Source organism: Suncus etruscus, chromosome 1 (assembly GCF_024139225.1).
Source record: "Suncus etruscus isolate mSunEtr1 chromosome 1, mSunEtr1.pri.cur, whole genome shotgun sequence".
NCBI lineage: Eukaryota > Metazoa > Chordata > Mammalia > Eulipotyphla > Soricidae > Suncus > Suncus etruscus.
The window spans coordinates 12,625,064-12,696,667 of record NC_064848.1 but is presented as its reverse complement, the minus strand read 5'-3'; the positions used below and the strand labels follow the sequence as shown (position 1 = coordinate 12,696,667).

Here is a 71,604-nt window from a genome sequence, read left to right as displayed (position 1 = left end):
AGAGAGAGAGAGAGAGAGAGAGAGAGAGAGAGAGAGAGAGAGAGAGAGAGAGAGAGAGAGAGAGAGAGACAGAGAGAGACAGAGAGAGAGGAGAGAGAGAGAGAGAGAGAGAGAGGAGAGAGAAGAGAGACAGAGATAGACAGAGATAGACAGAGATAGACAGAGACAGTCAGAGACAGAGCTTGGTGAAGTTGTGGGGGTTGTTGGCTGAGGTCTTCTGGGTACAAGAGTGCCTTGGTTGGGGTGGGCCTCAGCCAACAGGCAGTGGGCAGAAGCCCCCTATCCATATGAGCAAAATGGCCTCTGCAGTGCAGCCTTGCAAAGCCTGGAAAACAAGCAGGGAAAAAGAGGCAGGAGCACACCGATTCTTGCTAGATGGAGCCCCAGGAAGGCCTTGAGCAGGCTGTTCACCATTTCTCTGGCTGTCCTGCTTTTATTTTCCTGTCCATCACCTTTTATGGGGGCCTCTGGGTCTTTGTTTTTTTTTTAAATTATATTTATTTAAACACCGTGATTACAAATATGATTGTAGTTGTATGATTACAGTCATGTAAAGAACACCCCCCTTCACCAGTGCAAGATTCCCACCACCAATTTCCCAGATCTCCCTCCTCCCCAACCCACCCACACCTGTACTGGAGACAGGCTTTCTAGTTCTCTCATTCATTCACATTGTTATGATAGTTTTCAGTGTAGTTATTTCTCTAACTGCACTCATCACTCTATGTGGTGAGCTTCATGTCATGAGCTCCACCTGCATGGGTAAATGGGGGGAAATAATGGTTGGGACTGAGGCAGTAAAATGGTTTTTGAAATGGAGACCAAGGAGAAAAAATTTCCAGTGACTGTCCCAACATAAACCAGTGCTAGAACGGCCTGCCCTCCTCCCAAAGTGCATTCCCATTAGTGTAGGAAGAAGTAGAGGGAAAGCTTGATGACCCATATAGAGTCCACCTGGCAGAAGGTCAGGGAAGGCCTGGAGTCCCAGGGAGAAAGAGGGGAATGGCTGGCCTGCAATGGGGCCTCCCGAAACCTCCATGGGGCCTCCCCAAACCCTATACCTGGCAAGAGCTGGCCTCCAGAATCAAAGGCGAAACCAAAAGCCAGATATCTGCTCGCCCTCCTCCCCATGCACCTCCCCTCTGGAGTACAGAGGTTGGGGGGAAGCCTGAGGACCCCTAAGAGTCCACCTGAACCCACTTCTGGCCATCTGAGCCGGCACCCAGGGAAGGCCTGGAGTCCAGGGGAGAAAAGGGGGGATGGTCAAACCTCCCAGCACTCCCCAGGCTGGATCTTTGGATTTTAAGAACGAACATTCAGTCCCTCCTCCTTTCATTCCTCTCCATGTCTGTCTCTGCCACTTCATATTTCCTTAGTTTCTGTCAACTGTGTTTACTCCTGACAAGACATTCCTTTGTCCCCTCTTTCTTCATGTCCCTGGTTGTTGCTGCCACATTAGCCTAGTTCCCTGGACAGATAAGAACAGCGAGGAATTCTGACCCTGGGGGAGATGGAGAACATGGTGCCAATTCTGTGAGTTGGGGAGATAGGACTGTTTCCCACAGATCTGGTTTTAATAGGACCTCCCAAGTGGGGCTCCAGGAGCTACTTCTGCTAATTCTACCATACAGTTCTGTTTGAGGGCCTGAGGATTTGATGCTTTAAGGAACCTCCTTACTTGGTCCCACCCATAATACTGGTGGTGGGGGTGTCTCAGATTGCATCCAGCAACACTGTTCCCTGGGACCATGTATGTGATGCTGAGGATTGAACTCTAGTGGGCCCCAATCTCTAGACTCTCTCTCAAGCCCTTATTTTTCTCAGTTTTGATGTTGTTCCTTCTGCCAGTCCATCCATCCATCCACTGATCCATCTCTTAATCCATACATCTTCCATCTTGTCTGTTTTTCTGTTCTTTTGTCTTTCTCTACCTATATACATCCGTTCTCTTCCCTTATCTGACTCTGCCCTGTCTCTTCTTGGTGAGCTGACTTGCTTTCAGTAGGGTACTCACCATTTGCTCTGATGGATAGACAGTGCAGGCTGTCTGGGTTTAGATGGAGGTTGAAGGTACTAGAGGGAGCCAAGTACTTGCTGAACATTGTACCTACCAAGAAACGAGCCTGATATTTGGATTCTTCTGGGGGCAGGGAGTGTCATCTTGTAGTGTTCTGCAGTGATTTATTTCACTCAGCATGACGCTTTCCATATCCATCCATATAAAAGCAAATTTCATGACTTCATTTTTTCCAAACAGCTGCATAGTATTCCATGGTGTAGATGTACCACAGCTTCTTTATCCACACATATATTTGTTTTTTGGTTTCTTGGGCCACACTTGTTTGATACTCAGAGGTTACTTCTGGCTAAGCGCTCAGAAATTGCCCCTGGCTTGGGGGGACCATATGGGACACCGGGGGATTGAACCGCGGTCCTTCCTTGGCTAGCACTTGCAAGGCAGACACCTTACCTCTAGCGCCACCTCTTTGGCCCCCACTCATATATTCTTGGACACTTGAGTTATTTCTGGATTTTGGCTATTGTGAATAATACTGCAGTGAATATAGATGGTGCTTTTGGTGATATATAACGTGTGTAAGCTGTGCTGAGATATAACTTGTTTGGTTTCTAACTGGCTCTGTCTGTGCGAAATGTCCTATCATAAACATTTTCCCATGCTAGCATTACAATGTGACCTTTTGCGCATGACCTTTTCTCTTTGCTACTCAGGGGCACCACCACAATGATTATTTCTCTGGTACACATGGCCAGGGTCACCTGGCTCAGGTCAGTCTCCAGTTCAGCCTCTCCTGCCTTCATACCTCACCTCTTTCAGCATGACACTCCAAACCTGAAATCTCCAGTCAGAGCTTCAGGCAGGAGAAACCCAGATCTAAATCTTGGTTCAGATGGACACAGGGAAGCTGGGGATTGCTTCATTTCTCTCTGTGCCATGCTAACCTCTTCCTTCCTATGGAAGAGCCAGATTTTTCTGACTCATTCACAGTTTGCTAAGAGCTTAAATGCTTGGTAGCTAACTTCGCTTTGAGCATGGAGCAGCTACTCGGTATGTCTTCACAACCATGAGGGTCTTCCCTGATCCTGAAGCCCTTTTTGACAGGTTTTGAGGCAACATACTGTGGTGCTCAAGGACAATTTACTGCTCTGTGTTCAGTAAATGACTCCTGACATGCTCAGGGGACCATTTGTAGTGCCAGAATCCAAAACTGGTTGCAAGGTAAGTACCTTAACTCCTGCATGCCTGGCATGCATGCTCTCTCTCTCTCTCTCTCTCTCTCTCTCTCTCTCTCTCTCTCTCTCTCTCTCTCTGTCCCTCTTCACAGACTAAGTATATGGCAGGTCAAGTTTAAAGATTAACTTTACAAAACTCATTGACCCACTCATGTAACTACAACCTGTATCAACTAATAGAGTGTGGCCACAGCAGCAATGTCTACCAGAAGATGCTGTAGTTTCGCTTTGGGCAGAAAACCTCTTTTCTCAAGATTTTAATGACCAAGTCAAATGCTATATCATAACTAATACCCCCTCTGTGCTCTCATTTCAGTAATGTTTCTAATTGTTATTAGAAACAAGGTAATTAGAAGCATCTCTAAACTTGGTTTTTCTGTCAAACTCTGCTCCATGGCAGTCTCTGTGGCCTGGGTTTGTTCCTGCCTTCATTGGTGTGATTCACTGTGCCTGTTTTTCTCTGTGAAGTGGAAATATGATTTAAATACAGTAGCAGTGTATTTAGGATTTACATATAGTAGCAGTGATGTATTTAACACAGAGCCTCCTGCATACTGCCATCCAAAAGTTATCAACCATTATTTGTCCTGTAGATTCGTTAGAATTTACTTTGTTTTTGTTTTTGTTTTTTTTTGGGTCACATCTGGCACGCTCAGGGGTTACTCCTGGCTCTATGCTCAGAAATTGCCCCTGGCAGGCACGGGGGACCATATGGGATACCGGGCTTCAAACCACTGTCCTTCTGCATGGAAGGCAAACGCCTTACCTCCATGCTATCTCACCGGCCCAGAATTCACATATTTTTAAGTTTGGTTTCTGAACATACTGTGGTGTTCAGGGCTTATTCTTGTCTCTATTCTCAAGAATCACTTTTGCTGGGGCTCAGTGACTATGCCAGTGCTGGGGATTCAACCAGGGTTGGCCATGTGCAAGGCAATCCTTTACCTTCTCTCCAGCCTTAGAAGTTGGATTTCTGATTTTTTTTTTTTTAAAAAAAGGAGGTCTGAATATTTCTAAGATTTAGGCACAAATTTTGCAGCCACTTTCAGAAAGATGGTCTCCATGGACTTGCCAGAATGCCCTGTTCTTGACAACATTTTCCTTCTTAAAAGTTTATTAAATGGGGCCAGAGTGATAGTATACGAATAGGGCTAACCCTGAAGGCAGCCAACTCAGGTTCGTATTCTGGCATACCATATGCTCCCCGAAGCACCCAGAAATAATTCTTGAGTTCAGAGCCAGCCAGGAATAACCCCTGAGGATTTCTGGGTGTGGCCCCCAAACAAACAAACAAAAGCTTATTAAATGTTGATTTGGTCACAGACTAAGTCAATCCATTTTTAGGGTCAGAGCAATAGCACGGTGGGTAGGGCAATTTGCTTTGTACACAGCCAACCTGGGTTCAATCCCTGGCATCCCATATGGTCCCCTGAGCCTGCCAGAAGTGATTTCTGAGTGCAGAACCAGGAGTAATCCCTGAGCACTGTCAGGTGTGGCCCAAAAAAATTTTTTTTTTTTTTTGGTTTTTTGGTCTTACCCAGTGATGCTCAGGGATTACTCCTGATTATGTGCTCAGAAATCGCTTCTGGCTTGGGGGTCTGAAGTCCATCCTAGGTTAGCATGCGCAAGGCAGATGCTTTACAGCTTTCAACATTGCTCTTGAAACCCCCCCCCCATTTTTTTAAGGTGCATTCATGTGGAAACAGGCATTTTGAATTTGGTGTCTTCTCAAGTGATTTTCTGGTTCTATCTTTGTATACAAGAAATTCCTGAGATGCAGCCAGACAGAATTTCAACTCTGGCACTTTAAATACAGCTGTGGCTTCCAATTTCACTGAAAAATAAAGCCCAAGACCTCCATAAGCTCCAGGGTCTTCACAGCCTAGCCACTTGCTCTCTGGGCTTGCAACTACATTGCCAGCATTTCCCCTGCACACACCAGCCACTAGTCCCACCTGCACTTGTCAGGGTCTGCTATGAAAGCAGGAAGCAGAGTCTGCTCTTCGAATCAGAGTCTGTTCATGGGTTTGCTCATGGAGCAGGACCTGCATATGGAAGCTGGAAACAGGCTCTGCTCATGGAAGCAGAGGCCAGGACCCAGGTGGAATGTGGCTTGCGGGGTCACCTCTCTCTCCAAGGACCCAGCTGAGGAGGGAAGAATGTGATTTTGGGTGACTTCTGTCTGGAGATGGCTATGTCTCGGTTTGGAATCTGCTTGAGGATTTTTATTCAATTTTCTCAATTTTGATTTTTGTGTTAGGGTTTTGTTTCTTTTGATTCTTTCCTGCTTCTACCATGTTTCCCAACATATGATTAGGACATGGAAAATATACTAACTTTTCTGTATTGTATTTAATTTGGTTGGGTGGTGGTGGACCACAACCAGTGGTGCTCAGGGACTATATTCATGGTTCTGTGCTTAGGAGTGATCCTGGTAGGGCTTAGGGGACTCGTGTTTCTTGTGCTTTGAATTAAGTTTGGAAAGTGCATGACCTTCTGCACCATCTCTGTAATTATTTTATAACCAGCCACTTGACTAAACTATTCTGGTAATTTTATATTTTTTCAATTTTTCTAAGAAGACAGTCACATTTGCAAATAATTATACTTGGTTTTCTTTTATTATTTTGCTGTCAGATCGCTTTTATGAGGAACTTTAGAACAACATTGACTAGCAAGATCCTAGATATCTTTGTCTTGTTCCCGCATTTCATAGGAATGCTTGTTGTAGCTTACTTTTTCGGTGCTGGCTTTGGCTTTCTGAGCAAATATTTCTTTTTCCTCTTATGAAATAAGTAAAGTTCAATTTCCAGGTCTCTAGAGCTTTTTCAAAGAAAACCAGGAATGGATGTTGAAATTCACAAAACATCTCTTCGGCCTGTAAAATGATCTTTTCCTCCTCTGACCTCTTGCTGTGGTCCCTCAGCTCGCTGCAGTTTGGATAAAGTGTCACTCATGCATTCCAGGAATGTTCACTTATGATGGATTATTTTAATGTATTGTTGGACTTACTTGGGACTGAATCTGATGAAATGTTTATGAGGACTTTATGTCTATATAAATGAGACTCGTGAATGACTCATTCATTCATCCTGTCTCTGCCATTTGTCAGGTTTTGGTCTCAGACTCATTCTGGTTCTCCAAAAAGAACTGAGTGAGACATGTGTGAGTCAGGTTGGAAATAAATAAATTTTCTCCAAGGGAGGAAGGCAAGCTTTGATTAAGTGAAGGAGACTATTAGGGCCCCAAATCCTGCGGCTCTTGATGGCTATGTACTGCGGTAGGAGTAGAGTGAGTGTGGCCCAGAGAGAAGGGGGCCTTGGAGAAGAATGAGGACTAAGGTCCCCGAGAGAAGGGATTTAGGAGGAGGGGGTCCCACAGTCTTCCCTTCTCCCTCCCTTCATTCCCAGCCTTGGACTCTATGATTGGTACCTTACCCCCAAGTTGAAAGGCCAGGGGGCCTGGGCCTGAGGCCTGACTGTAATTCATGGGATCAGTCACCCCACCCCCAGCACAGACTAACTAACAGGATGTGGTTTCTGCTTCCTGGCAGGTCCCCAAACGAACACATACATGAGTCTAAAAAGCATTGGTTGTTATTATTCAAGATCAGGTGTTTTATTCTTTCCAGTACTTTTGTTTCATTTTGCTTTCGCTTATTGGAGTGGTTCCTATTTGCTAAGCAGCACCTCTGACTTTTTGGCGGTTCACGTGTGCGCACGCGTGCGTGTGTGTGTGTGTGTGTGTGTTGTGTGTGTTGTGTGCGTCTGAACTTGGATGGGTAAGGAAGTTTCTTGTCTTGTTTAAATGGGCTTGCGCACATGAAACGCCCTAGCAGATATTGAGCACATATGGAGGCCGTACAAGAAAGTTTCTTGTTTTCATGGTCTGTATCCATCAATGCACCAGCAGATACTGAATGTGGAATGTGGAATTAGTATCTCAGACTTTTTTTTTTTTAAGTAAAAACAGGTTTTATTTAGAAATTCTGAGGAAGGAGATTGAGAAGATAAGAGAGAGTGATGTTCCCAAGAGCTCAAGAGAGAGCGTGGGCTTTTTCCAAAGGTCTCAGAGAGAGCCCAGCACACATTGCAGCATGAACATATGAAAGTCCACATTTCAAGAGGAGTGACGTGGGCAGCATGTGTTTGGGCTCCATGTATTCAGGCAACATATGTGCCTTATCTTTCAGACTTCTTTGGGAGCCACCAAAGCCAATGCTCATTGTTCCATAGCTGACAGAGAAGGCTTTTACTTCTAATAAGATGGGAAACTTGGGACCGGAGTGGTGGCGCAGTAGTAGGGCTTTTGCCTTGCACGTGACTGACCTAGGACAGACCGTGGTTCAATCCCCCGACATTCCATATGGTCCCCCAAACCAGGAGCGATTTCTGAGCGCATAACCAGGAGTAACCCCTGAGCATCACCTTGTGTGACCCCTCCCCCCCAAAAAAGATAGGAAACCTGCTCTGGCCAATAGTGCCAATTTGCCAATGCTTGTTCGGACTTTCAAGAGCCCGAGGGAATGGGGGGTGCCAGGGATCAAGCCCTGGGCCTCACCCTTCACCTGTGCAAGGCAAGTCTGTGCTGAGCCACATCTTCAGTTTTCATTCTCCAAGAGTGCTACCTAGAGTCAAGCTTGGAGTATCTCTGAGCATTGTTGGGTATGGACGCTCAAAAAACTGAAGAAGGTTTTGTCATGTTGTTATCCCTGAGTTGTGTTTTATGAAAGGAACTTTTAACCCTAACCTAAGTGCTTTCTTACATTCCATGAACTCTCTCCCCACTGATGACACATGTTCAGAAATAATCCTGCTTCAAGGATTGTGTTCACCCTTAAAATAGTTGAATCCTGCACAGTATTTCTAAGTAATTGCTCTTCCACCTCCTCCTCTTCTCCTTCTTCTTCCTCCTCCACCTCCTCCTTTCTTCTTCCTCCTCCACCTCCTCCTTTCTTCTTCTTCTTCTTCTTCCTCATCTCCTTCCTCCTCCTCATCTCCTTTCTTCTTCTTCTTCTTCTTCTTCTTCTTCTTCTTCTTCTTCTTCTTCTTCTTCTTCTTCTTCTTCTTCTTCTTCTTCTTCTTCTTCTTCTTCTCCTTCTCCTTCTCCTTCTTCTTCCTCCTCATCTCCTTTCTTCTTCTTCTTCTTCTTCTTCTTCTTCTTCTTCTTCTTCTTCTTCTTCTTCTTCTCCTCCCCCTCCTCCTCCTCCTCCTCCTCCTTCTTCTTCTTCTTCTTCTTTTTCTTCTCCTCCTCCTCCACCTTCTCCTCTTCCTTCATCTCCTCCACCGCCGCCTCCTCCTCCTCTTCCTGCTCCTCTCTCCTCCTCCTTCTGCTCTTTTTCCTTTCTCCTCTTCCTCTTTTTCCTCCGCCTCTTCCTCTTCTTCTTTCTCCTCCTTCAAAGGGGGAGATAGCCCAGTATTCTTTCTTCCTCCTCCTCTTCTCCTCTTCCTCTTCTTTATCTTTTGCTTTCTCCTCCTCCACCTCCCCTTCCTTCTATAAAACTGAACTTTTGAGCTCAATAGGTTCATAAGTGTCGCTCAGGAGTCCTGTCTCCTGTCATTGTTGAATCTTATTTCTGTTTCTATTTTGGACTCAAGCCCAGTGTGCTGATTTGCTCCCTTGGGCCTTTCTTCACAATCTTTGTCTTCTGTCCGGCTTGGGTGCGTGCACACAGAAACTTACAGGTTCTGTAACTGAGCTTTGTTCCTTCTCTTCCTCCTGTAGCTCCAAATTTTGGAGCCACATCTTTGGTAGCTGCTCATTTCCACCTGCCTTTCACTCAGCCTTCTGCACTCTCATTTCATTCTTTCCCGCAGCTCTGCAGCTCTTCCAGCACTCCTGTCTCAGAGCACACATCTTAATGAGACGAATCCAATGCAAAGCTGGGACTGGAGGCTTTGTTTTCTGATCGATTTTTGCTAAAGGAATTATTTTGATTTGCTTTGCTTTCTTCTCTCTCAAGAACATGGTGCTTTGTCTTCCCAACAGTCTTTTCAAAAGCTCTCCTTGTTTGCAGGATGCATGCAGGCGCCGTTGGCAGTGGATGCGTATTTGCTTTTACTCTCCTTTAGGAAAACAAAACAAAACAACAGGTGTTTATTAAATCTTAGTATTTTTGCAAAACAAGATGGAAAGGGTATAGTTCACTTCCAGCTTTCCGGGCATCTGGCTGCTTCTCCAATTGCCTTGTCACTTTGATTGAAATGGAGGTGAATAGAAGCTAATACCCCCAGTTTGGTTGGGAGCATGAACATGGTGACATTTGGTGACATATATCCTCTACAGATTCCCAGGCTTGGGGGCTGCAGGCTATGAGTGAGTGTGAGAGAGAACAAACGTGTGGAATTGTGCCAACCTATTGCCACTCATAGGACCTTCAATGGGCCCAACTAGCTGAGGAATTGTGTGTGTGTGTGTGTGTGTGTGTGTGTGTGTGTGTTTGGGTGGTGGCTGGGGTCAGACACATCGTGAAGCTCAGGTCAGTGCCAGAGGTTGGCTCAAAGCCAGGCCTCTGCTCTGGGTAACTGATGTAGCCATATTAGCCTCCTGCCCTTCCTGCCAGGGAAGAGGCCGTGTGGCCAGGGAGCAATTGTTTCACATAGGGACACGCCACTCCTGTACTCCACTCCTCCATTCCTCCATGTCTCTTCTTCCCTGCTTACCTCTTATGCACCCCCCCCCCAGTGGAATCAGCTTCCAAAGGAAGCCCCTGTGGAGAAGCTGTGGGTGCAGGGGGAGGCGCAGACTTGGTTTCTGGAACTAGAGCTACCATCATCCTTTGCCTGAGCCTTCCTGGCTTCCCCTCATCCGTCACAGTAGAGATCAGGGGAGGGACCAGAGCCCTTGCCTGCATCCACCATGCAGTGTGTGGCTCCTTGTAGCATTAAATAATTAACGATGGTTGCAGGATGGAAGTGGATGCCATCCAGGACCACGTGGCTCCGCAACCCCCATCCAGCAGGCGGGTCCCAGGTTTAGGTGAACGGCGGAATCAGACTCATCCAGAGACAGGCATCAGGAAGCATCAACTTTATTCATGCCCTATTCACTCACCACAAGTGTGTGGCCTATTCTTTGCTGGCCCTGCATCTTAACTCCTTTCAGCCATCTTCCCTTTGCCCTCCATGCTGGCCAAAGACCAAAAGGGCAGAGCCTCTGAGAGCCCTAATCCCCTGGGTCAAAGGCCTTATCTACCTTTTCCAAGACCCCTCCCAGGAATGGGCGGGGTCTTGCAGGTAAGGTCAAGTTACCTAGGGAGAAAGGGTGGGGGATGAGGCTTCAGCTCCTGAACCCCCAAACTGAGCACAAAAGATAGTGATTCAGAGCACTGTGTACTCTCTGCATGCACCCCCTCTATACATTAAGGGGGCTGAATTATGCCCCCTCACATACCTCTGCAGCTTCACCTGGTGAATGATGGGAAGCAGCAATTCATTCTGGAGAGTGGGGATCACTCTCTTTTTTCTAGGGGAGGAGTGAGGTGCTCTCCTTTCATGAGCCCATGGGGATTTCTTGGCAGAGACAACAGCTCTATAGACCCACAAGGTGCCTCTGCGCTGTCTGCAGAGGGAAAAAGAGAGCAGGAAGCAAATGGTGGGGTGCTAAGGGATCTCCTGCCTAACTAACTGTGTTCCAGCTGCCCTCTGCTACCCCGACCTCCAAGGCTCCCCAGAATGCACAGGAATCTCTCAGGGAGTTGGACTTGAAAAGAAGATGGGCTGGAGTGACCAGAGGAACAGAGACAATTCCCCAGTAGAGCACAGCCTCAGGAGATCAGCTCCCTAACACTCCTGGATAGCCCGATCCTAGAACAATGAGGAGGAAGCACAGTCCCCAGCCATATGGCTGTAGCTGAGCAGAGGTGGACATGCTGGGGGAGAAAAAAGGGGTTGATTCTTGATTCCTTCACCCATTGATGCTGTCTGTAGCCCATATCCTACCAAGCAAAATCCCATCAACTTGATGAGCATATGGGGTTGCTGGGCTGGGAGCCGAGGGTCAGCTGAGCTGCCCACACCAGGCAGGAAAGGGGTCTTTGCAGGGCACCCTAGGGTAAGGAGACTGTCACTGGAAACCATTTCATGTTTATATCTTTGGGCATAATGGAGATTGACTTGAGAAAAAAATTATTTTTTCTGGAATGTCAAGTCTAAATGCAGCTTTTGAAATAATGTGGAGGTCCAGGAAATGCCAGAGTGTATGTGGGGGCACTTTTGTGTGGGAAGATGGAAAAAGGAGTCATTGGTGGCAGCATGGGAGATGCTAGCTCTTGTTCTTTAGCTTACAAGGGTCAGAGCACAGTTTTGAGTCAAAGCAGGTTTATTGGAAGGAACTTAAACCAGTGCATGGGGCCTCAGAGTTGGAGAGCAGTCCTGAAGGAGGTGACACAAGTGGGCAGGAGTGACATCTGGGACCAGGGGTTCTGCAAACATCAGGCACTCCCCAACCTTACAGTCTTGCTTCCTGCTGTGAGTAAAGCTCATTGCACTGTCCCTATCTACAAGGCTCAAATCATGACAAGTCTAGCAGCTCTAAGGGAGCAGAGAAGGTGTGTCCAGGAGAAAAAGCGTCTGCCTGAGGGAGAGGAACATTCCACAGACTGAGAATCTGATGCAGTGGCCTGCAAATCTGGATCTCTTTACTGCTGCCTGCCATGCCCCTGCTCACCTCCCAGGTGCATGCAGCAGAGATGCCAAGAGCAAAGTCTTGAAGCCTTTGCAAAGAATAGCAATTTGTGCCTCCAACAACCATTAGTGCCGGATTTCCTGCATTTGCTGTATGCTAGGTCCTGCACTACGTCCTGAAGTATCCCAGAATCCTCATTTTATAGATGAGGATGCAGAATGTTGGAGAGGTGAGTGCAAGGTCACACCTGAACTGCATTTTCACCACCACGCTCCCCACTCTAAGATTGCAGGTTTGGGCTCAGCGAACAGAAAGGCCTTCCTGAACCAGGCTCCCTGTCACTGGACTTATTGTATTGTGCCATGGGTATCTGAGAAGGTGGTTCTCCTAAAGTCAGCTGGTTGTCTCTTCCTGCTAGTTTTTGAGGATGGAGGAGGTCAGGTGCCTCCTTCCCTTTATCCTTTATCTGGTAGACTTGGGTGACCAGGATCTTGCTTGGTGGATACGGGCTGCAGGCAGCACCGTTGTCAGCAGAGGGCGCTAAAGTCCCTTCACACGTTTGGGCACAGGCTTTGCCTAGAATGTACCTAGTCTGTAGGGCCCCCTGCAGGTTCCGGATTTCCTCCAGCCTCGAAGCACTCTGGGGTCCATGCCCAATGCCCTCGCATGCATATGTGCTTGCACGCATATGTTCATGTATGCGTTTCCCCCAGGAAGTACACCTACAGTGTTAAAAATAAATGCAGGTCACAGTTAGGGACAGGGTCAGTGACTGTCCTGAGCAGTGAAGATCCCAGCACAGCCATCTCTGACTAGTGACTAAAGAACAGCTTATTTTGACTCACTTTGCTGGAGGAAGCAAATAGAGTTGCAGCCAGGAACTGCCCAAAGCTTCACACTGCTTGGCCATTCCAATGGCATAAGCTTGGTGGTGTCCCGTTGTACACATGAGCATGAAGGTACACTGGAGAGGAAGTGACTTGTCTGGAGTCACAGAGTCTAGAAGTGCTGGCTATGGGATTCAAACCGAGTCCTGCGTTCATATCCATGCTGGTTCCACGCTTTCCAAAGTTGATCTCTCACGGGCCCGGAGAGATAGCACAGCGGCGTTTGCCTTGCAAGCAGCCAATCCAGGACCAAAGGTGGTTGGTTCGAATCCCAGTGTCCCATATGGTCCCCCATGCCTGCCAGGAGCTATTTCTGAGCAGATAGCCAGGAGTAACCCCTGAGCAACGCCGGGTGTGGCCCAAAAACAAACAAACAAACAAACAAAAAACAAAAACAAAGTTGATCTCACCCGTTTCCCTCTTGCAATCCCTATGGAAGATGGGCTTAAGAGCAACCTACTGAGGCGCTAGGAGCTGTAGCTGGCTTATGACTGGGATATGCTTGGGCTAAGAAATTCCTGTGGACAGACAGTATGAGATTGGGGTCTGGGAGCTGAGGAATCAGGGATTCAGCCAGCTGTTTTTGACAGGCTAGTGGATGGGGAGGGATGCCCAGTGGGAGGTGAAGAGGCAGGGTTTCCCAGCTGTCTGTTTGTGTCCTTGCCCTTGGAGTGGACTCTCTGCTCTGCAGCCTGCTTTTCTGGAGCTGTGGTCGGGGGGTGGTGTCTTCTTATGATCATTAAGCAAGTGGCAGAGATGCCCATGGAGAATCTTCCAAGCTCCAGAATCCTCTTATTGCTGAGACCCAATTTCATATGGAGGGACAAGGTGGGCAGCTCAGAGCTGAGAATAGTCATTCAACATAGCCTGAACTCCCCCAACCCTCCCCTCCCCGTTGGAGACTTCTGTGCCTTTGAATCACTTGACTCCAGGTGCCTCTGTCTATCAAGCCTTCTTCTGCCTCATTGGGTGAGTTTACTCAGCTTGTATCTTGGGGTTTCCTTAATAAAATAAGAAAAAGAGCAGAATGGTGCCTCCCCTGCCCTGAAGGTCTGTTGTCCAACCCCTGCTGCCTGCCTGCCCTTAGGAACCCTTGGTTTGGTTTGGTTTTGGTTTTAAGGCCACACCTAGCAATTCCCAAGGGGTTTTCTACCTAGCCTAGTTGCTCGCTGCTCAGGATTTACTCTTGGGTGGTTTTTGGGACCATGTGGGTGCCAGGGATTCAATCCAGGTTAACCGTGTGAAAGGCCAACACCCTACCCACTGTACTGTTGCTCTGCCCCCTCAGCGACCCTTGACACTGATTCTAGATGTTTCTCTCAGCCCTTCCCATCCTTTTCAGCACCTCATTACCTGCCCTTCTTCCATTTGCCTCCCAAATCTATCCAGATGGGCATCACAAATGGGTACTTAGCCACATGGACTCATTTCTTTAAGGCAGAAAAGAGGTATGAAGAACAACAAACTTTTCCTCTGGGTAGAAATTGTCTGACCGCCTTCTCAGACACTGTGTCTTAGCTTCTTGCTGTACTCAAGACAAAGAGACTGGCCAGAGCCAAACATTCGCCTTTCTGGCCTTCCTGTACTGACTGTCAGGTGTGGGTAGGGCTGGGAGGGGTCGTCCCCCCAGGCTTCACTGTGTCGGGTGGAGCCATAGAACCCTGAAAGAGACCTTCTTGGCCGGCTCTCTGCCTCCCTCCTGCCCTGTCTGAGGGGATCTGCAGCAAATTACAGAAGCTTTCATCCATATGCAAAGTACATCTTACTTAGGAGATCAGAATGAGGTGAGGTGCTGATGTGGGAGTGCCTCACCTGAAGCCATGTCAGGCAGGTTGGAACAAATTCCATGGTGAAAAATCTCCCTTGTGAGAGATGTCCAGCTGCCATCCTAAGGCTAAACTGGAAAAATGGGAGCAGATTTGTCTTTGCAGCCAGTCCAAGCTGATGTTGGAGCCTTACCAGGCAAGGGGAAGGGCATGAATCTGGGGACGGTTCCTCAAGGACATGCTGAATTCAGCAGGGAAGCACCCCTAAACAGACCCTCTGTCTCCATGTCCGTTCTATGGTTGACTTAAGAGAGAAAGTAAGGTCCCTGGGAATGCTGCAGGACTGTCTTTCAAAAATAGTCCAGTCACTGAACGATGTAATTGCCTGAATATTTTTTTTACCTAACTTAAAAGGACTCATCATGTGAGTAATTGGGCAGCACGTTGTGGAATCATGGCGTGTCATTGCCCAATGAAAGGAGCCATCCAATAGCTATGTCTCAGAGTATGTTGCCCATGGATGGCTGAGGGGGCATCTGGGGCTTGTTCTTGGATTTCCCCATCAGCTATCACTAGGCCTGGGCGCCCCAAGGATGCCTGGAAGTCTGGGAACTATCAGTAGGGCCTCTTGCTGCTACTTCCTCTCCCCTTTCTGTGCTCCAGCTTACATTTTGTCCCTGAACTTTTTTTCTTCTTTTTTTGTCTTGATAATGCTCAAGGCTTACTCCTGGCTCTGCACTCAGGAATCACTCCTGATAGGCTCGAGGAACCATATGGAACACCCGAGATCTTTCCTGGGTTAGCAGCATACAAGGCAAAAGCCCCACCTATGATCCTATAGCTCCTGCCAGAACTTAAGTTTTCCACCCTTGACTTTCCCCATGTTTTTACTTCTCCCCATTTCTCTGACTTTTCTATATGTATAGGGACCATGTCCAGCAGTAAATGCTGGCAGTGCATAGACACCATCAGGGCCATACTTGATATTTCTGGGTTGGGGGATGTGGTGCCAGGATGGAACTTGAAGACTTTTACATACCAGGCAAGCTACTCTGCCACTAAGCTACATCCAGTTTCCCTGCCCTTTTCTAGCCGCCTTTTCTTTCTAGCCATCTTTTTCTTTCTTTTTCTTTCGTTCTCCTTCCTTCCCTCCCTTCCTTCCCTTCCTTCCCTCCTTTCTTTCTTTCCTTTCTTTCTTTCCTTTCTTTCTTTTTCTTTTTTCTTTCTTTCTTTCTTTCTTTCTTTCTTTCTTTCTTTCTTTCTTTCTTTCTTTCTCTCTCTCTCTCTCTCTCTTTCTTTCTTTCTTTCTTTCTTTCTTTCTTTCTTTTTTTCTTTCTTTCTTTCTTTCTTTCTTTCTTTCTTTCTTTCTTTCTTTCTCTCTTTTCTTTGTTTTCTTTTTCTTCTTTCTTTTTTCCCTCTTTTTTATTATGCCTCTGCCACATGTTTTTTAGACCTCGGTTCTGGTTAGTTTTGTCCGAGTTTGTTTTATCTTTTCAGGTCTCTTTCTCCTGATGTCTTGTTGTTTCTCTTGGTCTGTGTATATGCCCTTATGCATTGAGCTAGTTGGCAGTGAAAGGGCCCAGTGGACAGGAGCACCTGTGTGTGAGGAGTCCACACACTCATCAGTGCTGCTCTTAGAGTCCACCAACTATCCTGCTCTCCTCAAGTTAGCTCAGGTCATGCCCTGGGGCCTGGGAATGAGGCTCAGCTGCTCACAGTGAATCATATTGGACCTTGACGTGCGTGTGGGTGGGGAAGCAGGTCAGAGCTCAGAATGGCGTGTGGAAGAGAGCAGGCAGCTGTCCCTGGTATCTGTCTTTGAAATTCTGGGCTGTCAAGAGAGGGGGCCAGGTTATCAGGAACCCAAACTCCTCCAACCCAAACATTAGTTCTTTTTCCAATAAATCTGCTTCTAAGATGAAGAAGCCTTAGAACCCAGCAGGAGACATTTCATCTCCTTACCACACCGTCCTCTTCCAGATCCCCTGCAAGCAGCTCTAACCCTAGGACTAGGCTTCCTCCCTCCCCAGCCCTGTGCCACCAGCTCTCCCTGCCAGTCCAGTGCTGAGCCAGAGATTCCCAGGCTTTCTCCTTGAGCCAGCAGGTCCTCCCTTCCCTGCCTGCTGGTGGAGGCGGCGCGCCCTCTGCAGGATGAGCATTGCAAGTGCAGCTTCCTGGGTGGAGTTGGTACTTGGGCGGGAGCTGCCCATAAGGAAGGAGCACTTCTGTCCTGGGGGTGCTGATTCTGAGATCAACGAATGAAAATCAAAATGGTGCCCCTGCCACCTGGTACCAGCTTGACACCACTTGGTACCACCTGGTACCTTTGATTGACAGTTACCACCAGTTTCTGGAGCTAAAGTTTGTAGGGGTGAACCAGTTATAGACAACTACTGCTCAATTGGGAAGCTAGTTTTGGGGCTACCCACAGCAGTATTCAGGGCTTACTCCTAGGTTCTGTGCTCAGGGGTCACTCCTGATGGGGCCGGGGGGGGGGGACCCTTTGTGGTTCCAGAAATGGAATCTGGGTTAGCCGTGTGTGAGGCAAGTGCCTAACTCTTGCACTCAAACCTGCATTTGTTTTGTCTTTGTTTTTATTGGGGGGGCCCCACACCTAGCGGCCCTCAGGGATTACTCCAGGCTCTGAGCTCAGATGTTGCTCCTGGCAGGCTCCGGGGACCATATGGGATGGCGGGATTCGAACCACTGCCTGTACTGGGTCAGCTGCGTGCAAGGCAAACACCCTACCACTGTGCTATCACACCCCCCGCAACCTGTATTTTTTATTCTATACAGGAGAGGAGACAAAAGCTCCAAATACTTAAGGAGACTGTATAGGGCCACTTGCCATACCTGAAGTCTGGCTCATCTCCTCTCTCGGAGTCTCAAGGGCTGGTGCATGTACCAGGCAGCAAAGGATCTGGGTGATGTCACAGCTCCTCCATATCTCTGTACCCCTATCCTCTAACAGTCACCGTTTTCACTCACCTCCCCACCCACACCTCAACAAAACAGATTCATTTTGCTTTCCATGACCTGGTTGCCAGTCATAGGGCCAGTGCTTATCCTCACAGATGGGAAAGAAAACATGCTTTTTCTTGGTTTTCTCGCTTTCTCCCATTTCCTAGAGCAGAAGACTGAGGCTCCTGGGTCAGGGTAGGACTATAATCTCTGCCCCAAGATCTCCTGTGGGTCACTCACAGATCTCAGGCATGCTACCTCCTTCAGGGGCTCTGGGGTATCAATAGCCGGTGGCTTTTGCAGGGAGAAAGCAGGGGTGTTCCTGAGCTTTTCCTTACCCTCATCCCTGCTCTCCAGGTCACCATCCCAACAGAGCCTGTACCTTCTCTCTCTGAATCCCTCCTTACCTCTCCTCCTGCAGGAAATGTAAAAGTCTGAGACTCCCATCTTCACCCACTATCTCTTCTCCACCGACCTCTACGGTCACAACTCTGGCCTTCACCCTGACCCCTGACCCCACCCGTCTCTGTAAGTAGCCGATCACCCCTCACCCTCAACCTTTGTCTTCACTATCTGGCCCATTAACACCATTGTTTCTATACCTTTGCCACCATCACCACCTGCGCTGTCTCCTGTACCAACCTAAACCATCCAGAGCCATCAGTGCAGTGACTGTTCTCCCTCAGTCATGAACCACTGCTGCCTTGCCCACCCCATTCCTGCTTCCTCACCCCCAAGACCATTGTCCTCACCTCCTTTCACCTCCACCTCTACTTCTTACTGACCATCTCCAAACTCATCACTACAACCATTCTCTCTTCCATCAATCACCTGGTCACCCTCTGTCTGGAAAGCAGCTACATTATACACCTGAAGCACAGGCTGACATTGAACCTGAGACTTAGCAAATCACATCTTCTGGCTCCACAGACGTCCCCTGGAGACATTTCTCTAAGAAGATCAGCAGCCAGCAGATGTCAGAACTCAAGCTCCTAGGACTCTCTTGAGGGGCTGCTCTGACAGAGCCTGTCTTTCCTCTTGCACACAACCCTGCTGATGTCTGTATGAAGAATGGAGGCCCTTACCCACGGGTCACCCTTGTTTGCATAATAATAACATCCATTTGCTCCCAGTGTGGAGAGCTTTCATGTTGGGGGCCTACATCCCCACTTGCAAACCCTGACAGTAAGATTCAGGCCTTTGAGACACTCATTACTTCCCTTGGGAAGGTCTTTGAAGATATGGCTTAGAAAAGCACTTGATATGCTTTCTAGAGTCACCAGCTGATGGCTCTGGGCTGGGAGGTGAAAGGTCCAGAGTAGAGTTGGAGGAGATGGCAGAAATCACACTGGATGATCCAAGGTGGATGCTGAGGTGTGTGCCGGCATCCAGCATCATGTGGAACCCCCAGCATGGCCTTCCCTGACCTCTCAGGACCTCGGTCTGGTCCTTCCACCACCTTTCAGGAGCTTCCCTTTGAACCATTTTTTTCCCCTCTCAGATTTGGGGGAATCACTTGGGGGGCTTTTCCACACCTCACTCCCCAGACTCTGTGGGTGTTGCTAAGGGTTCCTTGTGATGCTGCCCTGCAGATTAGCTACAGACTTCCACTTATTTGTCCCCAACTCAGCTCTCTCATTCCTAGCCTTTGCAACCTACAAAATCCACCTAGGATCTACAGAGCACCCTTGGCCTCTGGCTGATGCCCCCTTTGCCTGGATAGCACTCAGCCCTGGTCATTTTCGAGTATTCAACTCAGGAAAACATGCTAATTCCTCATCTTTAAGATCATACTTTAAGTGTGCAGGCTAATTGTGCATCTACAAGGTGTGCCCCTGACAATGTGCTTTGCTTTGTTTTTGTTTTTGACCCACACTTGGCCATGCTCTGGGCTTATTTCTGGTTCACTCAGGGGACCATATGGGAAGCCGGGGATCCAACTCAGGTTGGACATGTGCAAGGCAAGCACCCTGCCCACTGTACTGTTCTGGCCTCAACCCTGACCATGTGAATTCTTTGTTCTAAGAAGATATGTGGTAACAGGTGGGGAATGGGGTTGGTGAGGGGGAAAGGTTGAAGCTGATTTGCTAAAATGGCCAGGTGGCATCTCCTTCGGGGTTTAAGCCATCTTAGGCCTGAACAAGATAGTGCTTGTTTCATTCTTTGCTGTGACTGTGGAAACAAGGGTGCCAGCCTGTGGCATTGTCTGGTCAGAGCAACGAGGCAGAAAAAGTATCAGTCTGAGGGAGTTGAGAAATGAAAGTTCCTTTGGGAGGGAGGCTGAAGCTGCAGGAACCATCACCCGCCAGAGAGTAGAGGCTGCCAAGAAAGTCCTAGAGAGGCAACTTCAGGTATGCCTGGCACACTGGGTACAGGAAGAGGTAGGGCTTGGGCTAGGACAAAGCTCTGGCATCAGACCTGCCTCTACCACATCAGTTCTGGGATTGTCCAAGCTGGATTAGATCGATTCAGTGTCATCAGTCGCAAAGGCAGGTGACTCCCCAGTCAGTGACCCCATAATTGCTTCTACCTGATGCCAAGTTCCTGTATCTGTGTGTGTGTGTGTGTGTATGTGTGTGTGTGTGTGTGTGTGTGTGTGTGTGTGTGTGTGTGTGTGTGAATCTGACCTGCATCCTTCTGCCAGCGTGCCCTTGTGCATGTGTGATCTCTCTGCAGCTGCAGTCCGGCCTGGGCTCTTTTGCCCTCACACCCACAGCCCCCACACCACACTCTACAAGACTTTCCCAGTGATTCTATATTATCTTCCTTCACTCCCAGCCCCAACAGGCATCGCTCAGTGTCATCACCACCTTCCTTGGGCTGTGAGGGCCATGTCTCTGTGCATGTCCTCAGAGGAAGAAATCCTTCAGTGGCTTGGGAATCTGGCAGAGAGAGTGGAAGTCATCAGGTTGAGGTGGACCCTGGCATTGCTCTCATTCTTCATTTCACTTCACCCATCCCACAGCCCCCAGCACTGGGGGTGAATGTGGGAAGTGAGGGACGAGGACCAGGTCCTAGAGAAGTACCCAGAAATCAGGACTGGGATGCAACAAATCTCCCATCCTCCATCCCAGGGCCTCTGGAGCAGAATCTGCCATGAATTGAGCATGGGCTATCAGGGAAGGCTTCCTGGAGAAGAACATATAGCCAGATCACTTACATTCTTCTGGATGAGCTCAGCATAAACCAAGCAGGCAGAGGAGATCAGCTCATCAGCATCAAGGTCAATGAGGCGATTGCAGGCCTGTGCAGGGAGAATGGGAGAAAGTAGGTCTCCCTGGGCATGGGGCAGGGGTGGCTGGTGGCTGGCTGCAGCTTCAAGGGATCCTTCACTTCCATGTCCAGTGCCTGAAAAGTCACCCTGGGATTTTATATTTTGGTGGAAATGGTAAGGCCATTTCCATGGGGGTCTAGAGATTCTAGGCGGTGATCTCATCACATGGGCTTCTAAGGAAGATCTCTTTCATCATCGGCCACCACTCATTATTATTTACAAATAGACATCAGGGATGGAGAAGAGAGGGCTCCAAAGACAGGCCTGCACTCTGCAACCAGTAGCCTGGTCTGGCTTCTGTCCCCAGCACTGCAGTTTCCCGAGCAGCTCCCAAGCACAGACAGAGCTGAGAGTAGTCCCTGAGCATCACCAGGCATGGCCTAACAGCAAGAAATTGAATAACTTTCAGATGCTTTAAAGAATGTTGGGAGAACTTTAGGCCTTTTGCTACAGGTGGGTGTGGAGCCCAGAAACTGGCTGTTCAGCTTGTAGTTTCAGAGCTATTGGATCTTGTTCATGGGCTGAGGAGGATCAAAGGTGACACTCTGGCCTCTTAGGTCAGGAATGAGAAAATGAGTCTGTGAAAGTGCTGGGACTGGGCTGAGCATTTGCTGTGCTTGCAGGAAGCCTGGACTCAGGCCCCAGAAAACTTCTGTTCTCTGAGGTCTACCAGGAGCAATGTAATGATTATATTGGGAATTGTCCCTGAGCACTGTCAGCTGTGGCCTCAGGACAAATAAAAAAAAAATAAAATAAAACACTGAGACAAGGCAGCCTTGTTGCTTTTTCTACTAGAGCAGGGCATAAATCTACACTGAAGGGCAGTCAGACCCTGAGTTGGGGAGGGGTACAGGTTGTAGAGAGGCTCTCACCAGCAGGATGTCATCACCAGCCATGCTCTCCCGCAACACCTGTTCCCGCACCATCTGCAGCAAACTGTAGGCCACCAGCACCTGGAAGTTCCGGCATGGCTTTCCACTCAGCAACACCTGTGGGAGGCCATTGCCTCAGTTTCTAGGAGGTTCCCACCTGCTACCTGCTCAGTTTCACAACTCACTCACCCATTCATTCATTTAGCTCCCTATTCAGCCAATCATCCATCCATCCATCTATTCAACCCAACAATCAATCCACCCACCCACTCACCTACCCACCCACCCACCCACCCATTCTTCCATCCATCCATCCATCCATCCATCCATCCATCCATCCATCCATCCACCCATCCATCCATCCACTCAGCCACTCATTTATCTATCTATTCACTCACTTCCTTATCCAACCATCCACCCATTGGTCTGTCTGTCCATCCAGTCATCCAATCAGTCAGCTATTCATCCACTAACTCATTCATCCATCCATTCACTCACTCATTCATTCTTCCACACAGTCAAGTACTTGCAGGTACCACTAGGATTCTAGGTATTATGGTGGCTTCAGGTGCCTTGAGAGAAAAGGTCTTCTGGGAATTTATTACTTTCAGGGAGAGAGAAGGGAAGGAGAGAGTAAACTGGGAAACCATGGGTAGCAGTTGAGGATGACAAAGTACAGTTTGATGGAATACAGAGGGTCACATGAAGATGTTAGGTCACCAGGAAGGCAGGTGGGAGGTGAGTGATAAGCACTAAAGACAAGCTGAGGCCCAGGCTAGATCCTGCAGTCAGTGGCAGCCAGAGGCTGAGGTAATGGAGGAGTCATCAGGGCCCCAGGTTTTGGGCTTCAAGAACTGTATGTTGAACTATCTGTAATGCAGTGAGGAGGCCACATACAGTATAGTGACAGTGGGGAAGGAGTAGTGGGGCAGTGAGAGCAGTGGATAGGGGCTGGGGCTGGAGCTGGGGTTGGAATCTAAAGCCACCTTTGCCTTCCCCAATGCTCCCCAGCCCTGCTACAGCAAGCACAGCCTGGAGACTGGAGGCTCTTGTAAGGAGCCCTGTGAGACTCTACTGTTTGCAGAGTAGGATGGGGGCCCTCCACCATCTACCATCCCCGCCACTGAGCTTCTGCAATGTGAGGTGGGAGGCTGAGGAAAGAGCTATGGTGCTCACCTCCCAGAGTCTCCAGACGTCATCGAAGGACTTGAAGGCACGCTGGAAGGAGAAGCAGAACCAGGGGAAGAGGGACTGCACAGCACCTGAACCCTTTCCCTCTGTGGAGAGAGATGGGGTGGCTGATCGGAACACACACCCCAGACAGCAAGAACCACAGAGGTGAGGCCAGCAAGGAAGCATGCCAGAACAGAACCACCGTGCTCACTCACTGATGATGGGGTAGGAACCATCCACATTGCAGTTCAGGGTCCTGGGCAGGGTCCTGGTCCCCTTGGACCCCTGCTTACCCCACTGGGAGGAATATGCTGGGGCTGGTACATACTCAGGTGCTCGGAGAACACAGGATCCAGTAGGGCGATGAGGTCACTGAGCATGTCAAGGTTCCTGCCCACCCCGATGTTGATGACACAGCTGTGCTCCTGGGTAATGGGAACAGAGGCTGAGAAGCCAGTCCTGCCTCAAAGTACCCCAGTTCTAGAGGCCCCTGAGTGTGCTCATTCCTGCCTCTGGAATGGTCCATGTCTTGAGGAAGCTGGACCACCAAGTGCATCAGGGAGGTCCATGCATGGGTCCATGCATGCAAGGGGGGGGCTGCTGGAGAGATGACTATGTTTTAGGTGTAGCCCCAGTATAAGGAGCGCATCATTCCTCCTCCCACTGTAGCCAGCCCCTAGGAACAATGAGGAACTGTGAGCACTGTGTCAGAGGCCAGAGAGATGTCTGAGGACATCTCTGAGGGACCACAAGAAAAGGCTTTCCAGACAGAAAGCTTCCAAGGGAGCAGAACCTTCTAAAGCCCTCAAATGTGGGGTGTGTCTGAGTACACCCCAGGTCATACTGTGCACCTGGAAGTTAGGTCAGAGGGCTTAGGCAGAGAGAGCAATAAGCCTGAATGGAGCCAGGCCTTGCATATCTGGCTGAGGCGCTTGGCTTTCATTTTGGGGAGCCATAAGGGGTTGTGTGAGAGCAGGGCTGCACTTGGGGAGGGATTTTAGGAAGGGTCTGATGAGCCACGTGATTGTCAAATGCTGGGCTCAGAGCTTTGACCACCCCTCTTTAAGCCCACCACCTCCCCCAGAACACCCTCTGATATTAGCTGGCCCTTTGGTGCTGTTTTTAGGCTGGAGGGAAAGGCTGCTTAAGACAAGAGGCTGTTTGGAGACAGGGATACTGATGGTAGAGCATGGGTTTGGCCCTCACTGTTTTCTGCAGGAAGAACTGGAAAAGCCAAAAGGTCTCGTGCTCGTGTTCCACCATCAGCTGAAAAAGCATCACCATTTCATGGAAGCCCTTCTGGTACTCTGGGATAGAAAGATAGAAGTCAGTGGGTGTTTGCAGGCAGGGCTGGAGCAGAGGGCTGGGGGCACAGGTGGGCGGTGCGGCATAGCACACACCTGCTTGGGTGTTGCAGACGTAGCTTAGCAACAGGATTTTCTCCAGCTTCTTCTTGTCGATAAGGATGTTGCCCATCGGATCTTTGTCATAGAGTTTCTGGATATCAAATGCTAGGACAGGGCAAGAGACCGGTGGATGGCACCAGCAGAGGGTCTGTAGAGTGTTTACTGCCCTCATTCCCGAGAGGGCAGCGAGGGCAACCTTAATGGGTGCCCCCCCCCATGCGACCCACACAGAGCTGCTTTCTCTGGCTGCTCCCTTCAGCCACCATGTTCCCCTCCAAACCCTGGATGGGGTGAGGCCAAGGAGAGAGAGAAAAACCGCACAATAGGACAATAGGGAGGTCAGCAAAGGGTGACCTGGCAGGGAACCTGACCCCGTCCCTCTCTGGACCTGCCTGAAATGGAAGTACAGGCTGACTCTGTCTCCCCTCACGCCCCGCCCCTCTCCTCACCGATGTTATTCCGAATCTCAGTGAAGTTGCGGTGCAGGTTCTCCAGCAGGGGCTGAATCTTCTCATACATCTGACAGAGGGACTCATAGTTTTTCCTGTGAGCACAGAGCTCGGCTTTAATGGTGCTCAGAGAACCAGAGAGCCTCTGCGCTGTGCAGCTGCCCATTTTTGGAGGTGCATGGGAACATGATAAAATGGGCTCTACCCAGGCTGTGCCCCCACCTGTGATGCCCCAACCTTTACCTGTGCCAGCCCTCACCACCCTTGCTTGCACCTAGATGGAGCTCAGGGGGAACACAGCTCTATGGAGTGAAGTGAGTTCTCCCCAAACATTTGTTGAATTAGTCTTTTTTTTTGTGCCACTGGAGATCAAACTCTGGGCCTCGTGATACATAATAAGTGATCACTTCACAGCTGAGCCACATCTCTGAGTATCTAACTGCTGTCCCAGAAACCCATCCTCACAAACACAAACACACATAACACACACACCCTAACACATACTGTCTCTCATATACTCATACACAACTATGACACACATGGGCAAACTATGACACACACACTAACAAATACACGCACACACACATCCACACATTTACAGAGAGAACAACATCCACACATCACAGGTACACATTTACACACATATACACACAGTCTCACACTCAAATATATATACACACACACACATCTCTCCCTTCAGTTTAGCCCTCTATGAAGTGAGACTTCCCCATTGGAAGAGTTGGCAGGGCCCTGTGCAATGAACAGGATTCGAGAAGTGGTATGGTTGTCTATATGGTGAGAGCAACCCTGGAGGGATGTTCACACCTTCACACCCAGAACCTGCAGAGGCCAGTTACTCAAGAAAGGTTAAATCATAAATGAAGTGTGTCAAGGTGAGATCCTCCTGCATTATGCAGAAGAATCATCAACTCAATTACTAGTGTCATTTGAGGAGACAGAATTGAGAAGGTCATGCTGTGGAGGCAGAGATTGAAAGGATAAGAACAGGGACTGGAACCATTGCCTGTCTGGGCCCCGGGAGCCAGAAGTTGCCAGAAAGGTTTCTCTCAGAGGATCTGGCAGCTTGTGGCCCACCTGACACAGAGGTGGGACTAGGTATCTCCTTGGATGGATGTGGGACTTTTCTTCCAGCCTAGCACACAGTCCAGTTACATTATTATTATTATTATTATTATTATTATTATTCCCCAACCTACACGCACCCTCCAAAATTGAGAACAGACCTCCTGGCCCCGGGAGAGAGTGGATGGCCTGGGTCAGGAGTTGAGACAGGGACTGGCACAAAACTCATCTCCCGACCTCCCACCACCCCCTCTTGCTGCACCTCCGGGTACTGTCCATTGAGAGGCGCTCATCCTGGGAGCTGTGCCACGCATAGTATCCAGTAAGGAACTTCCACACTTCAGTTCTCACGCTGGGGTGCAGGCCCTGGAGTTGGGAGATAGGCAAATTATGAGCCTTTCTGAGATGCTTCCCCAGTTCCAGGGTTAGAACCAAGGTAGTTCAGGGCCCCACCCTTTCCAGGATGTTAACGCAGATGAAGTCTCGGGTCTTGGCCAACTGCCCATTTTCATCAAAGTAGCTGTTCCACTCTGTCCTGTCAATGGCTGGTTTTCTCTTCCCCTGCAAGAACAAACAGTTCAGCCCACAGCTAGGAACCTTGGCCTTGCATTTGTGTGTCATTTTTAAATACTATTGTCTGAGTTTTACTAAACCCAGGAACCCAAGTTCACAGCTACTGCTCCCTGCTAGAAATTATTCCCGAAGACATTACTAAAAATCTACAGGAGAAGGCTTATATACACAATAATTTTCCTGGCATGCTACTTATCAAACTGAAAAATGCGAGTGCCCTAAATGTTATGCAATAAGGGAATAGTTAAGTAAACTGTGGTTTAGATACTCAGCGGAATATCATGAAGCATATAAAGAAGCACACAAGGAATGAATAATCATCTAGAAAATACAAATGTTGTGGGGGGAGAAAAGCACAAAAATGCAAAATCATGCATTCATTACCCATCCTCTTTATGCACTATTATAAAACTAGGAAAACAACTAAAGATTCCATCTCCTCTATAACAACTGTGAATTACCCAATAGAAACAAATTTTATAAAGATTGGGGGAGAGCTCCATATCCACCTAAGAGCAAAACAGTAATTATCTCTAACTGATAGTATTATAAATAGTTTTCCTCCTTATTTATTTGTATTTCAAACTTTTCTATAATAAAGTACACATTGGTAACAGAAAACCATAAAATGAACACTATTTAAACCCACACATAAGCTTAGTTTCCTAAGAAAGTCAAATGTTTTTATCTTGAAGAATGATTTCTGACTTAGATAAGAGGTTTCTATGTGTACTAGGGGACAGATATTAAGTGCAAAATAATTTAAAAAATACATGCCAACAAATGGGGTTACTGTTGGACTGGGGGAGAGTTTGAGAGGAGTTTTCTATCAGAAATAATATATTAAAATACCACATTAAAGTAGAATACCAACAGGCAGAGGTCAACAGCTGAATTACATTAGTCAGAGCTACATAAACTCCAACTTCCTACTTCCATCCAGCTGAATGTGTCCACTCGAGCTCCAGTCTAAATTGCATACGAGCCACCTGAGAATCTTAAAATGCAGATTCGGGCACCTTCAGATGTTACATTTCTAAATAACAAGGTGTTAGAAGGTGAAACACTGGAAATTAAAAATCAGAACCCTTGGGTCCAATTTTCTACTAACTCCATGCTGGACTGAAAAAAAAAATTAGGTTTCAATAACTCACACGCATGCTTTTCTCTGTGCTCATTGTAGTCCAGCCTGTAGTGAGATCCAACTCCTGCCTGCTGTATGACAGGCAGATCTTGAGGCCAGTAGGTTGGCCTCTCAAGTTCTTAATTATAAAAAATAGTTAATAGTCTACAGACATATAAATGTTCAGTTTATCTATTTCTCCTCTGATTTCAATATTTAAACTTCTTTTTCTCAATCATGTTTTATAGTTTTGAGGGTATAGGCTATTTGTCTATGTTGTGATTCATCCTTAAATATTTCTTTTTGTCATTGTTATTGTGAAAGGGGTTATTTTTTTTTTTTTAGGGATTTTTAATGCTGCTTTGTTTTTTAAGTGTCAGGGACTGGAGACATAGCGTAGAGGGTAAGACACTTGCCTCGCACATGACTGACCTGAGTTTAATCAAGACAGAGTGGAAATGGTACTTTGATGAGAACCAGCAGTTGGCCAAGACCCTATGGCTTTCCATAGGATCCCCTTAGCTTTATTAGGAGTGATCCTTGAACACAGCATCAGGAGTAAGCCTTGAGCACTGCTAGGTTTGACCCCCAAAACCAAAGTAAATAAATAAGCAAAGTCAACTTCAGTTGTTCATTACTAGTACATAAAAAAATAACAATGGAGTTTTAGATATTGTATCTTACAACCATATTAAACACACTAATTCTATATGATCTTTGTATATATGTATATTCCATGGGATTTACACTAATTCTAGATGATTCAGCACTCAGTAAAGCTGGTGCTTTGTGCCTTTACGGGCAGTACCTAGTGGTACTAAGAGAACCATGCAACATTGAAGATAAAACTGGGGCCTGCTGCATGCTAGGCATATTTGAACTCTCTCCCCAGCCCTCATCTATTTTTAAATTTTTGAGTCATACTTTTGGTACCCAGTGCCTCCTCCTGGCTCTGTGCTAAGAGATCATTCCTGGTGAGGTTTGAGGGACCATTTGAGGTGCTGGGGATAGAAATAGGATCAATTGCTGCATATAGGCAAGTACCTTACTATACTAGATCTTTGGCCATGGGGTCTATTTTTTTCTTTTCTTTTTTTGGGGGAGGATTGAGGATCACACCTGGAAGTGCTCAGGGGTTACTCCTGGTTCTGCACTCAGAAATCACTCCTGGCAGGCATGGGGGACCATATGGGTTGCCGGGATTCGAACCACTGTCTGTCCTGGATCAGCTGTGTGCAAGGCAAATGCCCTACCGCTGTGCTATATCTCTGGCCCTGTTTTTTGTTTTGTTTTGGTTTTGTTTTGGAGTCACACCTGGTGGCACTCAGGGGTTACTCCTGGCAGGCTTGGGGGACTATATGGGATGCCAAAAATTGAACCGGGGTTGGCTGCATGCAAGGCAAATGCTCTACTGCTGTGCTATTGCTCTGGCCCACCTGGGATCTGTTTTATAAATAAAGATTTACTGGCACAAAGTCATGCCCATTCATTCATGCATTATCTATGGCTACTTACATGCTAAAATGGCAATTAAATATTTACTACAGAGATGGTATAGCATACAAAGGCTAAAATACATGGGCCTAAATTGGCCTTGACAGGACAAGATTGCCAACCCTGCCATACAGTCACACTATGAACAAAGGCAGTTTGACAGTTTTTTCTAAGCGCGATGCCTTGTATTTCTTTTGTTTATTTCCTTTGGGGTCACAACTGGCACACTCAGGGATTACTTCTGATTTTGCACTCAGAAATTACTCCTGTAGGCTTGGGGACTAGGATGCTGGGGATCAAACCTCGGTGGGCCACTTACAAGGCAAATGCCCTACCTGCTGTGCTATCACTCTGGCCCCTTAATGCTTTGTATTTCTGGTTTTGCTTTACATGCTGGCCAGAATCTCATGTGTCATGTTGAAAAGTTGTGACAGCAGGAAACTGCTTTGTTCCCAATCTTAGAGGGAAACATAATACACGACATCAATAACAAGAAAAATAAAAACCACATGATCATATCAATAGATGCAGAGAAAGCATTTGATAAGGTCCAACACCCATTCTTGATCAAAACTCTCAGCAAGATGGGAATGGAAGGAACCTTTCTCAATATAGTTAAGGCCATCTACCACAAGCCAGTGGCAAATATTATCCTCAATGGAGAAAAACTAAAAGCATTCCCTCTAAATTCTGGCACAAGACAAGGCTGTCCTCTCTCACCACTCCTATTCAACATAGCACTGGAAGTACTTGCTATAGCGATTAGGCAAGAAAAAGATATCAAGGGAATCCAGATAGGAAAGGAAGAAGTCAAGCTCTCACTGTTTGCAGATGACATGATACTCTACTTAGAAAACCCTAAAGACTACCAAAAAGCTTCTAGAAACAATAGACTCATATAGCAAGGTGGCAGGCTACAAAATTAACACACAAAAATCAATGGCCTTCCTATACACCAATAGTAATAAGGATGAAATGGACATTAAGAAAACAATTCCAGGGCCCGGAGAGATAGCACAGTGGCGTTTGCCTTGCAAGCAGCCAATCCAGGACCAAAGGTGGTTGGTTCGAATCCCGGTGTCCCATATGGTCCCCCGTGCCTGCCAGGAGCTATTTCTGAGCAGACAGCCAGGAGTAACCTCTGAGCACCGCCAGGTGCGACCCAAAAATCAAAAAAAAAAAAAACAATTCCATTCACAATAGTGCCACACAAACTCAAATATCTTGGAATCAACTTGACTAAAAATGTGAAGGACCTATACAAAGAAAACTATAAAACTCTGCTACAAGAAATAAGAGAGGACACACGGAAATGGAAACACATACCCTGCTCATGGATTGGCAGGATTAACATCATCAAAATGGCAATACTCCCTAAGGCATTATACAGATTTAATGCTATCCCTCTAAAGATACCCGTGACATTCTTCAAAGAAGTGGATCAGGCACTTTTGAAATTCATTTGGAACAATAAACACCCTCGAATAGCTAAAGCAATCATTGGGAAAAAGAATATGGGAGGAATTACTTTCCCCAACTTTAAACTGTACTACAAAGCAATAGTTATCAAAACAGCATGGTATTGGAATAAGGACAGGCCCTCAGATCAGTGGAATAGGCTTGAATACTCAGAAAATGTTCCCCAGACATACAAACACCTAATTTTTGATAAAGGAGCAGGAAATCCTGAATGGAGCAGGGAAAGCCTCTTCAACAAGTGGTGTTGGCACAATTGGATAGCCACTTGCAAAAAATTGAACTTAGACCCCCAGCTAACATCATGTACGAAGGTAAAATCCAAATGGATTAAAGACCTCGATATCAGCCCCAAAACCATAAGATATATAGAACAGCACATAGGCAAAACACTCCAGGACATTACAGGCATCTTCAAGGAGGAAACTGCCCTCTCCAAGCAAATGAAAGCAGAGATTAACAGATGGGAATATATTAAGCTGAGAAGCTTCTGCACCTCAAAGGAAATAGCGCCCAGGATACAAGAGCCACCCACTGAGTGGGAGAAACTATTCACCCAATATCCATCAGATAAGGGGCTAATCTCCAAAATATACAAGGCACTGACAGAACTTTACAAGAAAAAAACATCTAATCCCATCAAAAAATGGGGAGAAGAAATGAACAGACACTTTGACAAAGAAGAAATACAAATGGCCAAAAGACACATGAAAAAGTGCTCCACATCACTAATCATCAGGGAGATGCAAATCAAAACAACGATGAGATACCACCTCACACCCCAGAGAATGGCACACATCACAAAGAATAAGAATAAACAGTGTTGGCGGGGATGTGGAGAGAAAGGAACTCTTATCCACTGCTGGTGGGAATGCCGTCTAGTTCAACCTTTATGGAAAGCGATATGGAGATTCCTCCAAAAACTGGAAATCAAGCTCCCATACGATCCAGCTATACCACTCCTAGGAATATACCCTAGGAACACAAAAATACAATACAAAAACCCCTTCCTTACACCTATATTCATTGCAGCACTATTTACCATAGCAAGACTCTGGAAACAACCAAGATGCCCTTCAACAGACGAATGGCTAAAGAAACTGTGGTACATATACACAATGGAATATTATGCAGCTGTCAGGAGAGATGAAGTCATGAAATTTTCCTATACATGGATGTACACGGAATCTATTATGCTGAGTGAAATAAGTCAGAGAGAGAGAGAAAAATGCAGAATGGTCTCACTCATCTATGGGTTTTAAGAAAAATGAAAGACATTCTTGCAATACTAATTTTCAGACACAAAAGAGAAAAGAGCTGGAAGTTCCAGCTCACCTCAGGAAGCTCACCACAAAGAGTGATGAGTTTAGTTAGAGAAATAACTACATTTTGAACTGTCCTAATAATGAGAATGTATGTGGGAAATGGAGAGCCTGTTTAGAGTACAGGCGGGGGTCGGGCGGGGAGGAGGGAGACTTGGGACATTGGTGATGGGAATGTTGCACTGGTGATGGGTGGTGTTCTTTACATGACTGAAACCCAAACACAATCATGTATGTAATCAAGGTGTTTAAATTAAAAAAATTTATAATTCACTTTGGTCACAATAAAACTTATTTTTAAAAAAAAAAAAAAAGAACTTTTCTCAGGGGGGGGGGGGCCGGGCAGTGGCGTTAGAGGTAAGGTGCCTGCCTTGCCTGCGCTAGCCTTGGACGAACCTCGGTTTGATCCCCCGGTGTCCCATATGGTCCTCCAAAAACCAAAAAAAAAAAAAAATAGAACTTTTCTCGGAAATGGACTTAAATACAATATGTTCTGCATAGATAGATATGATCACACAATATTCTTCCTTTAATGTGTTAACATGATAAATTATACCAGCCAATTTTTTTTTTTTTTTTTTGGTTTTTGGGTCACACCCGGCATCGCTCAGAGGTTATCCTGGCTCCACGCTCAGAAATCTCTCTTGGCAGGCTTGGGGGACCATATGGGACACTGGGATTCGAACCAATGACCTTCTGCATGAAAGGCAAATGCTTTACCTCCATGCTATCTCTCCGGCCCCAATATATCAGCCAATTTTTTAAAAGAAAATCAGCCTTGTGTTCATTGAATAAATCCAATGGACAGTGATAAATGATTCCTCCCCCCCCCCTTTATTTGGTCACTGTATACAATTTGCTAAAATTTAGAGTTTAGCTTAGAGTTTTGACATTCATATTCATGAGATATAGAGCTATAATTTTCTTTGTGTGTAATGTCCTTGATTTTGGTATTAGAATAATGCTGGCCTTATAGAGTGAGGAGAATTTTTCCTGCTTTTCAATTTTTAAATTTATATACAAATTTGCTAATATATTTTTTTAGCACTCAGTAGGCCATTGAAGTCTATAGTTTTCTCACTGAGAAGTATTTTAACTATAAATTTTTAATTTGACTTGAAGACAAAATTAGGAGAAATTATTTTGGTTTTGATTTAAAAAATTAGAAATTTAGGGTTCAGAGAGAACCCTAAATAGTGGGAAGGTCATGCAGAGGACATGCTCCCTGAGCACTGCCAGGAGTCATTCCTGGGCAGAGCCAGGAGTAACCTTTGAGCATCATTGAGTATGGTCCCCCCCCCAAAAAAAACAAACAAACAAAAATTAGAGTTAGGACTGAAGAGACAGTACAGTGAGGAGGGCATTTGTCTAGCACTGGCATGCACTGCCAGGTGTTATTCCCCCAAATAAATTAGAGATTTATAGAAACAGGACATTTTTTTCCTAAGTCACTCAAGAAATTAGAGGCAAATAATAATTTTTAAAAAAGGAATTAGTAGTGGGTCAGAGAAATAGCATGGAGGTAGGGCATTTGCGTTGCATGCAGGAGGATGGTGGTTCGAATCCCGGCGTCCTATATGGTCCTCTGAGCCTGCCAGAAGTGATTTCTGAGCATAGAGCCAGGAGTGACCCAAAACAAAAAACAAACAAACAAACAAAAAAAGGAATTAGTAGAAGCAAAAAAGGATAAAAAATGTTAGAGCTGGAAATAAATGTATTAAATTCATTTATAAAGCACATAAAAAGCACTAATGGTATTCCAGGTACCATTTTACTTTGTGTATATATTTCAGTTTATTGAATTGCCACAACCATTTATGAGATGGGCCTAGCAGTTACACTAGGGCACATGAGATGCAGCTCAGTGGTAGAGCACTTCTCTTGTATGTGTGAAGCCCTGATTTTAATTCTCTGGCACTGAAGTGGGCCAAAGGGAGTTCAGGTGCTGAACCACCAAAGAAGTGGTGCTATGCCAGCAGAGAAGGTCAAAGGAGGTCAAAGAAGGTCAAAGGCAAGGACTTTGCATTTGTATAAAAAGTGAGTCTCTATTCCCAGTATTAAATACTGAGACCCACACAAGGGGGTCAAGTATCACTGGGAGTGACCCCTTGACACTTCGAGCACTGGTTGTGTATATTTAAAAGCTCCCCAAAACACATAACTCACCCAACATAATAGTACATACAAGAATACAAGTTGTTAACAAAATGTGTATCTAAAAATCAAGTATCAAATGTACACAAAGGTCACCGTGAAAGGGCCTCAGAGTCAGCATAGCATTCTTCATCCAAGACCTCACACTAGCACTATGAAGCAGAGACCAGAGACATCTCAGGTTAGGAACTGCTGACGGCAGGATTCAGCACATATTTGCATCACCAAATCTCCAAGTGCTTCAACTTGCAACAAATTACACTCTCTTCCAGTGGTCAGGGCTCAATTTGTTTACCAGCCATCACTTCTGGGTCTCAAATAGAGAGAGAGAACACTAGGGAGAGAGTAGAGGAAAAAGGAACTTGCCTTGCAGGTGGTCGACCTGAGTTCTATCCCCAGCACTGCATATGGTCTTCCCAAACCTGCCAGGAGTCATGAGTAAGCCCCGAGACATTGGGTATGCCACGTCCCATCCCCACCCACCCCCGTTCCCCGCAACTAAGGTCACTGTTGTCAGGGTCAGATTGGGAAGGTGTGAAAGCTCAAAAGACAGGAACGTGCAGGATCCCGGGTTCAATCCCAGGTACCAAATGAAACTTGGAGTAGTCTTCCTACTTTCCAGCATTGCTGGGTGTTTTTTGTCCTAAAAAATTAGTATCCTCAAAAGCTCTATTTCTTTATATTGACCATGATTTTTGTCTTGCCTCAAACTCAAGCAAAATATAGATCAGCCCAAGAACATCTTAGACATTTGCTAGTGAGTCAAGGACAACTCTGAGAAACCTGCAGAGGGAAGAGGGAATTCCACTGGGCATCTACCTGCCACTATAGGAATCCACAGCTGCTATCAGGTCCTTCAAAGGATTGGATGAAGATGCAACATAATAGACTTTCAACTCCTCTGTTTTTGGGAAAGGGAAGTTTAGGTCATATCTAGTAGTACTCAGGACTTAATTCATGCTCTGTGCTCAGGAGACCATACAGGGTGCCAGGGTTTGAACTGGGTTTGATTGCATGCAAGGCAAGGCCCCTACCCACTCTGTATTGTCTCTCTAGTGCTTCATATCATGTATCCTCCAATATTTCTTTATTCCTTGCTCCATTAATCTGGTAACATTCTGAATGCCCCCCTCAAATCTGGTATAATGGTCTAGACCTGGGGGGGTGCATGGAGTCTATGAGGTATTGTAGACCCCAACCCCTCAGCTCTGCAGTGCCTCTCTCCCGTGTCCTGGAGAAGATAGCAAAGCACTTTCATCCAAGCAGGTGCAATCTCTGTAGTGCAAACCCAGGAAAATTCTGCCATGTTTTCCCTGGAGCCAGAAGTGGGTGCCCAATGATTTGGTCCTTTTATTGGCTTCTTGCTGCCAGAAGCCTTGGCTGCAGGTGCCTGTCTGCATCATTGCAGTGAGGATTTTCCAGGTTTTTTTTTTTTAAGGAAGACTGTAAAGCCACTAGAGAATAAAGAGATTTTTTCATAATGGTGTGGGATGCCATTTTGCTGTATACACAGCGATAGTCCAAGCATCCAGTAAAGCTGGAGAAGATCTCTGATGCCCTGAAGGTGCTCCACCTCCTCTAGCCCAGTTTCATGGAGGGATGGGTCACATTTCCTGCATAACCATGACCCAAGGTGACTTTGTTGCTTGCCTAGATAGAGGGCATAACCAAGGAGGGCAGACCAGTTGAAGATGGGTAAGTTGGGGACTGACGACAGGCTCAATGATAAAGCAAATTCCTCATATGTGAGGCCCTGGGTTAGATTTCAGGCACTGAACAACCCATCCATCTTCCACCCTTTCCATCTTTCATCTATTCATCCACATCCATTCATTCAGCCCCTCTTTCCACCCATCCACCATCCTTCCTCCTTCCCTCCCTCCTTCCTTCCTTTTTACTCACCAACATATCTATCCACCCACCACTAATTTATCCATCCATTCATTCCATCCAACTGAAAAAGGGAGGCATATGTGCAAGTTACAAGTTATTCTTGGTCATTATCAGCACAGGTATGGTGTTACCCCACCATCCATTACCATCCAGGGTTGTTATTCAACAGTATGGGGGCTGTATCATCGGAGCATTGATGGAAGGAATTACAACAGAATTTCCACATTGGCTGCACACACACTCATCAAGGGACTTGTTCAAACAAAGATCACGAGTACTATTCCTAAATTTCTGGGAGAAGAGCTGGGGCTACAGATCTACATTCTTGCAAGTTCCATGTGGAGGCTGAGGTTGAATTTGGCACCTCAATTTGACAACCACAGCATTGGGGCTTGGCCACCCATAACTGCCTTGTTCTAAATACCACCTTCTATGCTTTAACTTTTTGGAGGAAGTGCATAATCAGTGGTATCCAGGTGTTACTCCTGCTCTGCACTCAGAGATCACTCCTGATAGGTTTAGGGGACCGTATGGGATGCCAGAGATTCAACCTCGGTAGGCCACGTGCATATATATATATATATATATAGTACTTTTGATCTATGTGACTGGAGGTCAGCTGCTTAGTCTGTGAGCCAAGTTTTCTTAGTTGCAAAATGAAGATAAATGCATGACCTGCTCATAGGGTTAAGACAAACATCTATAAATAAAGTGTTCAGGATGGCCGTTACTGATAATGCCATGTGATAGTAATTTTCTACTCTCCTTAAGTTCAGAAAATGAAACTAGACATAAAATTTAAACTAAGGCTTGCTGATAATCTGCAATAAAGCAATAACATGGTAAAAAAAAAAAAAAAGAAGGGACAAAGGTACTCATTTTCCACCTTTGCTTTTTATGTACCACTCTCTTAATCACTATGATTAATGAGACTGGAAATAGGTTAAGGTCACTGTAATTAGCTATTAAGATTTTGAAAAATACACTGTGTGGAACATTTTTATGACTGAGGCTGACTTCTTAAAAAATCGCCTTTATCTTATTAACTGGCCTGAGCTCTACCTCCTACTAAGAACTCTACTGCCGCCTGGTGGCAGCATATCAAAATTGTTGGCAAAAGAAGCAAGGAACACTGAACTTGGCCAACCTAAAACAGTGGTGGAGTCACACAGCTTTACAAATAGGCAACACTTAGAGAGAAGGTCACAGGAGGAGCTGCGTTTCTCAGTCAGGTGGTTGGTGTCCATGGCCATAACTAAGTATGAGCCATCAGCTTCACCTTGGCCCATGGTTAGGTTCCAATTCTTTTCCACCCTGCCCCTGGAGGGAAAAGACCTTCCTGCAGGGGATTCCCTGGAGGAGGGTGTGCATGAGGAAGAAAGAGAGCACCCACCAGGATGAAGGAAGCTGACTGTCTGGCTGAGAGGCTATTTTCGGGAGAGATCGTGGTCATGGCTCCTGCTGGCTGCCTTCAGAGCAACTTCAGAGCTCACTAGAATTCCTGAGTTAAGCTTCCTCATCCGGGGACAGTAACTCCCTTCAGGGGAAGAGGTGCATTCCTAGGAAGAACTGAGGTTCTCCTGGCCTTCCCTTCTCAACACAGCCTATTAGCTCCGTGTCACAAGATTCTGGAATGTTGGTCACAATGGCAATGGCATGTGGCCACTCTCAGAAGTGGAAGTCCACCTGAGAGCTCCAGGCATTCAACCTGCCAGGCACCTGCCCTGATCACAGGTTGTGCTATGGAGAGGAGGGTGAGAAGACATACCCTACCAAAAACCTCTTCCTTCCTTCCTTCCTTCCTTCCTTCCTTCCTTCCTTCCTTCCTTCCTTCCTTCTTTCCTTCCTTCTTTCCTTCTTTCTTTCTTTCCTTCTTTCTTTCTTTCCTTCTTTCTTTCTTTCTTTCTTTCTTTCTTTCTTTCTTTCTTTCTTTCTTTCTTTCTTTCTTTCTTTGTTTCTTTCTTTCTTTCTTTCTTTCTTTCTTTCTTTTCTTCCTTCCTTTTCTTCCTTCCTTCCTTCCTTCCTTCCTTCCTTCCTTCCTTCCTTCCTTCCTTCCTTTCCTTCCTTTTTTTTTTTCTTGGCCAGGCCCAGCTATGCTTAGGGTCGACTCCTAGCTCTGTGCTAGGAATCACTTTTTGTATGGCTTCCACCTATACAGTGCCAGAAGTTGAACCTGGGTAAGAGCAGTGCAAGTGCCCTGCCAGCTGTACCATCTCTCAAGCCTCATATTCCCATTTTTGGGGTGCCTCTCCCAGAGCTTCAGAATTAAGGTGCCTGAGCTTCAGCAAGGCCTTTGGCAAAGAACTCCAGGTAACTGGTTCTGCATTTTATTTTATTTTATTTTATTTTTCTGATCATACCCTGCAGTCCTCATGTTAACTTTTGGCTCTGTACTTAGAGATCACTCCTGGCAGGACTTTAAGGGAATATATGGGATCAAACCCAGGTATAAAACCCAGATTAGGCACATGTAAAACAAGCATTCTACTCTCTCTAGGGGCATCCAGCACCAATTCTATATTTGAATGGTAGTTTCTGGAAGTAGAGATCATTTTTTTTAAACTGTACCAAGAGTACTTAAGATAGTACCCAAGTGCTGAGCAAAGACTTTGACCTATGGGAGAGATAAATGAAACCATCTGCTTCCATTTAAATGGCTGCTCCTCCTCACTCATATCTTTCTGCATATTTGAGAGATTCCTAAACATGACTCACCTCCCCTACACCCCAAGTTACTTCAGATGGTGATCAATGTCTGATTTTTCTGTGATTTTTTTCCTCCCAGGGCACCCTAAGTACATCATAAGTACATCCCATGGCACATGTCCAGGATATGTTAGCTGAGTCCCTAGAGTTGTCTCCTCTGTGCTCCAGTTCCCCTGTTCTCTATCCTAAGCATGTCTGCATTTCTGCGAGGGTCTGGGGCTACGTTAGAGCCATCAAGCTCTAATGCACCTCAGTCATTAGAAGATGAGCATGATTAGACCTACCAAATCAGAGTCAAGAACCTGAAGTTCGAGTGTGGACTCTGACCTCAAATTTAGATGTCCCCACCCTCCTCCTGAGTTATGATCCCCACCAGCCATGACATCAGGAGACATATTTTTATGTCCTTATTAACACAATGAATCAGGTCTGTGAGGAAGTTTTGGATGAAAACCATTCATTGTCTCATTTACTATACATGTTATGTTAGCTGGTCACACCACAAGAGGCTTTTAAAATCAAAGCATCATCCCTCTCCTTTTCTCTACTACTCCATTCCAATTTAGGAAAGCATTGTAGATCTTTCTCCAGCAGTAAAAGAGAACTTTTGAATAGGAAAATAAGGAGAAACCCCACACATAGGAGTTTTCCTTCTGATTTTAGAAAAGAAGGTCCCAAGCAGAAGGTAGAGTGAGTGACAGGGAGAATGGGGATTTGCTCATCAAATGGGATAATCTGCCTCAAAGTTTCCACATTGACTACATGAGCAATTGATAATAAACTTTTGGTCCTTCCTTACAAAACTAGGAATCAGGCAGGGAGATGAAAAATCTCAGTGCTAAATGGTCCATGGTTTCTCAAATGAATAGGATGGCCAGAGATGAACTACTGAAGCTCTTTCACTTCAGGCCCCTAGCTGCAAATTGCAGATAATAGCCTGCCTCCCACTCAGACCCTAGAGCTTGTTGATATTACCAAAGTCTCAGCAACCACACATAGATTTTCTATTCAGCCAGAGTTGAGGGTGTCCCTCAGAATCAAAGCGAGTTGTAGGTACCACATTCTCCTTTTTATGATTTGAGGGGGTTGGGCCACACCCAGCACTGCTCCCTACTCTGACCTTGGGAATTGCTCCTGGATGGGCTTGAAGACCTTGCAGTGCTGAAGATGGAACTGAGGCTGACCTTAAGCAAGGCAGGTACCTTAATCCCTGCACTTTGCTCCAGAACTACTTTTTCCTGATTTTTGAAAGGGGTTGACATATGACAAGCTTATTCCCCCTCCCTCCAGGCTCTGTATAGTCCCTACCATGTTCAGTTACTTACACGGTTACTCAAATCCTCGGAGGAGAGGCCCAGATCCTATCCAGTGGTGCTTATTCCAGCAGTGTTCTGGGAACCCTACGGCTATTCCAGATGGGATTCAGGGTCTCCCACATGCTTGACAGGTGCTCTGACTTGAGCTCCCTCACTGTCACTTGCCCAGATTCTTTAGATTACCTTGTTCAGTTTTGCCTTAATGTTTATTCCTCCTGCCTGAAAAGAATGCTACTTTCTGCTTTTAAATTCCTATACATAGTTCTTTTGGGGCACAAAGAATCCCAGATTTTATTCTACAGGCTAGGGAATTGTTTATTGAAACACTGTATGTTCATAGCACATGTCACAATAGCCAAAGATGGTTTCACCAAGAGCCATTGACTGGATAAAGAAACTGTGGTTCAATGCTCAGTGAGAAACTGCAGCCAGAGAAAAGGTGAAGTTATGTGTGTGAATTAAGTCAGAAGGTGAAAGTCTTAGCAGGCAGTTTTTTTCCTGCAGCAAATCTGAAAATTGAAGTAAAGAAACTGGAAAAACAAACTCCTAGATTCAATAAAAACTGCTGGTTCCTATAGGGAAGGTAGAGATAGTGGAAGAAGGAGGGCACTGGGACTAGATAGTGGTGGCAGAAATAGTGAGGTGAAGCTAAAATCCCATACATTCATCCTATTGGAAACCAGTAGACAAGTCAATGAGAAAATTAAAAAATCCTGAAATGATTCTTGAAGAAGGGCAAAAGTTACCAAATTCTCAAATTTGCATGAAACACCCTTATCAGGGGTGTTTGTGGTCACATTGGGAAGGTGCTGGGGACCCACCAGTTCTTGGAAGGGCTGTACCCCCATGAGAAGGCCTCGGGACTGGGTGCCAGACTCTGCTCCTACCATCCATGTCACTTTAGTCCTACTGAGCAACCAGGTGGTTTATCCCCTGCCATCTCTTCACCCCTACTCAGCCAGACACTGAGCTGGGAACATCCCTAAAGCTTGAGGTTGGGGCACAGTCAGAATTGGCTCTGTCACCCCAAGCACTGAAGAGCTTCCACTTCTTGATGCTAGGGTTGGGCTTTGGTATATGTACCCTGTGATAGGAAGCCACCCCTGATGCATCTATTCTAGAAGGTGGAGGAAGCAGGGGCCTTCCTGCTCCCTTGGGTGCCTTCTACCACTAGTGCCAATTGTATGTGTCTATCCTCCTTCATCTTCCTCTAGATCCCATGTGAGTCAAGGCCTTCTTGTAGAACCATAGAGCGGGGGAAACCCTGGGTTCTGTCCTTTTTGGTATCTCTCTAGATTTTTGTTACTCTTCTCCAGGCTACGGACTCTGATCCTGGCTGGAGGAGCAGGAGTCCGAGCTTGGCACCACTCTTCCACTGTCTGAGTCTGCCTGGCACCAGCCTTTATAGATATTACTGGGAAGGGTAATGCTCATGGGATGGGATAGAATGGTTCCATTTGCTGAGGCCTCAAATGCCTGTGGACTATTTGTTTGTTTTTTATTTTCTGGCCATGCTTGCTTGTTGATGCTCAAGAACTTTTCCTATCTCTGTGCTCAGAGGTCACTCCTACAAGGACTTGGAGGACCCTGGGGGGGGGGTTTGGAACAAATCCAGGATGGTCTCATGAAAGGCAAGGATTCTATCCATTCCAACCCCTGGTGGCTTTTTTTTTTAAATAAATGAATTATTTAGTTAAATTACTATGAACAAAGTTGTTCATGATTGTGTTTCAGTCATATACAACGCCCTTCCCCAGCCCATAATTCCTACCCCAATGTCCACAGTTTCCCTCCTGCTCTACCATTTACTTTCTCCCTTGTCTGCTTCTATGGCAGACATTTTTCTTCTCTGTCTCTCTCTCTTTTTCATTTTAGACACTGTGGTTTGCAATATTATTCCTAAAGGTTTATCATGCATATCATTTTACCTCCTTTCAGCACCCAGTTCTTATGCAGAACGATAATTTCTAACTAGCATTGTCACAGCGGCCCCTTCTCTGCCTTAACTGCACTCCCCTGTTATTTGTGGCACGCTTCCTAACATGGACTGGTCCTCCTGGCCCTTGTCTCTCTTGTCTCTGGATATTAATACCATACTATCTGGGAGCTATTCTTAACCTCACATCCTCCTTATAATTTCTGTTGCCCCTGGAGTCTATGAAATCTCTGTGAGCCAGACCTTCTGTGACTCAGCCTGCTCCTGTGACGCTAGTAGTAATATCAAGGCCCAAGGTCACAGAAAATCCTTAATCCCTGACCCAAGGCCTGGAGAAATATTTAGGAGCCCAGAGCTGTCTTAAAAGAGCCTAGTCATGAATTCAGATCTCATGTGCACCAGGCATAATCCTGGCAGTTCAGCTCCAGCCTTATCACTTATCACAGTCAGGTATGTGTGTGAGGAAGTGGGGAGAGAAAGAGAAAAAGAGAGGGAGGGAGAGAGAGAGAACAGAGAGAGATAAGAAGGAAGGAAATAGGAGAGAGGGAGGGAGAAAGAAAGGGAGGGAGAGAGAACAGCACTAAAAGAGGTGATGTGCTGGGGCAGCCTCACAACTCAAAAGATGTACATGCTCTATGACCAGAAACTGTGACTTCTAGCAAGCACATGTGATCTCTGACCATAGAAAACCCTAGCAAGCAGCACACCCCTAACATGTGACGCTCACTCAGAGTTTAAGCACCACAACAAAGATGCCAGGTGTTGGGGCTGGAGCAATAGCACAATGGGTAGATGTTTACTTTGTATGTGGCTTATCCAGGTTCAATCCCCAGCATCCCAAATGGTCCCCAAGTCTGCTAACAGTAATTTCTGAACCCAAAGCCAGGAGTAACTCCTGAGCACTTCTGGATGTGGCCCAAAAACAAACAAAAAAGATTCCAGGGGCTGGAGCAATAGCACAGCAGTAGGACATTTGCCTTGCACGTGGCTAACCCTGGATGGACCTTGGTTCGATCCTCCCAGCATCCCATATGGTCCCCCGAGCCAGGAGCGATTTCTGAACACATAGCTAGGAGTAACCCCTGAGCATCACTGGGTGTGGCCCAAAAAACAAACAAAGAAAATATATAAAAAAATATTCCAGATGTGAACACAGACCGCTTCTCCATCATTGCACCAATGCCATTGAAGGAGAGAATAGAACCTGCACAAATACAGATGCTATGTACCAGGCACTTAGTTTTGTTTTTATTTGGGGGCCACATCTGGAAGTGCTCAGAGATTACTCCTGGCTCTGCACTCAGGAATGATTATTGGAGGTGCCTGGGGGACTCGAATTTGGTTCAGCCAGATGCAAGGCAAATGCTCTACCTACTGTACTATCACTCTGACCTCCAAAACAAGTCACTTTGAGCTGTGCTGTATTCCTTAGGGAAGCTGAGGACCAGGACAACTATCTATGCAGGGTGAGACCAGTTTCAGAAGCCGAGTTTGCAGAAAAGATGAAATCATCTGGAGAGTATCATGTTGAATAAGTGAGTCAGAAGGAGAGGAACAGACAGAATGATCTCTTATATGTGGGGGTGTAAAGAAACATAGTAGGGGAGTAACAAATGGCCAATGGTAATAGAAAGTGAAAAGGGGTCTCTAGGGGGCAAAGTGATAGCACAGTGGTAAGGCATTTGCCTTGCACGTGGCCAATGTGGGACAGACCCAGGTTCAATCCCTGGCATCCCATATAGTCCCCTGAGCATGCCAGGAGCGATTTCTGAGTGCAGAGCCAGCAGTAACCCCTGAGTGCAGTCGGGTCTAGCCCAAACCCCCACCCCACCCCCAAAAAAAAGAAAGAAAAGAAAAGAGGTCTCTAGTATGAAGCTTACTACAGGGGAGGGGTATGAGGACAGGGAAAGGGATGAGGAAGAGGAGAGTACACTTGAACAGTGGTGGAAGGAAGACACTTTGGGAGGGTGTGGTGAGGGATTGTGTTATGCACAAAATAATACCATTAACAATATTGGAAACCATGGTGCCAAAAAAAATTTTTTTTTGGTTTTTGGGTCACACCCAGCAGCGCTCAGGGGTTACTCCTGGCTCTACACTCAGAAATCGCTCTTGGCAGGCTTGGAGGACTATATGGGATGCCTGGACTCGAACTACTGTCCTTCTGCATGCAAGGCAAATGCCTTACCTCCATGCTATCTCCCAGGCAAAAATAAAATTTTAAGAAAAGAAAGAAATGAAGTTTGCCCCAGTCCCTTTCATGGCAACACAAACAGACCCAGCTCCAGGAGAAGCCACGTAACCGAGACCCTCGCAGACGGAGAGCAGATCCCAGATGCCCTGGTCTGGAGTTCTGGCCTTAGACACATACACCCCTGTGGTATTTCGCTGCCAAGTGTTGATGCTCTTTACCTGGAAGTCGTGCTCTCCTCCACGCCCCTTTCTGCAGGGAATCAGGATAAGTTTAGCTGTTCGTTGGCAGGTTTCTGCCCTCGCCCCCATGAAGCCTTGTATTTCTGACAGCGCAGACAGCAGCATGTCATGTGTCACGGGTGAGAGAGCTCAGAAGATGGGGACTAGGGGTGGAGGAGGCACCAGAGCTATAGTCAGCCCAGCCCCACTAAGTCCCCTGAGTGTCCTGGAGGGTCACCGGCTTGTGTGCTACTCCTCAGACTATCTCTGATCATAGGAGGCCCTCTTTTCCCCACTTCCCTCAGGCTGTGGAAGATGATGCTGTGTCATCTCAAATCTGGCTTCTGTGAACGCCAGAAACAACCACAGAACTGACTGTAGGCAAGAGGCACCCAAGAGCTCTGCTGCTCCCTCTTTCTTGGAAGGGGTCTTTTCCTGAGAGAGATCTGACTGTGTTTCTGCATCCCAAACCCCAATAGTGTTGATTCTCATCCAGACCACATCTTTTCCAAAACCTTATATATTATGTATTATTGAGGCCACAGGGCCAGTACTAATGGTGCCTGGTGGGACTTTGGGTGCTAGGGATGGAACCTGGGGCCTCAGACAAGCCAGGAATGAAGGAACACCCCCAGGCTGCCATGTCTCCATTTTACCTGGCTACTTGCTGTCATGCCTGCACATCTCAACCACAGCTGCCCTTTTTATGGGGAGGATTAGCTTCTAAGCAGGGCTCGGGGAGGGGGCCAAAGGTGCCATCAGGACTCCCTCAAACTGAACTAATTATCCAATGCTATGGCCTAAGGATGTGGTGCTGTGAACAACCAGGGCCAGATCTGATGGTGCCCAGAAACAGGCAGTGTTAAGGATCAAACTGAGGTATTCCTAAGCCTGCCTGGTGCCATCACCTGCTAGACTCTTCTACTGCATTTCATGGCACCTGATTTTTACCTCTGCAGAGCTAACACCACCTGAGAGCACACAAGTCCAAAGAGGAAAAGGGATATGCCTCGGGTCAGCCAGTTCCTAAGTTAGATCAAGAGACTCCGAACACTCTCTCCCAACCTCCAGGCTGGCCCTGTGTCTCTCACCCACCTGCTGACTTGGGGGCTGTGATTCCACAGGCCAGGCCATCCCAGGGAAAGTGGGTTCACTCACTTTTCCTCCCAGGTTTAAAATAGCTGTGTAGTGTGAAATTAGGTGTGTGCAGAGAGAGAGAGGGTCAGGAGTGGGGTGATGTGCTACATCTGACTTGGCAAGATGACAGAAGGAGTGAAACAGAGAGGAAAAGAACCAGAAATTCCAGTGACTCCTGAGACTGCTAATAGAGAGAATTAATGTGGCTAATTACATCTCTGAAGACTATATTCAAAATTATTTTTTAATAAAAAATAATGCATTTCTCTGCAATTCAAGTATAAATGAGGTGGGAATGGGGGAGGGGGCTCTCCAGAGCAGCTATGTATCCAGAGGAGTACCCCCCCCATTTTTTTTTTGTTTTGTTTTGTTCTTGGACCACACTCGGTGGTGCACAGGGTTTACTCCTGGCTCTGTGTTCAAGATCATTCCTGGTAGGAATCGGAATCACATTGTGCTAGGGATCAAACCTGGGTTGGCTGCTTATAAAGCAAGCTACCTAATCACTGTACTACATCTTTACAGCTCCTAAGGCTGACCTTAATTCCTTTACCTGAGCCATAACCTCTCAGCTGCCCGTAAAGCAGGTTTCCCGAGAAACCATCACAGTTAGGGTTGATCCCATGGCTGAGGATTAAGGCCCCTAAATCTATCCGTGAGCTCCTAGAGGACTTTCACGAATGTGTGTGGACAGTTATCTGGTTATTTTTCTCTATTATCCCTCCTTTCATTCTCACATCAGGAAGAGTGTGGATCTGAAGTCCATGGCTGTGTAGGTACCTTCTGTGCAACACTCACTTCTCTCCTGAGATCTAGTTAATAGTTTCTAGGATGATCTGTAACTGGGAATAGGGGAGACAAAGGTAGGAGTTTTTGCATAAGAACCTTGTCCTATAGCACGCCAGTTGTGGCATCCTGGTACGTCATTGGAAATTCTGGCCTCAGTTTCTTCCCCTGAAAAGCAGAACAAGACATTCTACTTCATAGAATATCATTACAAGGTTTAAGCAATGATGGTAGCCTGGGGATGTGACTCTTGGACAAGTTCATGCCTTGCCCACATAAGATTCTGGTTTGATCCAGGATGTCACAAAATGGACAAATGTATGAAATAATCATGCCTCTGAAGAGCACAGCACTGTGTGAGCACTTCCCATGCTGCTGCCTGTATTATTATTGGCTCCAGTCAGCTTACCTTGAACTCTCCCCAAGAAATTCTCTTCTGGGATTCCTAGCCTCAGTTGCACACTTGTAGGCAGTGGGCTTCTGGGCCAGGCAGCTGGTGCAGCTGGGAGCATTGAGCCTGCTGTTGAACTATGACTTCAAATGGACTGGTTAATTAAAGGTTCAGCTGACTTTCCACTGCAGAACCAGAGGAGGCCCTTTGGCAAATGAGAATGACCAATCTTTCCCAATCTCACATTGTCCTCAGACATACAGTCCCACATGTAGCTTCTGATTTGGGGGACCATATGGGACACCAGGAGATAGAATCTCAGTCCATCCTAGGTCAGCCCAGCTGCTCCACCGCTCCAGCCCCAATCCTTCTCTATAGTTCCCAAACAGTACCCAACACTCCTCCTAAAGGCATGTGCTACTAGACTCACCATGCATGTAACCTTTACCGGTTCACAGAAACACACAGTCCCGCAAAGCCTGCAGAAACCCTGATACAACATACACCACCCAGGCAACCTCTCACTGCCTACGTTCCCAAAAATGAATGCACATGTGCTTTAATATAAAGGACGGTCCATGCGTATTGGGTGAGGTCTTCCTTGGCTCGACACCCTTTGTCCCTTGGGTCTGAAAAAGAGCAGAAGCAGTTACAAGTCAGGTTATACAGAGCTAGAAGCAGGAAGTCTTGATCTTTAAGTTGATTTGCTGTTGTCTAGGGTGTTTCATCATGTCCTTTTATGACTAGATATCTAGGTGGGTATATTGTGGTTTATAGAACCTTGGGTTCTGTGTCATTATTGTTAGGATAAAAACTTAGCCTTTAAGTGGAAACAGCCTTGTTAGCTTTAAATGGAAACTTAACTTTAGGTTGACAAAATAGAGTTCCTTATGCTTCAGGCTTCATAGTCCCATGCCTGATGCCATAAAAACTCATTTACCCAGTTCTTCAGTTATTGAAAGTCCTTCTGAACACCTCCTAATTGCTCAATACTGACAACCCAGTAGGAACACACCAAATTAGATGGGAAAGTAGCATAGAAGCCATCTAAGCGCAGCAAACAAAAACAACACAGAATGTACCACTAGCAGGAAAGCAGCTTAGTAAACTCTCAGACAAGCAGCTTAGTAAACTCTCAGACAGTGGTTTAATAACCCTATTGTGAAATAGTTTTTACAAATTTTCTTTTACTGAATTTCCCCCAACAATTCTGTTACCATTTAGTCGCAATAAGCGATATAAAATAAATTATTTTGTTCTTTCCAAGGGGGCAGGCTTGGTGGAGGAGGTAGGAAGCTGGGGATAATGGTGAAGAGAATGCTACACTGATGGTGGGATTGGAACAACTTTCTGGAACAACTTTGTAAATCAAGGTGTTCAAATAGAATAAAATTAATTAAAAAATATTTTTAGAAGAACAGGAGTTGGATCCATAGCACAGCAGGGAAGATGTTTATCTTGCACATAGCCAGCTCTGATTCGATTCCTGGCATCTTATATTGTACCCCAACCTGCCAAGAGTGATTTATGAGTGCAGAGCTAGAAGTAACTTCTAGGTGTGGCCCCCAGAACAAACAAAAACAAAAAATAAAAAAGAGTATATACTATTGAGGTCAGGCCTCGTCCTTATCCCCACACACAGCACAGCATTGATCCAGGGCATCACACAGTTAAGCCTAGCTTACCATGGTGGAGGATGGGGGCAGGAGCAGGAGACTGAGAAGGAGATAATTTGATGGGGTGGGTATAAAATCCTAGCATTAGTGTTGTAAATCACAGTGCCTAAAATAAAATAAACATGTAAATGTAAAGTTGTCCCCTCTGTATTGGTTTTGCACTCACCAAGCTCAGTAAGGATGTCACCTATTGGTGGATGTGCAAACTGTAGACAGACACAGAGAGTTGACAATAAAGGACTTGATCTACATGGATTTGGGTATCCAGCTTCTTCAGGTTCTGAGAAAAGACACTGATAAAATTTGGGTAAGTGTAGGGAGTCAAGATATTAACAGTCTTCCTGCCCCATTGTACATTGTGTTTCTTTCCAGCATCCATCCTCATTTACCCATTTTCTGTCTTTGTTTTGTTTTTAGGCCACGCTCAGAGATGTATTTACTCCTGGCTCTGTGTTCAGGGATTGGCAGCTTTGGAGACCCTATGGGATACGAGGATCGACCCTGGATCATCTGCACGTAAAGCAAGCACTCTACTCTGAGAGCAAGACTCCAGCTCTCCTTTCCTCTACTCTGGGGGACGGGATGCAAGTGTAGTATCTCAGCCTCTCTGTGTCAAATGAGGTTAATCAGCATTTGGGGAGTAGGAGATCCACCCTGAACCCACACTCTTCTGCCTTGGAGGCCATAGGCACAAAACATTCAGAGACTCTCCCATTTTCCTTCCCACAGACTGGTCAGGACAAAAGGACCCCCATGAGCTACAGTGCTTTCTTCCAGGGACAGAAAGCTGGGATCAGAGGGCCCCCAGGAATAGTTGCTACCCATCCAGATCAGAGCCCACACATTCCAGATGCAGCTCCTCTGGAAATTCTGCTAATGGTATGGAGCAGAAATTCCACAGGCTGAGACATTGATTCAATCAGGCCAGTAGGACAATTTTGCAGTGAGAGGAGCTAAGAAAATCAGATCTCTGTCTTGACCTGAAACCCAATCCTGGCCATAGATGGACTAAATAGAGTTCTGGGAAAAAAAAAAAAAAACGGGGCCGGAGATATAGCACGGAGGTAAGGCATTTGCCTCTCATGCAGAAGGTCAGTGGTTCGAATCCCGGCGTCCCACATGGTCCCCTGAGCCTGCCAGGAGCGATTTCTGAGCATAGAGCCAGGAGTAACCCCTGAGCACTGCCAGGTGTGACCCAAAAACCAAAAAAACAAAACAAAACAAAACAAAACAAACAAACATCTGCAGAGGCTGGGGTGATAATGCAATGGGGAGAGGCTTTGCATGTGGCCAGCCCAAGTTTAACCCCTGGCATATGTGGTTCTCTGAACATTAGCAAGAGTGATCCCTGAGCGCAAAGACAGTAGTCAGCCTTGAGTACAGCTGGATGTGGCCCAAAAGCCAAACCAAAGTACCTATAGTGACTACTTAAAAGTGAGATCAATGGAGCTTCAGAGAGGAGCAATAACTTGCTCAAGGTCAAACAGCTGAACAAGGTCAGGACTGTAGCTAGGATCCAGTCTCCTGCCTCCTGGCTCTACATCATTAGATCTCATCAAAGGAGATGCTACAAAGTCAGACTTTGAAGAAAAGAGAGGGAATGCTGGAGGTGGAGACTTACAAAGGTTCATGATGAGAGAGGTTAGAAGTTTTTACATCCTGGATGATACCATTTCCCTTTCCCCACTTCCTTGGTTCCCATGATATGGGGCCAGGGTAAAAGGCAGAAGGAGCAAATTCTGCCCATCACCCCTCATCCTGGGGGTGCAGGGATGGCTTGCTTGGCCTCTTCTGTTCTGGGCTTTTAGCTGCTACTGCAGTATGTGGTGATGCTGGGCAGAGAAGGTGAGATGAGAAGAAGGATTGATCTTTCCGCAAAGATGACCCTGTCATGGTTGCCTATCAAAGTCTCAGCAAAGTTGTTTCAGAAACTCAGCCATGTCCTACCCACCCCATGCCTCTAAAACCTTCATACATACCAGACGGCTCCAGCTTCTTTCCCCTTCCAGTCAAGATTCCACAGCAGCCCCCAATTCCCTACCAGTATCACCCCCATACCCTCAACATTTTCCTGTGAACATTTCAGCCCAAGGACAAGAACCAGTCTCCTCAGCATTATGTGTTTTGTGCAGATTTTTGAAAAATTTTCTCAGTGTGCAGATTGGGTCTTATCCCCAGGTGCTGATGAGGAAGGTTAGGCAACATGTTCAATGCCCCCAACCTAGTTAGCCCTTGAGAAACCCCTATTCTTATGGTGCTTTCAAAGGCCCTGTCTGATGGTGGAGGTAACTTTGATGCTTTCAGTCCCCCTGGCATATATGGACCCTAGAAAATAATTTCCAAGATGGAAAAATGGCACTGAATTTGGTCCCTCAAATCCTGTCAGGAATGATCCCTGAGCACAGAGCCAGGAGTAAGCCCTGAGCACCACTGGATATGGTCACAAATCTAACAAAATATTTCCTTTCAGACATCTGGAAAGATAAAATCCTTTCATTTTCTTTGCCTTTCTAACAGGACAGATTGTAGTTCTTCCTGCTGTCTGACACTGCTCTGCCAACCATACCTGACTGTCAGCAAACAGTGAAAGACCTTAAATGTTGTCTATTAAATACAATGTTAGGGGCTCAAGCAACATACAGAAGATAGGGTACTTATCTGGCATATAGCCAACTGGAGTTCAATCCCCAAATGGTCACCTGAGTGCATCCAAAAGTACTTTCTGAGTTCAGAGCCAGGAGTAAACTCTGAGCATCACTAGGTATACAACCCTCCTCTCCCACACACAAATTTTACAGTGCTGATTCCAACTTCCTTTGCCTGGCATTCAAGGCTCATAAAAGAGAGGCCACATAACCTTGTGGTTATGTGGGCTCCTGAACCAAAATTTATGGCCTGGCATATCAACTTTTTAACTTATCTTGAAATTATTTAAAAGTGGATTAGGGGGGTGAGAATGATTGTATAGCAGGTAGGGTGTTTGCCTTGCATGCAACCAGTCTTGGCATGCAGTATGGTCCCGAGTATGCCAGGAGTGATTTTTGAGTGCAGATTCAGAAGTAATCCCTGAGTGCCACTGGTGTGGCCCCTCCTTCAAAAAAGGGCAGTGGGTGCTTACATTGCACATGGATGACCCAAATTCAATCTCTGGCATTACAAATGGTCCTCTGAGCATTTTCGAGAGTGATCCTTGAGTACAGAAAAAGGAATAAGCCTTGAGCATCAGCAGTTATGTCCTCCAAACAAAATGGATGTTTGTCTGTTTTTTGGGACCAGGGAGAGAGTGCTGAAGTTAAGGAATATGACTTGCATTCTCCTGACCCAGATGGCACCACATGGTATCCCCTTTTACTTCTCCATTGGGGATAATCTCAAAGGTCCCACTGCCAGGATATCTCTGGTGATCCCAGACACTGCAGCTTGGGAGACCCAAAATTAAAATACCAACTAAAAAAGTTAGTAAATTTCCAGTAATATGGGGATTTTTAAGATATATTTGGTTATTCAACTTCTAGTTTAATTCCACTTGGATGTTCTCTAAAAAAAAGATTTCACTTTTTTTTTTAAGTTTGTTAAGCTTTGTTTTATGACAATTTGGTCTATCTTGAATAATCTACCTGATCTAGAAGGATGGGCATTCCTCCATGGCTGAACTATGCTATAAATAGCTATAAATCGATTGATTTGGTAAGTGCTCCAGTCTCTGCATCCTTGCTGACTTCCACCCCCGTTTTCTATCATTTAATGCAAGATGTGTGTTGAAGTCTCCAAGAATAACTAGATTTATCCATTTCACCTCTTAGTGCTATGCTTCATCTAACTCCAAGTTTTATTGTGTTTGGCTCAAACACATTTAGGACAGTTACATCCTCCGAATGAATTGATCATCAGGAATATTCTTCTTATCCATTATTCTAAAGAAGAATATTCTTCTGTAGAGACTTCTTTAGAAGTCTTTGCCATGGAGGCTGAAATGATAGTGGGTAAGGCAGTTGCCTTGCATGTGGCTCATCTGAGTTCTTTCCTTGACATCCCATAGTCTGCCAAGCCTTCTTAGCAATAATTCCTGAGTACAGAGCCAGGAGTATGTCTTGAATGTGGCCCCAAAATACAACAATAAAACAACAATAACGGGGTCAGTGAGGTGGCCCTAGAGGTAAGGTATCTGCCTTGCAAGCGCTAGCCAAGGAAGGACCGTGGTTCGATCCCCCAGCATCCCATATGGTCCCCCCAAGCCAGGGGCAATTTCTGAGCGCTTAGCCAGGAGTAACCTCTGAGCATCAAATGGGTGTGGCCCGAAAAAAAAAACAGAACAAGCAAACAAAAAAAACCAACAATAACAACAACAAAATTATCCTTTGGCTTAGAATAATTGTGTCATTCCTATCATTAAAATGATTTTATGTTTTAAGGGGGCATGTTCATTATTTAACTTAATATAGTATATGTATAGCCTACCACAGTATATGTTTAACTCAATGTTTCTTTTTTTGTTGTTTTTTTGTTTTTGCTTTTTGGGCCACACCCGGTGACGCTCAGGGGTTACTCCTGGATATGTACTCAAAAATTGCTCCTGGCTTTGGATACTATAAGGGACACCAGGGGATAGAACTGCATTCCGTTCTAGGCTAGTGCACACAAGGCAGATGCCTTACGCTCTGCACCACCGCTCCAGCCCCAACTCAATGTTTCTTGATGTTCAAATATCCAATAGTGAAATGCAGTTGCCATATTTGAATTAGGCCAGTTCCTGATAGACTCATTCTTTACTCGAATGAGATATAAACCAAGCAGTAAAAGATCATGGGTACATGGGCCATGCAAAAGAAAGCTGGCCATCTCAGGAGGGGAGGGTGAGCTAAGCCCTGCCAAAGACACACCCATTGCATCCTTCACCCCAAATCACCATTTCCCAATTGGTCCTGACTCTACAAGTCCCCTGACGATTCTCTCTACAATTCCCTTCAGGGACACCAATCTGACCAAACTCCAGACATGCTGGCATTAGGACTGATATTATCAGGGCTTTTTGGATTAAGTGTGGGCACTCTCCACTCATATATTCCTTCTAGTGGAAGCCTGGCAGCTGAAAACACATTCTTAAAAGCTGCAGTATAAGTAATAGTGCTTTGAATTTCTGGACATTTGTTTGATGCTGCCATCCCCATTGGAACATACCAATTTAACAAGATGAACAGCTAACAACAAGAGTTTATTGAACTTTCTACCATTGTATTAATGACTTCGTTGGAGATACAATCATTTTCATAAATGTGCTTATTACTGTACTTTTTTATTCTTTTATTTATTTTATTTTATTTCGTGTTTTTTGGGTCACACCCGGCAGCGCTCAGGGGTTACTCCTGGCTCCATGCTTAGAAATTGCTCCTGGCAGGCACGGGGGACCATATAGGACTCCGAGATTCCAACCGATGACCTTCTGCATGAAGGGTAAATGCCTTACCTCCATGCCATCTCTCCGGCCCATTAAATCTTTCTTTTTTTTTTTTTTTGAATTTTGTTGTTGTTGTTGTTTTTGGACCACACCCAGGGTTACTCCTGACTATCTGCTCAAAAATAGCTTCTGGCAGGCACGAGGGACTACATGGGACGCCGGGATTCCAACCAACCACCTTAGGTCCTGGGTCAGCTGCTTGCAAGGCAAACACCACTGTGCTATCTCTCCGGCCCCTTCTTTTATTTTTTTAAAAAACCTTTCTTCTCTTACTTTTTCTTTTTATTCCTATTTTAATAACTGCTTTCAATTGTTTAGAAACAAATGTATTATGGTCAACTATGTCAACTATGTGATGCATTTTCTTTAGATAAGTTTATTTTTTATTTTTTTATATTTTTGGTTTTTGGGTCACACCCGGCAGCGCTCAGGGGTTACTCCTGGCTCTATGCTCAGAAATTGCCCCTGGCAGGCACAGGGGACCTTATGGGATGCCGGGATTCAAACCACCGTCCTTCTGCATGGAAGGCAAACGCCTTACCTCCATGCTATCTCTTTGGCCCCTAGATAAGTTTTTTTTTTGTTTGTTTTTGGTTTTTGGTTTTTGGGCTACACCCGGCATTGCTCAGGAATTACTCCTGGCTGTCTGCTCAGAAATAGCTCCTGGCAGGCACAGGGGACCATATGGGACACCGGGATTCGAACCAACCACCTTAGGTCCTGGATGGGCTGCTTGCAAGGCAAACACCGCTGTGCTGTCTCTCCAGGCCCGATAAGTTTATTTTTTAAGTAACCAATAGAAACAAAGTCCCAGAGTTCCCACTGAATGTAACATTTGGCAAGCTTTGCTGCCTAATGAGACTTGAATAAAATGTGTTCTTCATGGAGCAAAAAATGAGTGTTTGTGGTATTTTTGTTCTTTACATTTAACCTATTTATAACAACATTTTAAGTGAGTTTCCTATAGATAGCATATAGTTAGGCCTTGAAAATTTTTATTTATTCTGAACAAAGTGAATTATGAATTTCTCACAGTAATATTTAAAGTACACAGTGACAATTAATCACAGTCATTCCCACCACCAGTGTTGTCCTCTCTCCACCCCTGTTCCCAGCATGCATCCTATATATCCCTCCTTCCCCCCCCTCCTGGACTGTTAGTATAACTGGTCCCCTCTGTGTATAGCTTGTTGTAGACTGGGTATCAATTCTGTTGCTGCTGATTTTGAGTTTGGTGTTTAAGTTCAATCATGTTTTATTTCTACCCAATGTTCACATGACTGTTTGGCTTGGTACCATCCATTTTTCATCCTCAATTTATGAGGCAGAACAAGATGATTCAAGTTATGTGGTTCTTTTTTAAAAAAGAAAAAAAGAAAAAAGAAAAAAACTGGAAGGAGTCCGTCTAAAGGTTCAAAAGAAGAAAGGGGGGCCCGGAGAGATAGCACAGCGGCGTTTGCCTTGCAAGCAGCCGATCCAGGACCAAAGGTGGTTGGTTCGAATCCCGGTGTCCCATATGGTCCCCCGTGCCTGCCAGGAGCTACTTCTGAGCAGACAGCCAGGAGTGACCCCTGAGCACTGCCGGGTGTGGCCCAAAAACCAAAAAAAAAAAAAAAAAAAAAAAAGAAGAAAGGGGAAAAATTCAAAAGAAGAAGAAAAACATAACAAAACAAAAACAAAAATAAAAACCATCAACTACAAAAAAGCACAACAGCAACCAAAAAACAACATCCAAATAATAACCACTGGAATAAAAAGGAAAAAAAAAGAGGAAGGAGGGCTGGTGTGGCAAGTTTTTGTGCTTCTTTTTTTTTTTTTCTTCCCTTTATTTTTGTATAGGCATAGTAAGTATTGGGAAAATTAGAAAGGGAATTCCCTTGGCTTAAGAGATACAGGGTTTTTCCGCCTTTGAAGCATACTGTCATGGGAACAACTATAGGCTTGCTACATGCTCATTTTCACACCTCAAGGTCTTTTTTATGGTGCCAGGAAACTTTCCGCTCAATTGTGGATGATAAAATCAGGCCCCTGTAACTAGAGATCTTGGTGTTTACACAGGTCGTAGGATGAAGCCTAGGATATAATCTTCCTTTACAGTTCTAGAAGTTCCGTTCCATCACTGTTATTATAATCAAACTTCTGTAATTATTGGTCTTGGTTTTTGCACATATCCTAGGATGAAGCCTAGGATAGAGTCTTCCATTATGGTTCCAGAGTTCTGCTCATTCTCAATTATCAAAGTCTGACCTCTGGAATTAGAAATCTGGTTTTAGTAAAAATCCTAGTCTGAAGCCTAGACTAGGGTCTTTCTTATTGGTCCCAGGATAAATTCTGCCCAGTCATGGTTGTCAAAGTCAGTCTTCTATAGTTAACAATCTTGGTTTTTGCACAGATCAAAGGACAACGTGTCTTCTGATTTCATTTTACTATTAGGTGATAAGATAAAAACAACCTGCTCTTAGATCAAGTAATTGCCATTTCCTCATTGTCAGGATGTCATAGCAAAACTGGTGCAAGTTGGTGCCAGAGCAGTATTAGGAATTTCCCAGGGGGAGTTTGGTTTCTGGTGCTGTTTCAGGGAACTGTGTCCATTCTATGTCTGGGATCTAGGGCTTGGGATTGGATGGTCACTGTCTGATCACATGGAGTCTAAGTTGGGTCCATGTGACACATGTTCAGGGTGGGAGGGACCCCTGTTTTATAAAATGTATGAGTTCTTAACCCTAGTAGATAAGAGCTTGTTTCTATACATAAAATTTATCTTTTTTTAGTATGCCTTTGCAAAAAGGAAAGGTGCCATATTATGTTGCTGGTATATTTGGGGGTAAGAATGACAGGCTACACAATCTCTGTCCCCTGGTTTTGACCTGAGCTTTTATCCCAGGCAAGACTTTTTCTTGTAGGTAGAATCAAAACAGGTGAAGTTAAAGAATATGTGTGTGTGTGTGTGTGTGTGTGTGTGTGTGTGTGCTCACTTCAGCAGTACATATACTAAAATTGGAATGATACAGAGAAGATTAGCATGGCCCCTAAAAGAAAAAAAAGAATATATATATTTAGGGCCCGGAGAGATAGCACAGTGGCGTTTGCCTTGCAAGCAGCCGATCCAGGACAAAAGGTGGTTGGTTCGAATCCCGGTGTCCCATATGGTCCCCTTGCCTGCCAGGAGCTATTTCTGAGCAGACAGCCAGGAGTAACCCCTGAGCAATGCCGGGTGTGGCCCAAAACCAAAAACCAAAAACCAAAAAAAAAAAAAAAAAAGAATATATATATTTATATATAAATAAAAGAAATAAATAAAAATAAATGTTAAAAAGTAATTAAAGGAAAAAAGTGATGTAAGAGGCTACCTTACATTTGGGAATAAACAGACAAAGAGGTATTATTATAGAGGTATTAAACATACAAAGGAAATCTAGGTATCCCCATTAAGCCTTTTGAGATATTTTTGTGGGGGGTGAAATCCAGGGCACATTTTCATCACACACCATGGTCTTGTTGAGTTTGAGAAATGATTTGCAGCAATAAGGGATCAGGTAGTGTCCATGAGCTGGGGGTCCTTCTGGAAGTTAGGCCCTTTTTTAAAAATATATATATAGTGCTAGAGATGTAACTCAGTGGTAAATGCATGTCTTGAATATACTTTCCATAATCTAAAAATGTCCTACCTCCTTTTTTTTTTTGCTAGAGATAATACAATAGTTAAGGTGCTTGTGTTGCATGCTGCTGAGCCCAGTGCAATCCTAGGGACCGTATTTGGTCTCCCAAGCACTGCTAGGAGTGACTCCTGAGCACTACTGGTTTATGATTTCAAAAGCAAAATAAAATAAAATATATTAAAAGTTAAAAAATTAAGTCTTTTTGTCATGGAAAGATATTTTCACAAAATGTAGAATTCTGAGTGGATCTTTACATTGTGCATGATGAAGTTGCTCCACTAACTTCTGGCCTGTATGGTGTCTAATGAGAAAGTCTATAATTCTAATTGTGGCTCCTCTGATATAATGGATTATTTTTCTCTGTTTTTATTCCTTATGTTTGGATTTTAATTTTTTCCATTTAAATTTGGAGATCAGATTTTCTTTGAATCTATACTTTTGGATAATTTAACTAAGCTTCTTTTTTTGTTTTTTTTTTTAATTTTTTTATTTTGAATTATGAGAACAAAACAAAAAGATGCAAAGAAAGAGGACAAGGTAAAGTTACAGTGGAAGGACAATCAGCATAACATAATTCTCAAGAAGAAAGTCCCCTTGCTGATATCTTAACTTGAACTTTCAGCCAAAGAACGTTAAGATAAATAAATACAGAATCCATGTACAATTACTTTGTCCCTCAAGTCCCAGATTGTAGCACATTATAATATTTCTTAACAGCACACAAGGCAATCTAAAGCCATAAAATTACATAACTCCTTAAACATTAGAGGCATAGTATTTTTTACATTTCCATGTACATGCAAATTAGCTTAAGTTAACCTCAAATTTTAAGTGGGTTCATTTAACCTCAAATTTTAAGTGGGTTCATTTTAAGGATTAGAGTCAAAGGAGCACAGTAAAAATGGTGTTTAGAGTGGCAATGTTGTTTTGCATAGGGCCCACCAAAATATGAGAGGCATGGAAAGGAATAACCTTGGCCTAAATACAAAGAGATCCTACCCCTGAAGTTTCCTGGCATAAGACCAACTCTAGGCCTCAGCAAGCTATCGTCCGACTCCAGACATTGGCCGTAGTGCACAACACACTTTTCACACAGTTCTCTGTTGTTGGTATCATGTTTCTGTATTAAAGATCCTGGAATTTGCATATCCTACATTGAAGTCATTGATGTGGAGCATCTTCTCATTTCACCTCACATTAAAATGCAATGCAGGAAGCACTGTCCTGTAAGCAGGTCGTTGTATAGGTCCTTCTCATTGTTAAGGAAGTCTCTTTTGAGCAGGTCGATGTCTGATGCAGTGGTAGGGTCTTCCGTGGTAGAGGATTGCTTCCAGGTTGATGTTATAGACAAACCTCACAATTAATGGGGCAATACAGCAAGCCCTGTCCAGTAAGCAGGTCATTGTTTTTGTTAAGTCTTCTTAGTGTTAAGGGAAGTCTTTTTTGAGTAGATCGATGTCAGAGCCCGCTGTAGGGTCTTCCCTGGTAGAGGAATGCCTCCAGGTGATGTTATATACAAACCTTGGATGTTTTGTAGATGTCTTCTCTAGATCAGGGGTGAATGGAGAATGCCCATTCTTCTGAGCCTGTACCAGGTCTTTATGTCAATGTTCAGGGTGTAAGGTCTCATTGCACTACAAGATTTGTGTGTTTCCCATCTCTATTAGATAAAAACTTATTGGTATGTATAGTATTTTCCCATTTTAGTGTGCCTAAGCAAACAAGAAATAAAGCCACTTTGTGCTATCAGATATATGGGGGCGTAAGAAACATTTCCAACAATACCCATGACTTTGTTTCAAAACGATAAGCATTAAAATGAGGGATTCTTTCACACCAAATTTTCAGTAATGAGCAGTTCACAAAGAGAAGATAAAAGCATGGGGGGGATCGTCACTGTATAGAGAAAATATTCAGCAAAAGTTATACCGTCAAAGAAAACACCCATAAAATGTTGAAGAAGACACAAGTGTCCATTTTATGCCTTTTAAAATAGGTGGGTGTTAAATCCAGGGCACCAACTTTGATCTATGACTTAAGACTCTAAAGTACTTAAGTTAGAGAAAGGGTAAATGAGGAGTAATGATGATAAGGATTAAGGAAGTTAAAGAGAAATATGATCTTTTGAAGGGGGTATGCAAAAGGGCAGAATACAATATGGAACATTTCTGCATACATAAAAACATAATTCAATGATAGTGAGTACTATTAATTTTTCCTTGTGGTGCGCGGGGGCAATAGACCCACGCGATTTTTGAAAATGTAGACTGGACAGAGATTACCGAGTGACTTCAAGAAGCTGGGAGGCCAGAAGTTTAGGGCCCCACCCAGACCCTCCCTAAGGAGCTGAATGGATAATGGGGAAAGCCTAGGGTACCTTCAAGCTCCACCAACGGGCCCAACTCACCGGCTTGCCCAGGCATGTGGCCCGGGGAAGCCCTGGAGATCTGGAGCAAGGTGGTTGAGGGGTGCTGGGGTTACCCAAGTCCCGCACCCCCACTAGGGCCTGGTTAAGAAGCCTCCGGCATGGCGGGGGCCTGCCAAACCCCCTCCTGCTAGACACCCGGCTCCCCAGGTTAACTAAGCTTCTTAATCTATACCATTTATGTCTTTTCATCAACTTTGGAAACTTTTAACCAAATAGGTATAATCAGTCTTGTCTGAAGTTAAAAGAATATATATATATATATATATATATATATATATATATATATATATATATATTTTTTTTTTTGCATCAAACATTTTATTCTTTTTGTCTGGGACTCCAATGACAAAAAATATCTTTAGATGTTTTGCTATTGTCTCTTTAGTCCCTATAAAGATTGACTTAATAAATATAAAATGTTTTTCTCGTTGTCCCAACCAAATAATTTTCTAATAAACTATTTTCAAGTTTGCTTCTTTTTACCTATTGAGTCTATAGAGTAAAAACATTTTTTTATTTGTTTGCTTTTGGGACACACCCACTGTGTTTATATATCATTTCCTGGTGGTGCTTGGAGGACCATATATGGTACTGAGATTGAAACTCAGTTTGACTGCATGCAAGACAAATGGCCTGAACTCCTGTTTTATCTCTCTAGCCCCTAGAATAAAAACTTTAATTTGCTACTGAATTTTCTGTATAGATTTTCCATTAGATTCTTTTTTGTCTTTTATTTCTTGCTGAGAGTTTTTTATCTTTCCATTTATTTCCAGCTTCTTCTTTCTAACCTGAATTCATCCCATTGCTTTAATGCCTTTGTACTCCACCATCTGGGGTCATCTCAAAGCCTGTGCATTGTCTGTTCCTCTGAGACTAGTTGAGGTGTTCTTGGGTTTTTTGTAGATCAAATCCTTGGAGACATCAAATAGCACATACTCAGATTTTCTGGGTCTCAGTTACAATCTGACCGTGCCTCTGCTTGGAGTCAGTTCTGTATATTCACAGCTCAGGAAAAATATAGGCTCTCAGATGCAGCGGCAGAGGGTTCCTCCCTCCAGTCTTCATGATTTCTTCTATCACCCTGAGTCTCAGAGACTCCTTCCAGGTCCTTCCTGGATAGAAACCAGGAGTCAGCCTTGCCATATGTGTACACAAGTAGTTCCATCTTTAGAGTGAAGAAGCAGTGAGATAAAAGAGAGGGAAGAAACAAACAGATACCCCCCTAGTTCCTACAAGATGCCCCCTCTGGCCACAGAGAAGGGTTTTCTAACACTCGGGGGAAAATTTTCTCTGACCCACCAATGCGGAAAGCATGTCATTTCATGTGGCTTCATAATTGAAGCACGTGAAGCATAAACTGGAGAGCAAAAAAATATAAATTCTGCCCCCCTCTTCCTGCCTTCCGGTGGGGTCTCTGGTCTTTCTGAACTCTTGGAGCTTTTTCAGGTTGTGTCTGAGACATCTACAAGACTAAAATGGAAGATATGGAGGGGAGAAATCCCTGGGTGGTGGGTGTGTGTGTGTGTGTGTGTGTGTGAGTGTGTGTGTGTGTGTGTGTGTGTGTTTTGAGCCACACTAGGTGTGTGTTTAGCTGATACTGGGTGCAGGTGATGTCTGTTCCCTCTTGAAAGTGATCGCATTGAATTGGAAGGATCTTGTTGTGTCTTGCGATTTAGCCCGGCCTCCAGCATATAAAATACATACTTAGTCCTTTGAGCCATTTTCCTTGGCCTACAAACTGGCTATTCATTAGTGTTTTTTCCCACCCCTGTACCCCCTGCCATTATTTTATTTTCCAGGATTTTTTGGTGCTGGCATTTGTTTCCAGATTTTTATTTGTAATCATTGAGAGAGGATGTAGTGTGTTATTTAGCTACAACTAAAATCCCATAGAAATCATAGAAGGTTGGGAGTTGATAGGTATGGGGAAATTTTGAGTAATTTTTCCAGAGAGAACTGCAATAGTTCAGGAACTGAAATCCACTACATTTACAAATTAAATTGATTAGATGTACAAACACTTTCTTAAGTACACAATACAAAGCTTTGGCTTGTTCGACTAGACATTTGCATTACTTAGACAAATCAAATATATTAAACGTTCAAATGTAGTTGAAATTGTTTAAATAAATTTAATTAAGTTTTAAATGGCACTGATTATTTTAGAAAAGTTTATTATTTTTTTAAACTGGAGTTCATCAAACTTTAATTGATGCAAAAATTGATGTATTTATGTATGAAACAATAAGATTGGTAAGTGAAACTTAATCCTCAAAAAAGATCATGCTTTAAAGTGGACCATTAATAACTTGATGTTAATTTTGAAAAGGTAACAATAACAGCATTGCTTTTTTCCTTCAGAGTTGGGTGTGGGGCCATCAGGATCATCTTGGGAAGGCAGTGCTGTAGGTTTGAACTTAGGGTCTTTAGCTTGTCACTGAGTCATCTCCTAGATTCCATAAATAGCACAATTTCCCCATCCCCACTTCTCTCCTGCTGGCAACACCCCCACGCATACCACAGAAAGCATCACTGACAGGGTGTGGGGAACATGGGTGCGTATGCGGAGGTGGCCCCTGGCAGAGATAATGGCATGCTCTCGGGAACCCTCTGTTGGAAAGATGTTTGTGGGTAACATATACTATAGCAGCTTTTGCAGACCCAAGGATATGCTGCTTCACTCCTTTGGGACCCACTTACTTTATTTGCAAAATACGAATTAACAGTTTTGAAAATGAAATATGATCAAGATCCATACCCATGAGAATGACCCAGACTCCAAAGATTGAAAGTCTTAAGTGTGGGTGAGGATATGGAGAAAAGGGACCTAAGAGGCCCTGTTGGAGGCAGGGGTGGTATAGCTGCTATAAAAAGTGGTGATTTCCTTTAAAAGATCCCACATGAGTCAGCAGTATTGTTCCCTATATCTGAAGAATATAAAAGTCCTTATAGGAAAGAATGTTTGTAGCCCTATCCATAGTGGAATTATTCACAACAGCTAAAAACATGGAATCTACCTAAATGCCCGTCTATCAATAAAGATACAGACTACTTTGAGAAACTCTGTGCCATAAAACATGAGAATCTGGAGAAGGAATGGATAAATTATTGGACTCATAATCTTCCACAGTTGAATTAGGATGATCTAGCATATATAAACAGACCCATCACTATTGAGGAAATTAAAATGGTAATCAAAAATCTTCCCCAAAACAAAAGTCCAGGCCCAGATGGATCCACTAATGAATTCTTTCAAACCTTTCAAGAGGAACTACTATCAACCTTTTCAGACTCTTTCAGGGAAGTGAAGAAACAGAAACATGCCCAAATAGTTTTTATGAAGTTAACATTGCCCTGATACCAAAACCAGACAGAGATGCTGCATAAAAAGACCAATATCCCTGATAAACACAGATGCAAAGATCCACAATAAAATCCTGACAAATAGGATATAACACCTCATCAAGAAGGTCATACACCATGATCAAGTAGGTTTATATTCCAGGATGCAAGGATGGTTTAACATATGTAAATCAATCAACATAATACACAATATCAACAAAAGAAAAAAATAAAAACCATATGATCATATCTATAGATTGGAGAAAGCATTCAATAAGGTCCAACACCCATTCATGATCAAAAACTCTCAACAACATAGGAATGGAAGGAACTTTTCTCAATATAGTCAAAGCCATTTACCACAAGCCAATGGCAAATTTGTTCTCAATTGGAATAAAACTAAAAGCCTTTCCTCTAAATCTGGTATAAGACAAGGCTAGCCTCCTCTCACCACTCTCTATTCAAACATAGTACTGGAAGTACTTGCCATAGCAACTAGGCAAGAAAAAGATATCAAAGGCACTCAGATAGGAAAGGAAGAAGTTAAGCTTTTATTGTTTGCAGATGACATAATACTATATTTAGAAAAACCTAAAAACTCTACCAAAAAGCATCTAGAAACAATAGATTCATGTAGTAAAGTGACAGGCTACAAAATTAGCAGGCAAAAATCAATGGCCTTCTTATACACCAATAATGATAAAGAAGAAATGGACATTACAAAAACAATCTCCTTCACATTAGTGCCACACAAACTCAAATACTGTGAGGTCAACTTAACTAAAGAGATGAAGGACCTATACAAAAAAAACTACAAAACATTGCTTCAAGAAATAAAAGAAGACAGAAGGAAATGGAAAGAGAAGACGGAGGCATCACTTTCCCCAACCTTAAATTTTACTACAAAGCAATAGTCATTAAAACAGTATGGTATTGGAAAAAGACAGACCCTATGATCAGTGGAATAGACTATTCAAAGAATTATCCTCAGACATACAATTAATTAATTAAGCTTTGATAAAAAGGCAAGAAATGCAAAATGGAGCAAGGAAAGTCTCTTGAACAAGTGGTGCTGGAAAAACTGGTCAGTCACATGCAAAAAAAGCGAACTTGAACCTCCATCTAACACCATGCACAAAGATCAAATCCAAATGGATTAAAGATCTTGTTATCAAATCCAGAACCATAAGGTATATAGAAGAATAAGTAGATAAAACATTCCATGGCATTGATACTAAAAACATCTTCAAGGAGGAAACAATACTGTCCAAACAAGTGGAAGCGAAGATAAACAGATTGGACTATATTACGCTGAGAAGTTTCTGCACCTCAAAGGAAACAGTGACTAGGATACAAAGGCCACCCACAGAATAGGAGAAACTATTTACCCAATACTCATCAGATAAGGGGCTAATATCTAAGATATGCAAGGTACTGAAAGAACTTAACAAGAAAGAAACATCTAACCCTGTCAAAAATGGGGAGAAGAAATGAACAGGGGAGAAGGAAGATTTGGGACATTGGTGATGGGAATGTTGCACTGGTGAAGGGAGGTGTTCTTTACATGACTGAACCCAACCACAATCACGTTTGTAATCTAGGTGGTTTTTTTTTTGTTTGTTTGTTTTTGTTTTTGGGTCACACCTGGCAGCGCTCAAGGGTTTCTCCTGGCTCTATGCTCCGAAATTGCTCCTGACAGGCATGGGGGACCATATGGGATGCCGGGATTCAAACCACCGTCCTTCTGCATGCAAGGCAAATGCCTTACCTCCATGCTATCTCTCCGTAATCAAGGTGTTTAAATAAAGATATTAATAAAAAATAAATGAACAGATAATTCCTCAAAGAAGAAATACATATAACCAAAAAAATGCTTCACATCACTAATCATCAGGGAGATACAAGTCAAAAGAAACAATGAGGTACCATCTCACACCACAGAGACTGCCACATATCACAAAGAATAAGAACGAGTGCTGGAGGGGATATGGGGAGAAAGAAACTCTCATTCACTGATGGTGCATCTAGTCCAGCCTTTATGGAAAACAATATGGAGATACCTCAAAAAACTGGAAATTAAGCTTCCATATGATCCAGCTATATAACTTCTAGGGATATACCTAGGAACACAAAAGCACAATACAAAAATGCCTTCTGCACACCTATATTCATTGCAGCGCTTTTTATAATGGCCAGAATCTGAAAACAAGCCAGATGCCTGACAACAGGTGACTGGCTAAAGAAACTGTGGTACATATACACAATGGCATATGTGTATATATGTGGTACATAGGCACATATACACTATGCAGCTGTCAGGAAAAATGAAGTCATTAATTTTTCCTATACATGGATTGACATGGAAACTATTATGCTGAGTGAAATAAGTCAGAAGGAGAGAGAGTTAGGCACAGAATAATCTTACTCATCTATGGAATTTAAGAAAAAAAGACATAATTAAAACAATGCATGGAGACAATAGAGATGAGGGCTGGAAGGACCGTCCCATGGTCTGAAGCTTACCACAAAGAATGGTGAGTTCAGTTAGAGAAATAACTATTCTGACAACTATCATGTCAATGGTAGTGAGCAGAGAAAAAGGATGCCTGTCTCAAAAACAGGCAGGGGGTGGGGAAGAAGGGAGATGGGGCATTGGTGGTGAGAATGTTGCACTGGTGACGGGGGTGTCCTTTTTTATAACCAAACCTAACTACAAACATGTTTGTAATCATGATGCTTAAATAAAGATATTAATTTTAAAAAACAAAAATAAAATTATAAAATTAAAACTACAGATTGGACAAAGAAGTGGTGAGACAGAGTCTCCATGGAATGCTTCTCTGATTGGAAAAAAGATAAACTTGTGCCTTCCGGAATCAAATGGATGGCCCTTGAGGGTAACGATCTAAGAGGAATAAACAAGGAAGCAAAAAAAAAAACAATTACCAGATGGTCTCACTCATCTGTGGAATATGAATTACTGAAGCAAAGGAACTGGCAAGAAAAAGTGGAACAAACTCCTGGACTCAAGGAAAACTCCAATGGTTGCCAAAGGGGAAGGAGAGGGTAGGAAAGTGAACAGAAGGGTCTTGAGCAGGGAGCGGTGACTAACACACATGTACTGAGATAGGAAGCACAACCCCTAAAGTTCATTATCCTATAAACCAGTGATAATTCAATAAAAACCTAAAGTCTTCAAAGATTAGTCCTGAGTAATAGCACAGCTGTGGGGCATTTACCTTGCATGCTGCAGAACTGGGACGGATTTAGGTTCGATCTCCAGCATCCCATATGGTCCCCTAAGCTTGCCAAGAGGGAGTTCTGAGCACAGAGCCCTGAGTAGCCCCTGAACGCCACTGGGTGTGACCCCAAAACAAAACAAAAACAAAACAAAATAACCAAAACAAATGAATAATGGGTAAGGGCTGGAGTGATAGTGCATTTGCTTTGCATACGGCTGACTCGTGTTCAATCCCCAGCTTCCCATGTAGTTGCCCACCCCCTTGAGCCTGGCAGAAATGATTCCTATGTGTAGAGCCAGGAGTAACTTCTGAGCACCACTGGGTGTGGCCCAAAAACAAACAAAAAAATAAAAGCATAAATGAATGTGACAATGATAGGTGAGAGAGAGAGAGAGAGAGAGAGAGAGAGAGAGAGAGAGAGGGGGAGGAGGGAAAGAGAGAGAAAGAGAGAGAGAGAGAGAGAGAGAGAGAGAGAGAGAGAGAGAGAGAGAGAGAGAGAGAATGCACACATGCATGTGTGTCTAAAAACCCACACACTTAAAGTGACTGTTGTGGCAGAAGTAACAGGTGGTAGAATGAGCAATGCTTGCTGGCATGTTACTGTCTGAACCTTTTTCTGGCCGCTCCCTTCTCTGGCACCAGCAGAGGCAATGAGATAGCCCCATTGAAGAGAGGCTCTGGCTGGAAGCTGACCAGCCTTTGCCTACAGTTCGGCAGACACGTGCCTGCTGTGGCCAGGTGGCCCTGCAAGCAGCAAAGCTTTGTCCTTGGAATGATGCATTCTAAAACCTTGTACTGCCCTCCCTCCTGGGTGGTTATGGGATGCATCTCAGCCTCCATCAGCCTTTGCCTGCCCTACCTCCATCCCAAGGAACTGAAGAGCAGCTAATGGCCAGTATGTATGCATGAGGTTTGTGTGAGTATGTATATTAGAATGTGTATATATAGACTGAATGTGTGAATGGGTGAGATTTGTGTGAATATGCCTCTGTGTTTGGGCATGTATGAGTGTACATGTATGTGTGAAGTTTGTGTAGTAGGTATGTCAAAATATTTCTGTGTGAGTTTTCTGACCCCAGGATATGCTCCCCTCTTAAAAGTAGAGAGCCAGTTTTCAGGGCCTTTCAGGAGAATTGACTTCTACTCCCCAGGCTTCCTAGGCCCTTCTGGCAGTTCAGTGGTTACTACAGGTTGTTCAGGGCCCATGGGCAGAGGTGAAGTAGAAGACCACAGTCACACCAATGCTGACAGCTGGAGCTAGGTTCCTGGCAAGCTTCATAACTGCTCAGCAATGCCAGAGACTGGAAGAAAGTCTGAGTAGAAAAGTCTCCTCAGACAGCTGGGGAAACTGAGGCTCAGAGTGGTAACAGGTCCTTCTCAGTCAGCTGGGAAAACCTGGGTTTTATCTCAGACATTCCACATGGCTCCCCACGTCCTGTCAGGAGTGCTTTCTGAGTGCAGAGCCTGGAGTAAGCCCTGAGCACCACCAGGTATGACCCCAAAACTAATCAAACAACCAAGACCAAAAAAAGAATTTGTCATGTTAAGAGTCACAAAGAGAACCAGGACCCCTCTAAGTTGTCATAGGCAGTATGCTGAGTTATCACCTGCCCTTTTCTGAGGGACTGGGGCTAGTGCTTGAGCAGTTCCTCCAGGCAAGAAGGCCCCAAGTGAAGAAATGAGCTCTACTCTTACCTTCTCTTTTCTCTTTTTATCACCATGCAGAAGCTGATTCTGGAACAAGTCTGCCCTTTGAACCAGGAATGCCCATTGAAGAGCCTTCATAAAATGTCTTTGGGCTTCCAGTGCTTCAACCCAAGCATGGGGTTGACAAGCCTTGATATGCTGGAGAGTGGGACCAATGAAGTAATATACCTACATTTGTCTCATTGTCCCTGGCATGTTGGCATTCATTTACAATTTCAAGTTTGAGACTAGAACAAGCAGTTTGTACAGCCCCGTCCCAGTTTGAAGGTCCCAAAAGGGCAGGGCAGGTCCTAGAGAAGAAGGGACTCATAGAATTCATGTACAGGCATGTCCTACCCCACACCTGTATTCCGGAGTGTTACCCCATTCCCCATTCTTCCTGTGTAACCTTACCTACAAGAAAGACCTGCCCATTTCTGGGCGGGGTCTTTGGTGGGTTACAAAAGGTTTGACCTGAGGGAGTTGAAGAGTAGTTTGGAGAGATGAGAAGATTTTGGAGGATAGAGGGAGCAGGAGGAGAGATGGCTGAAAGAAGCTAAGATGCAGGGCAAGTTGAGGATAGCATGCTTAAATGGGTTTAAGATTATAGGCCATACATGTTGGCCAGGGCCGAATAAAGATGATATCTCCAGAAGCCTGACTGCCTGTGAGTTTTCTCCCCACCCGCTATTCTGAACTTGTAGACCCGCCGGTTTGGAGGGGGTTACAGACACGCGTGGCCCTGCTGGAGGAGAAAGGCCTCCATCACTATCCATCACCATCCACCACCATCCAAGACCATCCAAAGGGCTTTTATTCTACACCAGAGCATTGGTCAAACCTGATCAGCAGATACCTGGTGGAGAGCTCAATGCCTGTAGCCCAGACCTGGTGCTCCAAGACAGTGAGAGTTGGTGTTGGGAGATGATGGTGTAGGCTGCATGATGGGACACAAGGAGTGAGTCAGACATATGGGATATCATAATTTAGAAAACAGAGAGGTGGGAATAAGACATCCTCATAATCTCAGAGAGTTAGTGGTCACTCTCTCTTTTAGAGATCTTTCCCTGGAAGAGACTTTGGTTTATGAGCCTCAGTTTTTTTTTTTGGGGGGGGGGGTGGAGGTATTGTAAGATCAGTCCCAGCTACACAATGGTTGATTCTGGCTCTCTGCTTGTGACTCACTCCTGATGTTGCTCAGAGGGATTATTGAACTAGAGTCTGCCATATGCAAGGCACCGTAACCCCTATAATAGTATAAACATAGTCTATAATCTCTGCTCCAAAGCCCCAATCTTTGGGTTGACATGATTCTATCTGGTTATTGTGATCAATGAGGCAGACTATACTACTGTACTCTGCATGGTAGCATAACCTTTGTCTTCTGGGCATCCTGGAGACTTTGCTGCCCAAACCCACCTGGAAATATCCAGTTCTTCTGCTGCTGGTTCTGGGGGCAGACGGTGGGCAAGGTAACTGACCCCTAGGAGCCTGGAAATGCAGAAACTTCATGTGGACTTGGGTGAGCGGAGTTTTCTCTTCATCTTGTAGAAGCACCTGTGTGGGTCCTGGGCAGGGAGGACAATGGCTGTCAAGATGCAGAGGTGCAGGAGAAAGCATAGGCAGGCAGACTAGCCCCAGGAAGCTCACAATTGTCTCTCCCAGAACAGGGGTGGCAAACAAGAGCGACACAAAGAGACAAAATTTTAAACTGTGAGAATCAGAGAGCCACATCACGCAGTGACCTGCCAAAACAGAGAAACACACAAAAGCATCTAATTTTAACAATAATCTATTAAACAAATATTGCATTTTGCCATTTTGAGTGAGGGTCAAAATCCTGCAGTGATTGTGAGGGTGTGCTGTATCCTCCACACTAAGAACTAACAGCAAGATGTGACACAACATGTGAAACACGGGTCCCCCAATCGCTAGCCCTTGCAGTTGTTTCCAAGGGATTTGAGACGGGATGGCGCAGCCTGGGGGTGGGACCACGTGCTCGGAGATCTCTCCTCAGAGGTTCCTCCTCAGAAGCAGAAGAACAAAATCCAAACTTGGCAAAGAGCCACAGTATACAAAATAATGATAAGAGGCAAAGAGCCGCATTCATTTTGGCTGGGAGCCACATGAGGCTCGAGAGCCTCGTGTTCACCACCCCTGTCCCAGAACATAGTCAAGCACAGTGGAGCAGTAGAGTGTCTGCGTTGGGTGGGGAGAGCATACCCAGTGATGTTCAGGGGTGTTCCTGACTCTCTGTAGTCAAGAATCACTCCTAGCAGTACCCAGGGGGCCATATGGGATGCTGAAGATCAAACCCATGCAAGGCAAATGTCCTCCCTGCTGTCCTATCACTCCAGCTCAGAGGTGTCTGATTGACTTGAGAAGAGAGATGGAGAGTGAGATACCAATACAGGTCTACAGAGACAGAGCAGAGAAATGAATTGCTAAGAAGGTTCCCTATGAAAATGCAGACAGGATGGAAAGAGAGAGAAACAGAGAGAGAGAGAAAGAGAGAGAGAAAGAGAGAGAGAGAAAGAGAGAGAGAGAGAGAGAGAGAGAGAGAGAGAGAGAGAGAGAGAGAGAGAGAGAGAGAGAGAGAGAGAGAGAGAAGCATGTCTTCACCAAGTCCCAAAATAGCAGCTTCTGCAGCCTGCCCTGAGACAGCCCCTAATTGGGGCTGAATTCAGCATTCTCGGAGCCCAGAGCGGGTGTCTCTGAGGACAGTATGTGCTAGACCACAGTTGTCAAAAAAAGGCCTAGCTGGGGCTGGAATGTGCTTCCTCCTCTAGGCCCTGTTCCAGCTCATACCATGTACATGCCTGCTCATGCATACTTCTTGGGGAGCAAGGGATGGGTGGGCTGAGGGTCTCTCGTGCTTACCAGGGAGCTGGGAGAGGGATAAGCTAAAAGACCCAGAAGAGGGGCAAGAGTGACAATATAATGGGTAGGGCATTTGCCTTGCACATAACCAATCCTGGTTCAATCCCTGGCACCCCATATGGTCTCCTGAGCACTGCCAGGAGTTAATTCTTGAGTGCAGAGCCAGAGTAACCCCTGATCACCTCAGAGTGGGCCTGTCCTCCAAAAATCTAATAAAAGGAATTAGATTATTCTTGCCAGTGCAGGGAGGTGGTTGGTTTGTTGTATACTCAATCTTGGTTTTTGAAGGCCAAGTTATACTTTTGCAAAATGTTACCAACAGGTGAATTTTACTACTAAAATACTCTCTTTCACAGGTCAGCATCAGTGGTGTTCTCATTTAAAACACCATCTCTCCAGTCCATTCCCATAGTGCTAAGCAAGAAGGCTTGCCTTGGTGTGTTAAGAAAGCACAGACTATGCTACAGCCAAGTATAAAAGGAACCCTAGATGAAAGGGATTAAAAAAAAAAGAAAGAAAATATTGGAGCTGGAGAAATAACAGAATGTAAGACACTTGCCAAGCTTGCAGCTGACCCTGGTTCAATCCCTGGCATTGCATATAATTCATGGAGCACTGATAGGAATGATCCTTGAGCACAGAGTCAGGAGTAAAAACCCTAAGTATAGCTGGATGAAGAGAAGAAAAAAAAAGAAAAGGAAGAAAGAAAAAAAGAAAGAAAGAAAGAAAGAAAGAAAGAAAGAAAGAAAGAAAGAAAGAAAGAAAGAAA

At 44.9% G+C, this 71,604-nt stretch overlaps 1 protein-coding gene and 1 pseudogene across 3 annotated transcripts; one reads left to right on the top strand and one right to left on the bottom strand.

Moving 5' to 3' along the window:
• Window positions 1–20,340: 20,340 nt before the first annotated feature.
• On the bottom strand, window positions 20,341–51,294 carry TBC1D21 (TBC1 domain family member 21). Of its 3 annotated transcripts, XM_049778363.1 has the most exons (11): window positions 37,177–37,236; window positions 26,202–26,309; window positions 26,011–26,114; window positions 24,666–24,760; window positions 24,211–24,321; window positions 24,017–24,117; window positions 23,139–23,235; window positions 22,814–22,914; window positions 21,638–21,754; window positions 20,652–20,735; window positions 20,341–20,373 (listed from the first exon to the last, which is right to left on the bottom strand). In XM_049778363.1, the coding sequence occupies exons 1-11, from the start codon at window positions 37,234–37,236 to the stop codon at window positions 20,341–20,343; spliced, it is 1,011 nt and encodes a 336-aa protein (XP_049634320.1). The 3 variants fall into 3 exon arrangements, 2 of the variants coding, with proteins under 2 accessions (XP_049634320.1, XP_049634325.1); XM_049778368.1 differs by lacking the exon at window positions 26,202–26,309; XR_007498254.1 differs by lacking the exons at window positions 20,341–20,373; window positions 20,652–20,735; window positions 21,638–21,754; ... (5 more) ...; window positions 26,011–26,114; window positions 37,177–37,236 and adding an exon at window positions 51,262–51,294 and having other exon boundaries at window positions 26,134–26,309.
• Window positions 51,295–56,565: 5,271 nt separating this feature from the next.
• LOC126029613 (uncharacterized) lies at window positions 56,566–56,656 on the top strand (annotated as a pseudogene).
• The last annotated feature ends 14,948 nt before the right edge of the window (window positions 56,657–71,604 follow it).

Bases quoted from the DNA above. Each gene is read 5' to 3' on its own strand.
- TBC1D21 (XM_049778363.1), bottom strand. From the start codon at position 37,236: ATGACCACGATCTCTCCCGAAAATAGCCTCTCAGCCAGACAGTCAGCT. The intron at 24,118-24,210 runs GTGTGTGCTATG...TTTCTATCCCAG, and splicing joins CGTCTGCAACACCCAAGCAG to AGTACCAGAAGGGCTTCCAT. The intron at 20,374-20,651 runs GTAAGTGATCTG...TCTCTCTGCCAG, and splicing joins CTGAGCTCATCCAGAAGAAT to ATTCCCAAGCCACTGAAGGA.